The sequence below is a fragment of the Rhinolophus sinicus genome, chromosome 18 (assembly GCF_057876585.1).
Source record: "Rhinolophus sinicus isolate RSI-liver-muscle chromosome 18, RSI-T2T, whole genome shotgun sequence".
Classification (NCBI taxonomy): Eukaryota; Metazoa; Chordata; class Mammalia; order Chiroptera; family Rhinolophidae; genus Rhinolophus; species Rhinolophus sinicus.
This window is the reverse complement of record NC_142518.1, coordinates 19,291,032-19,363,120: the sequence shown is the minus strand read 5'-3', so window position 1 is coordinate 19,363,120 and position 72,089 is coordinate 19,291,032. Positions and strand designations below refer to the sequence as shown.

Here is a 72,089-nt window from a genome sequence, read left to right as displayed (position 1 = left end):
AATTAAAATGTGACAAGTTGCCAAATGAGTCAATGCAAAAATGATAGATTTTTTTTTCACAAATGATGTTGGAATCATGCCACATCCTCATGCTAAGGATGATTGAAGAAATTTAATTCATCCCCCCCCAATTAATGAATAATAATAGATAATAAACTTACAAGGCCAAAAGTTTAAAACCATTAGAAGAAAATGGAGTACTACATCTTTGTGCCCTAGAAATATGTAATGATTGCTTAGACTCATAAACCAAAATCACATATGCAAAAAAGAGATGAATCTGAATTTCAAAACTAAAACCTTTCGGATATTGAAATCCAATAGAAAGAGCAATAGTAAGTCACAGACCAAAAACACTCTTTGGAAATCATATATTGGGAACTGAATTGTGTCTTGGATATATAAAGAAACCTTTAAAAGCAAGAAGACATGAATAAATAAAAATTCAATGTGGGCAAAAGACTTGAATAAAAATTTCACCCAAGAAGATATACAAATTGCCATGAGACCAAGGCAAAGTTGTTCAAAGTCCTTCAAAGAAATACAATGTCAAAGCCATTTTATACCCACAGGGAGGGGAAGATTAAAAAACGGAGGAGGAGGAGGAGGAGGAGGAGGAGGAGGAGGAGGAGGAGGAGGAGGAGGAGGAGGAGGAGGAGAAAAGAAGAAGAAGAAGAGGAAGAAGAAAAAGAAAACAGGAAATAAGTGTTTTTGAGGATATGGAGAAACTAGAATTCTCATACCTTGCTGGTGAGAATGAAAACATTTGCAGCCACCTTGGTAAGCAAACTGTCAGTTTCTAAGATGTTAAAAATTAGAGATCCAAGATGGTGGAGTAGATAAACACTGTGTCTGCTTCCTTCCATAAACAAATTAAAATTACAACTAAATTATAGAATAATCAACCTGGAGAGCCATCTGAAGTCTGGCTAAACAGAAGTTTTATAACTAAGGATATACACAAGCTACATTGAGACCGGTAGGAGGGGTGGAGATACGGAACTAGCTAATCCCAAACTTCCATATGACAGTTGAAAACCAGGAAGGATATCTTGGCTGTGGAGTTTCCCCCCAGAGGAGTGAGAAACCCCAGCCCCATACCAGCCTCCCTAGCCCAGAGTACTGGTGCAGGGAAGAGGAGCCCCCACAACAAATGGTTGTGAAAAACTCGGATTCCGACCATCTAGGTGGGACGGAAGGCTGCCAGCAGGTGGCAGCAGGCCTTGGGATAGCCTGGGATTTGGGGGAGCTACCCTAGTCCTAATACTGGTGGCAGATGTTCCCAGTTCACAGTGTGGCCTCTTTCACACGCCTCCAGGATTAGCACAGGCAGCGAACAACCATGGATCTCTTTGTAGCTCTTAACAAGTAGTCCCTGGCTAGTTACAGGCAGTGGGTGACCTGGGCCTGCACCCCTCCCAAGAGGCTCCAGAATTAACATACTTGGTCGTTGGCTTCAGACCACAGCAGAGCACCACCCAATTAGCCCCACAAGCAGTATACCCAAAGGGCAGTCTCAACAGGCACCAGAGCCTGCTGGGGCGAATCCCACTCAGTGGGATAAGCCCCCCACACAGCAGCCTGTAAGCTGTCGACATAGCCAAATCCCACAGCCAATCAGCCTGAGAATCAATCCCACCCATTGACATGCCAATAGCAACCATAGGTCAACTATAACAGGAGGGCACACACAACCCACACAAGGGACATTCTTGGAACACTCCTGGTAACAAAGAAATATGCCCCAAAAGGAAAGAACAGGAGAAAACTCCAGAAAAAGACCTAAACAAAATGGAAGAGGCAAGCAACCCACCAGAAACAGAGTCCAAAACAATGGTTATAAGGATGTTCAAGGAACTTAATGAGAACTTAAACAAAGAGATAGCAAGCATAGAAAAGGACATGGAAACCATAAAAAAGAACCAGTCAGAAATGAAGAATACAACTGAACTGAAGAATGCACTCGAAAGAATCACCAGCAGACCAGATGAAGCAGAAGACCAAATCAGCGATTTGGAAGACAAGGTAGTAGAAAACACCCAATAAGAACAGCAAAAAGAACAAAGAATCCAAAAAAAAAATGAGAGTGGTTTAAACAAGAGACCTCTGGGACAATGTGAAGCGTAACAACATTCACATCATAGGAGTACAAGAAGGAGAATAGAGAAAGCAAGGGACTGAGAACCTAATTGAAGAAATAATGACTGAAAACTTTCCTAACCTAGCAAAGGAAATAAACATACAAGTCCAGGAAGTGTGGAGAGTCCCAAAGAAGATGAACCCTAACAGGCCCACAGCAAGACACATTATAATTAGAATGGTAATGGTTAAAGACAAAGAGAGAATCCTAAAAGAAGCAAGAGAAAGGCAACTAGTGACTTAGGAGGGAGCTCCCAGAAGATTCTCAGCTGATTTCTCAACAGAAACTTTGCAGGCCTTAAAGGACTGTCACAACATATTCAATGAGATGAAAAGTGGGGACCTACAACCAAGATTACTCTGCTCAGCAAACCTATCATTCAGAATCGAAGGACAGATAAAGAGCTTCCCAGACAAGAAAAAGCTAAAGGAATTCATCACCATCAAACCAGTATTACAAGGAATGTTAGAGGGACTTCTTTAAGACAGCGGGGGGGGGGGGGGGAACGGGGGGGGGCGGAAATGCTCCAATCAAAAGACATGGGAGGGCTGAATGGATAAGAAAACAAGACCCTTACATATGCTGCCAGAAAGACTCACTTCAGATTGAAAGACACACACAGATGGAAAGTAAAGGGATGGAAAAGCATATTTCATGAAAATGGGAATGAAAAAAACAAAAGCTGGAATGCCAATACTAATACCAGACAAAACAGACATTAAAAAAAAGGCTATAACAAGCAACAGAGAAGTACCCAGTAATCCCACTTCAGGGTTTACCTGAAGCAACCCAAATGCTACTTCGAGGGAATATGTGCATCCATATGTTCACTGCAGCATTGTTTACAATGGCCAAGATGTGGAGGCAGCCTGGGTGTCCATCAGTGGGTGAATGGATAAAGAGGAGGTGGTACATATATACAATGGAATATTGCTTGACCAGGGAAAGGAAGGGGTTCTTGCCATCTGCAGGAGCAATAATCAACCTGGAGGGAATTGTGCTGAGTGGAGAAATGTCAGACAGAGAAAGACAGATGCAATGTGATTTCATTTATATGTAGAATCTAAAAAACAAAATAAATAAAACAGAAACAAACTCATAGATACAGAGAACATATTGATAGTTGCCAGATGGAAAGGGGGTTTGCGGGTGAGTGAAAAAAGGGAAGGGATTAAGAAGTACAAATTGGTTGTTACCCAGTAATCATGGCGATGTAGGGTATACCGTGTTTCCCCGAAATTAAGACCTAGCTGGACAATCAGCTCTAATGCGTCTTTTGGAGCAAAAGTTAATATAAGACCCAGTCTTATTTTACTATAATATAAGACTGGGTCATATAATGTAATGTAATGTAATGTAATGTAATGTAATATAACGTAATATAATATAAGACCAGATCTTATATTATTTTTTGCTCCAAAAGACACATTAGAGCTGATTGTCCGGCTAGTTCTTATTTTCAGGGAAACAGGGTAGCATAAGTAATATAGTCAATAAAATTGTAATAACTACATATGGTGCAGATGGGTACTAGATTTGTTGGGGTGATAGGTGGGAAGGGGTTGAAGGCAGGGTGAAAAAAGTGACGAGATTAAGAAGTACAAACCAATAGTTACAAAATAGTCATGGGAATGTAAAGTAAAGCATAGGTAATATAGTCAACGATATGGTAATAATTATGTATAGTGCCAGGTAAGTACTAGACTAGTCAGGAGGATCATTTCTTAAATTATACAAATGTCTGACCACTATGCTGTACTCCTGAAATTAACATAAAATAATATTGAATGTCAACTATATTTGAAAAATTAAAAAGGAGGGGAGAAGGTGAAGAGGAACAAGAGGTCCAAATTTCCAGGTATAAAACAAATAAGTCATGGGGATGTCATGTACAGCATAGGGAATATAGTCAATAATATTATGATAGTGTGGTGCAGTGTCAGACGGTTGCTGGACTTATCATGGTGATCACTTCTTTAGGTATATAAATGTTGAGTAACTATGGTGTACACCTGAAACTAATATAATATTGTATGTTAGCTATATTTTAATAAAAATCTTAAATAAAATAAATTGAAAGAAAAGATGTTAAAAATTAAGTAGGACTGAACAATATTCAAAATAGATTTCTACAAAAGAGAAGTAAAACATAGGGCCACACAAAAACTTGTAAATGACAGTAAAGCAACATTACACGTAATAAGCAAAAAGTGGAAATAATTCAAACTTGGTGAATGGGTAAAGAAAAATTGGTGCACTCATACAATTGATTTTGATTCCACATTATGAAAAATATATATATATATATATATATATATGATACATACTATAGGGATATGATACTCACAACCGTTATGCTAAGTGTAAAAAGAAACAAGACCAAACACATTGTATGATCCCCTTTATAAAAATTGTCAAAAAAGGCAAGAAATAGAGAGAGCAAGTAGATTTGTAGTTAGCTGGGATTGTGGATGGGAACAAGGATAGCTGGAAACAGGCACAAGGATTCTATTTGCTGTGTAATTATCGTTAAAAATTGAATTTTGGCAATGGCTACCAAATTTTGTTTCCTTACTAAAATTCACTGGATTGTTACATGTGTGAACTTATGCTATGTAAATTGTATCTCAATAACATTGTTAAAACAATCAATTCCATTTCTCTATGCCAGAAATGTAAAGTCAGAAATCAAAATTTAGAAAACATTATCATTGTCAATAGTGTGAAAAAGAGGAGGAATTTGGTGCAAATTAATAGCAAATAAGCAAGATTTGTACAGTGAAAAGTTGAAGAAAATCACTGAAAGGTACTAGAGATAATCTAAGTACATGGATCAATATTCCGTGATCATGGATTTGAAGAGATAGTATTGTTAGATATCAATATTCCTCAAATAGATCTACAGTTTCAACATCATCATTCTCAAAATGCCTGCCAGAGGTTTTGCAGAAGTGGATAAGCTAAACATCAAATGGAAATGTAGAGGAGGCAAAATGGCTAAAACAATTTGAAAAAGAAAAAAAATTTTGGAGGAATAACACTTCCAGATTTTAAAATATACTATAAAACTACACGCACTTACAGAGTGTGGTACTGACATTAGTTTACACATACAGATAAAGAGAACAGCATTGAGACTCCAGAAATAAAACCATACATATTGGAATCCTTTGTGTTTGGAAAAGTTGCCAAAGTAGTTCAATGAGGACACTATGCTTGTTAAATAGGCCAGTCACAGAAGGACAAATGCCACATGATTCCACTTATAAAAGGTGTTTAAAATAGTCAAACTCATAGAAGCAGAGAGTAGAATGGTGGTAGCCAGGGACTGCGGGGAGGGGGAGATAGGGAGTGGCCATTCAGTGGTACAAAGTGTCACTTATGCAAGATGAATAGTTCTAGAGATCTGCTGTACAACACAGTAACTATAGGTAAGGACACATATTGTGCACTTAAATATTTGTTAAGAGAGTACATCTCATGTTAAGTGTTCTTGCCACAATAAAAAAAAATGAAAAGACAAAATTATAGAGGCAATAAAAAGATTAGTAGTTACCAGGGGTTTCAGAGGCGAGAGAAGGGATGATTAGGTAGAGCACAGGGAATTTTTAGGGTTGTGAAACTATTTTGTATGATACTGTGATGGTGGGTAAATACATTATGCATTGGTTTATCAAAATCTATGGACTCATACAACACAAAGAATGAACCCTAATGTAAACTATGGACTTCAATTAGCAATAATTTTTAAATATTGTATCATCAAGTGTAGCAAATGTACCACACCAATGCCAGATGTTAATAACAGGGAAAATTGTGGGTGAGGGAAACTGCGAGAGGGGAATATATGGAAACTCTGTACTTTCTGATTAATTTTTGTGTAAACCTAAAACTGATCTAAAATGTAAATTCTATTTAAAAAATTGAGTGAGGAATATGGTCATCTTTTCTGCAAAAGGTGCTCCATTTGAATATACATGCTCAGAAAGATGGTTATAGACAGCTCACGCTGACAAAAAAAATAACTTCAAAATATATTATGGACATGACTAGAAGGAAAACAATCTCCAAAATCTTAAACGAAATCATTGAGTAAATACCTGTGAGCAGGGGATATGCAAAAAATTTTTGACAACAACCAAAAGTACAAATAAAAACTAAATGGCATCAGCAATATTAAAAACGTTTGTGCTACAGAAGTCTCTATTAATGAAGGACAAAGAGAAGAAACACACTGAAAAAAATATTTGCAAATAACGTAAGAGGTAATGAAAGTGAGTCCAGAATATATAAAAATTATTTTCAATTGAAGAAGTGCAACACAAATAGCCAAATTTTTAAAAAATTGGCTGAAATTTGAAGCAATATTTCACAAAGGTAAAACTATGAATGACCAAGAAGCACATGAAATAACGCTTAAACCATTAACAGGAAATTAAATGAGTGTAACACTTTTGTCCTGAAGAGTTGCTGTAATTAAAAAAAAAAAAAAAAAGAATACAGTAAATAACCAACATGGTCAAAATGTGAAGTCACAGGGAACCTTATACATTGGTAGTAGGAATGTAAAAATTTGCAGCTACTTTGGAAAACAGTATGACAATTTCTAATAATTATTTCCAACAGGATACAGCTATAGCAGGATTAGTAAACCACACAAAAGAAATGAAAACTTATATTCACCAAAAAACATGGGCACAACGGTCATGGCACCATCATTCATAGCATCAAATAAATGGAAAGGAACATGTGTCATTCAACCAGACAGTATACATAAAAAAGTTGTTCCATCCATATGTGGAATACAATTCCATGGAATACAAATCCATGTTCATGGATTAGAACAGTCAATATTGTTAAAACGCCAATAGAATTAGGCAGATCTACAGATTCAAAACTGTCACTATTAAAATACCATATGAATTTTTGCATAATTTGACAAGTTGATGTTAAAATTAGTATGGCAATGCAAAGGTCCAAGAAGAGTCTAAATAATCTTCAAAGTGGGAGAACAAACACTTTCCAATTTCAAAATGTACTACAAGCCTATAGTTATCTAGAGAGCATGATACTGGCACTACGATCGAAATATAGGCCAATGGGACAGAATTCAGATCTATAAATAAACCCATATATGTTGGTTCAATTGAATTTTGACAACACTGTCAAACCAATTTGTTGCTGAATGGTAGTCTTTTCTAAATGTGATGCTAGGGAAATTGGATGTCCATATGCATAATATAAAGGCAGACTCTAAATTCACAGCAAATAAAACTATTAACTCAAAATGGATCATAGACTTAAGTGTAACTGCCAAAATTTTAGAAGAAAATATACATGCACATCTTTGTTCCTCTAACATTTGCAATGATTGTTAGATACAATACTGAAACATACTAAAAAAAAAAAAAAAAAGAAAGAATTTTAACTTCATCAAAATAAAAACCTTTGAGCTTCAAAAGTGAGTATCAAGAAAGTATTCAGGAAGAGCCCAGATAACTCAACTGAATGTGGGCATTCATAGATATTACCCTCAAGGAGATCTATAAATGAGAAGAAAGAACATGGTAAGGTGCTCAACACCAACAGTTTTTTGAAAAATGCAAGTTAAAATGACACTTCATGGACAGTGTAAGTGCCTGACCACTGCAGTGTACACCTGAAGCTGAAGCTGAATAATAATCAATGTCAATTATAATTTATATATATATATATATATATATATATATATATATATATATATATATATATTCACAGGATGTGGAGTACAGCATAGGGAATAGAGAGAGTGGAACTGTAACAGCTATATACGATGTCAAAGGGGTAGTATATTGGGGGAGGGGGGTAATCATTTTGTGAGGGGTGTAAATGACTATTACATTGTTTTGTACACCTGAAACTAATTTTTAAAAATTTAATTGTTAAAAGAAATTGACAAGGAGATACGAATTCACACCTACTCGAATGGTAGTAATAAAACAGAAAATAACAAGTATTATGGAGGATGGTAGAGAAACTGAAACCCTCACAAGTTGCTAGTGGAAATATAAAATATTACAATCACTTTGGAAAAGTTTGGCTGGTTGACAAAATGCTAAACAAACATTTAGTACAAGATTCCATATTTGAAAAATTAATTTATATCCAAGATAAAGATTTTCACCTGAAGTTTTATAGCATCTTTATTCATAATGGCCAAATATCCAGAAAAGATAAATCAGTAGAGACAGAATGTAGTATGAAACCTGAAAAACATTAAAGTAAGTTAAAGAAGATACTCAAAAATAACAAGTATATAGAATGTCTAGAGAAGGAAACTATATAGTGGATTAGTGAGTGCCTGAGGTTATCAATGGGAAAAAGAAGTGACTGGAAACAGGTCCAAGGTTTCTTTGCTATGGTAGTATTGTTAAAAATTAGATTTTGCTGGTGGCATACAACTTGCATATTTATTAAAATTCATTTAATTTTACACTTAACAACAGTGAATCTTATGCTATGTAAATTATATCTCAATAAAATCGCTAAAAAATCTATTTCATTTCTACCAGCAATGTCAAATGAGAAATAAAAAATTGAGATGATATTATCATGTCAATAGCATGGATCAGAAGAGAATACTTGATACAAAATAAATATAAGTATAGCAAAACTTGTACACTGAAAACTACAAAACATTGCTGAAAGGAACTGAAGACATATAAATAATTCAAGAAACATTCCATGTTAATGGATTCAAAGAGTCGCTGTTTGGATGTCAATAATCCTAGCAGATCAAAAAATTCAACCACAATGTTACCAAAATACCACTTGCTTTTTTTGCAGAACTTGAGAAGCTGAGGATAAATTTCATATGGCAATCCAAAGGATCCAGCACAGCCAAAATAATCTTGAAAATTAAAAGGAATTTAGAGAATTTTCTCCAACTATAAAACTAACTACAAATCTACAGTTATCTGGATAGTGTAGTACTGACCATAGGATAGACATATAGATTAATGGGACATAATTGAGAGTCACAGATAAGTCAGCCTGGGGCAAATACTTGCTAATCTTGTATCAGATAAGGCAATTGTATCCAGAATACGTAAATTATTCTTTCAACTCCAGAAGAAAACACATAACTCGATTAAATGTGGGCAAAAGATTTGAATAGAAATTTCATTCAAGAAGATATATAAATGTACAAGAAGCACAGAAAAACAGGAATGACGGCTATCTTAAAAGTTAGGTTTAAGTGAATGTTTCACAACTTAGTATATTTATGAGAAGTCATTGAACCGTACACTTAAAACTGGAGAATTTATGGTATATAAATTATGCCTCAATAAAATTGTAAAATAATTGCATTTCTGTACACAAGCAATGATGAACCTGAAAATGAACACTGAAATTTAAAGGTAGAAATTTATTTGTTATGAAACTCATTCATATCTGCTACTTTTGTTTCCAATATTGGAATCATATTTTTCACTGTGTCTCCTTCATTCATTTATTGCTAAGAAGAAAACTAGAAACACAATACAATATTATGATAATAGCCTAGATTGTTATTAAAGAAGAATTTCTACTACCTTGAATGAAGATAATGGAGGCTGTATATCCGTGTCAACACATGTATTTTAATAGAATATATTATTTTTCAAAAACTTGTACAGATTTTGTAATCGGGCACATATCCAATAGGGACCTCAAATATTAGGATGTGAGATAATGCCTAATACATGTATACCTGATTAACATTAACATTTGATTCAGGATTTTTTGGTGTCACATAATTATTATTTAACAATGCCTAGAATTATACATGTTGAGAGATTAAGCTAAATTTAGGATAACTTAAAGATTAATGTGTAAAATGCTTTACTGATTCAAACTGTTTTATCAACTTGTTCATTTGTATCCTTAATCATACTCAGAATAATGAATATTTTTGTTTATTTTTACTTTATTCTTCAGATCCCAGATGATGACAAAACTACAACAGGTGTCTCTAATCAACTTTTATATCACCTACCCAACAATGAAAGAGCTTAGAAATCTGGCCCATAGCATGCCCTTTCTGTGGCTGTGTTTTCTACACCAGCCTTCCTTCAACTGTAGTTCACCAATGCCCAAAAGCCATGGAATCAATTTTGTTAGAATATGTGGAACTTTTGATTATAACAGTATGCATGCAAACAATTTAATACATTCACATATTAACTCAAGACATTTATTTAGTAAAGCTCTTGCTATAACTTTTCTTTCCAGTTCTAACCCCAAGATTGAGACTAGTTATGTCTATGTAATCTCAGGAACACACACACACACACACACACACACACACACACACACTCTACTATACTATACCATACCACCAACAGAATTGGTTCTTATGGAAATCGTAAACTGTCTGATCATTTCCATTGCAAGTTCTGTATAATTGTGGGGACAGACAGAAGAGCAGTTTCCAGGCTCTCGGCCTCACGTGGAAAGGTGCTGGCTCAGGTAGTAGATGGCCATCAGCTGTGACTAGTTGGCCATCAGCTGTTACCGGTTAGCCATTAGCCACTGATATAACTGCCGTGGCTAAGCTAGCAAGTGCGGGCTGCAGTTAGCAAGTGAGGTTGGTTGGCAGAGAAGCAGACAGCAGGTTGCAGATCGTGTGGCTCCTGCTTCTTGTGTCTCCAACCCAGCTGCCAGCAAGAATATACTGGTATGACTCCCCTATCTATGGCTCCATTGGTGTTCCTGTTTGGCCTCACCATATCCTGCATTCTTATGTGGGGAGTGGGACCAGAGACCCTGCATGACAAATGGCGCAGCGAGCAGGGTATGGTGCCGGCCAGAATTTTCAAAGGGGTAATGGAGCAGTTTATATATATATGAAAGCTCAGTTTTGTGAGCAGGGCATGGTGCTGGCCAGAACTTTCCAAAGGATGATGGAGCAGTTTGTGCGTATGAATGCTCAGTCTCGGGAAGCCCGTGAGGAGCGGCGCCGGGAGCAGGAAACGTGACTCCTCTGTGAATTGGTGGTCCTCTGAAGCCTCCAGATGGCACGCTACCCTGCTGGCCAAATCAAGTGTCATCTTCCTTTTGGTAGTCTGCTGCTGCCATGGGCTCCTAGAGTTGTGGACATCTGATGCCGAGCCCTCCACCCAATCGGACACCTGGCATGATGAGCAGGATTCCGGCCAGGTAGGAACGGTGTCTGACTCTGGGCAGGAGGACAGGTGGCCCCCACACAGTGTGTGGAGCCCGGTAGCCACTGTTCTCAGGAGTTGGACCCCCGAGGAGGGGTGGGAGGGCGTGGATGGCTCTCCAGCCAGCGTGGAGAGGGCCCTGCCGGTTCTGGCTGAGTGACTGCTGGAGGAGGTGAAGTGTACAGCCGGCCGTGTGGGTTGGATGTTCCTCACGGCCTTGCGTTGTAACGTGGAGGACGTGCTTAATGAAATAGCTCAGGTGCTGGATCAGCAGCCCCAGGGGAAGGCGCTGGAGGCTCGGACCCCCTGTGGAGGAGGTTCTCACAATAGTGCATCATAACTTGGAGGAAGCGCTTGCTGGAATAGCCCAGGTGCGGGACCAGGTGTCCTGGTGGGAGGCATTGGAAGCTTGTGCCCATCTGTTAGAGGATGAGTGTGGGGACAGAGTCCCAGAGAGCAATTTCCAGGCTCTCGGCCTCACGTGGAAAGGTGCTGGCTCGGGTAGTAGATGGTCATCAGCTGTGACTGGTTGGTTGGCCATCAGCTGTAACCGGTTAGCCATTAGCCACTGATATAACTGCCATGGCTAAGCTAGCAAGCGTGGAGTGCAGTTAGCAAGTGGGGTTGATTGGCAGAGAAGCGGAAGGCAGGTTGCAGATCGTGTGGCTCCTGCTCCCTGTGTCTCCAACCCAGCCGCCAGCGAGAGTATAGTGGTATGACTCCCCTATCTATGGCTCCGTGGGTGTTCCTTTTTGGCCTCATCATATCCTTCATTCTTGTGCAGGGAGCAGGAGCTGAGACCTGGCATGACAATAATCATTTAAATTCTTTTCTCAAATTATGAAAATCCTTAGTGTTCATAACTTAAAACCCTTGAGATAAACTCCCTCTACTCAAAATCATGTTATATCTTCATTTCAGTTCTCTTTATAAAGAGATGACTCAAACTCCTTCTGATTTCCTTTTTACACTGAATTTACTTATTTTTTTCACTGTTTCTGCATTCATCCCTTTCTGATCATTTTACCTTTGTTCATACTTTCTGCCTTGGTTCCTTGTTTGAGTCTGCGGTTCTTTTTCTCCTTTCAATACATAGTTGTTTTGGAACTGCTTTTATATAGAATACACATTTAGTAGTCTGTATGTCTAATATAACAATCTCTTTTGCACAAAAGAGACTTATTTAAAACATACAAATAATTAGAAACATTTTATACAAATGAAGTCTAACTTATTTACACAGTATTTTCATTCAATTAGGTACTCATTGTTTCCAAATAAGACTGAACTGATTCTAACTCATTATTAAAATCTATAAAGCACCCAGGGGATACTTTATGTAGCTTAAGCATAAAAATTTTTGCTTTTCTTTTTATAGTTATCATTATTGTAATTTGGATATATTCATTTGCTATCAACTTGGGGATGGGGAATTCCTACGCTTCAGGGGTCACATTTTTTTATCTTTTCAAGTTAGTATAACAAAATTTTACAAGTTTTAAATAGAAGAGAATTGTTGAAGCTCTGGAGGATTTGAATTTAATCTGAAAATCACTATGAGGAGGAAAATAATTTTGAAAGGTTTGAATTTTCACTGATTACTACTTAAGACATTGTCAAGAGATCTGCAAACACTATATAAATACTTTCTTATATCCATCAGCATTTTTTTGTTTTGCTGTTCCTGAGCAGACAAATAATGTTTAATAATCCTCCAACTCTATCTGAAATTGTTAATACTTGTTAATCAGCAATGCTAAAATACTCTAGTTGTTTGATACCGTTATAAAAAGACAATACCTAAAAGAATTTACTTGTGTTGAGAAGAGGGAGGCTGAGAGGAGGATGAGCAGGATAAAGGGGGTCAAATTTATGGCGATGAAGGGAGATTAGACTTTGGGTGGTGAGCACACAATGCAATATACAGATGATGTATTATAGAATTGTACACTTGAAACTTATTAACCAATGTCATCTCAAAAGCTTAATTAAAAAAAGAATTTACCTAAATGCCAACAATATGTCTTTATCCTTGAAATGACATCAATTAAAAATGCCAAACCCCAGAAATAGCTCCTTGAATTTCTTACATATTGATTTACTTGCTAATTCATTCACGTTAATTTTCCTCATTCTAGTGTATTCAACAACAGAGCATCTAAACCATGGAGGCCACAGATCCTTTCCTCCACTACCCCTATGCATTTTCCTGCTTGACTTAGATCAATTCATTGGAAGCAGAGAATGGCTTTTGGGTGAAGGTTGTCTGAGGAGATGGCATCTTATAACCTTGAAAAATGGTGTACAAATAGAAGTGTGGAACCAAGAGGGAAGGAAGAGACTATGATTGTTTGCAGCTAGCCATACCTTCCACTTCAACACCCAAACCATGACTGCGCACAATAACATTCTCTCTCATGCTTTACACCTAAGTAAGAAAGTAAAGTGGAATACAACTATTCAAATCTAGAAAAAAGACTTTAATTGTTCATTAAATGATATAATTGTATGTACTATAATTTAATACCAAAGTCTTTCTTAACTGGTTTTATTTTAACCTTATGCAAATTAAGCCATTCAATTAATCTGGTTTTCTTCTCCATCACCAATTACACAGTATTTTACAAAAAGTTAAGTGACCTTTATGCGTTTAGTACTTGAAAAAATCACCTTTTCATCATGTCTTATATTAATAATGGTTAACATTTCAGAAAGAATTTAAAACAACATTGCATTGACCCAAGCTTGTCAGATTACAAATGCTAGCCACTTGGAGTTTTACGTTATTACTGAATTAATAAAACCACACATAGAATGAAGACACCAACACACACACACACATACACATACAAATTAAAAACAAGACAATTTGGAATTACTCTTTCAGGTACAGGGGGGCTTGCCTGAAACATAAATGAGATGCTATTGTAAGGTAGAATGGTAATCTCAACATACCAGTTTATGTGATTTTGACAGATGTCTTTCTTGGTGTAAAGAAAAGAGTTTAGAATGTTAATGAAGAGAAACTGACATGTGAATTAATCCTATAACTTGGAGTCAAGGGAAGCTGTCCTCCACATTCTCTTCTCAGGTTCTTTCCACTAACATTCTACAAAATCTTAAAATAAGATAGTTCATTAAAAATATTTTCAGATTTTTTTCCCAAGGAGCATTCTCAAAGTACCAAGTATAACCACATTCAAAAACCAGATTTTTCCTCCTGGTATTGCTGAAGTTGTTGAATGTCTCTAGGGACTTGACTCAAATAGATGTACACATTTTCATTCCATACATTTTGAAAATATTACAATATCATATCTGAAGGTGAGTTATGAAGAAAGAATAAAGATAAGAGGGAACTATGCCAAGAACTTTAAATGGAAAGGTAATTAGCTCTTTTTCATGAAACTTAAGGGCATTCTTATTTTCTATGCACTCAAGTTAGGAATTAGCATTATTTCCATTGACTTATCTCTAAAAGTAGAAAATATTTGGCATATTATTTTTCTCTCATACCCAAATTTTCAGATAGGTCCACATTGATCACCACAATCTCAAAGGGTTGTTGCATTTCTCAAGTTCATTCAATTTGCCATACGATTAACAATGATAGTCTGAGAGAGAAAAAAAGTAGGTGTCACTGAGAAAAACATAATTCAATTCAAATTTCTAAAACTTTATTATGCATCTAGTATATGTCAAGGGATGTGGGAAATAGAAATACTAAAATGAACAACATATGCTTATAGAAAAATCAGCTTTCCAAGGTAAGTTATTTAAAACATTTTAGAATAGAAATGCTTATCTTACCAAGATCACAGTTAACGAAGTCATCTAATTCAGATCACAGATGACACATCTATAATATGGCCAGATCAACTCTTTGCTAGTTTACTACCCAATGAGAAAAAGTAAATAAACCCAGTTAAAGGGATTATTAATGATAAATCCAATACTTCCATTCTAACAAAATAAACTTTTCTACTATTTTTTCCCAAAACATTCAAACTCATCAGATCCAAAATATACTTATTATCTTCTTTCCCAAATCCATACTTACTCTAGTTTGTCTAACCCAGTAAATGGCATCATCATTCACTTTTTTGCGAAGGGGAATCAATTATGCCACCTCCTTTATCTCATTTGATTTACCCCCTTATTGAAAGCATCTCTAAATACTTTGAATAACTTTGGGATTTTATGCAATATTGCCCAAACTAGCATCAGTTTTTTTCTTACTATAATAACTTTTTATCTGTTTCTCCAGTATCTGCTTATACTCCTTCCTAATTTATTCTCCACATATTAAAACTTTAAGTTCACACTTTAAAAACACACATATTTAAAAATGCACACATTTGAACATGTCACCCCATTGCTCAAAACCACTTGTTCAAAAATCCATAAAAAGGCTTCTTATTGCTCTTATGATAAAGACCAAAATTCTTAGCATTGACTAAAGCCCAGCAAAATTTAGTATTTTATGTACTTCATCTCATGCCATGCTCCACATTATTCTCCAAACCTGAACAACACTGACCTTCAAGTTCTGGAAAGTTATAAGCACATACTGTTCCTGGAATGTTCTTCTGTCTGTCTTACCCCATTTTGACTTAGTTAATACATATTCATATTTTGTACTTTAGCTTAAATCTAATATCTTCGAGGAAAGCCTCCCTGACACATCTCTTCCCTAACCAGGCTGAGTGCCCTAACGTAGCAGTCAGGGACCAGTTAGAAAACAGAACCCACTCCAGGTAGGCCAACAGATGAAATTTAATGTAGGAGACACGTTATAATGGTGTTATTTATATGAGCTGAAAGAACAAACAGAAAATGAGGCACCCATGAATTCACAACTACAGGAAACTGTCGCCATGACCAGAACTGAACTAAAGTCTAAGGAAGAAGTGGTGTTGCCAGATGTCAGGAGTTAGAGCCACCAAATAGGTGCTTGAAGCTCAGAGGTAGAAGCTGGCAAGTTGGAGCTACAGCCAAGAAAGAAACAGCCACTGCCGAGTGGCCCTCCTAAAGCAAAGAGAGTGAGGAGAAGTATCCTGGCCTCTCTCTGCTTAGGACCCTCCAATCTTCTCCCCACGCCCACCATTGGTCAAACCCATAAAGATGCTAGATGGCAGTGGAGCCTGCACCGTGCTGTTTGCAGGATTAGTCCTTGTAATATAAAACAGAACAAGGAAGGAAAGAGAATGGATTTGAGAGCAAACAGGCAAATAACTGGCACACCCTGTTTCATGCTGCCAAACATCTTCTAATTTGTCTTTCAGAACTCTTCATGATTAATATCTGCTTTTCCACTGACGTGTAAGCTCTTTAGGAGAGGAATCACATATGACAAGTTCATGAACTCATCCTTGAAAAAGTGCTACATACCTCATTGCTGAATATCACTATGGTCACCTTCAAAGTACTCCCCTTAGGAAGCTATGCACCGATGCCAGCGCCTAGTTCACCCTTCAAAGCAATTTTGGAATTCTTTCTGGAATGGCCATCAGAGCTGTCGTCATATTATACTTGATGCCCTGAATGTCATCAAAATGTCTTCCTTTCAATATTTCCTTTACCTTTGGGTAAAGAAGTCATTGGGGGCCAGATCAGGTGAGTGGGAAGGGTGTTCTAATACAGTTATTTGTTGACTGGCTAAAAACTCCCTCATAGACAATGCCGTGTGAGCTGGTGCATTGTTGTGATGCAAGAGCCATGAATTGTTGGCAAAAAGTTCAGGTCATCTGACTTTTTCACATAGCCTTTTCAGCATTTCAAATAGTAAACTTGGTTAACTGTTTGCTCAGTTGGTACAAATTCATAATGAACAGTCCCTCTGATATCAAAAATGGTTAGCAACATCACTGCAACAAGTTTGCTAACTTAATTGTCCAACCTGGTATGTCTTTTTAGTGTTGTAATTCCAATGCCTACAGTGTTTCCCCCAAAATAAGACCTAACTGGAAAATAAGCCCTAGCATGATTTTTCAGGATGACATCCCCTGAATATAAGCCCTAATGCCTCTTTTGGAGCAAAAAATAATATTAGACCAGGTCTTATTTTCGGGGAAACATGGCAGCATGGTCCTCGATAAATGTATTGAATAAGTATAAAAATCATTTAATCAATCAACTAACGCTTGTGACATTTAAAACAATCTTTTAACCACTATAATAAAATTAATCTATCTGGTGGGCTTTTCCAAGTATTCTAAACATATTTGGGGACCATGAGCCTGTTTTAGTATCTTATGAAAGCCATGAACCCTTTCACCAGAAAAATGCATACAAGCGCACAGTATTTTACATTGTTTTTTTGGGGGTGAGGGGACTCATAGATAGACTGAAGCCCATCCAGGATTTTCTTGTACTTCTAGTCTAGAAACAATATGATCCTCTCCGGGTGGGTGTAGAATTATTAGGGTGTATTTGTTTTCACAATATCTGGGACCCACTACTGTCATTTAGTGAGAGGGGACCAGGTAATGTCAACTTCTTGCAGAGAAAAATTTTCCCACCCAAAATGCCTGTACTGACACGTCATAAACCTCAGGGCCTCGGATTAAAATTATACTGGAGAGGAAAATTACTTGCCCATAAAATTTAAAATAGTGGTTCCCTCTTTCTTTGGTGACAAAGACATTTACTGTGAAAGCAGCCTAATTTTAAAATGGCTTCTGGGACTATATACATGTTCCATATTTATAAATGTTTAATTTACATAACAGATGTCACTGAGCTTTGATAAATTTACACGCAAGAGAAATATAAATTCATCAAATGCAGTATAGTAGTGAATATTTATTTGGGATTTTATTAGTTACCTATTTCTCCTTAGCAAATTATCCCAAAACTTGGTGACTTAAAACAGCACACATTTATTAGCTCACCAGAAATGCAGGTCAGGAATCCAGGTGTAGTTTACATTTGTCCTTTGGCTCAGGGACCACCAGATTGCAATCAAGGTGTTGGATAGGGCTGTGATCTCATGTGTAAGCTCTACTGGGGAAGGGCCTACTTTCAAGCTTACTTACATGGTTGTAATCAGGGTGCAGTTCCTGGAGGGCTCTTGGCCAAAGGGCTTCAGTTTCTTCCTGGCTATTGGTCAGAGATTACCCTCAGTTCCTTGCCACGTAATCCTCTCCAGATGGCATCTTATTTCATCAGATCTTGCAAGAGAGAGTGCCAGAATGAGAGAGAGAGAGTAACCAAGACAGAAGTCACAGTCCTTTATAGCATATCTAGGAAGTGATGTCCCCTCACTTCTGCCATATTCTGTTCATTAGAAGCAAGTAACTAGGTTGAGTCTGTACGCATATAAAGGGGGGTTACACAAAGGCATAAATAACAGTAGGCAGGATCATTGGGAGTCAGTATAGAAGGTTCTGTACCATAAGGATAAAGCCATAAAGGCAAAAGGAAATAAGCTTCTTGAAAAAAAAAATTAAGTTGTCTAATGGTAGTTATATTTTTGCTGCTAAACAGTCAGTGTTTTCATTCATAATTTATTTAACAATTAAACTTTCTCTTCATCAAAAGACAAATATATAAATACTATGAAAAATTTCTCTCCATTTTCATTCTAGTAACTCCCACCTTCTCTGTATCTGGGCATTCTTTTAAAGGCACATTTAAAAAGAAGGGAGGGATTATGTTTCATAAGTTAAGATAAAATAAACTTGAATGAGTTACTACAGAATAGTTTGACTATCTTACTCCTGGGAGTGATAATATAATTTTACTTGTGAGAAGACCTTTACAATTCATTAGCGTATAACTTATGTGTCTTTCACACAAAGAAAGCAAGTGTAATCCAACTCTTTATGAGTGAGACACCCTATATTTATTTCTCATAAAACTAAGTAGAGATGCCTTCAGATACTTCATTACTCTTAAAGAATTAAATGGCTCTAGCAAAAGTCAACTTTCTCAGGCAAACCAGCTTGTATATATTTTAATAACAAGAAGAAGAAATTTACATTTTCAAAATGACCTTAAATTTTGTACCTCCCCCATAATTACATATTGCTATTGTTCAAAGAAAGGATGGGTGCTAATACTTAATTTTAGTTCAAAAATGTTATCTTACTTGGAGAGATAGTGTTAACAATAGTTAAAGCTCTGTAGGTAACTGAGAAAGAAACTGCCTTCCTGGATGTCAAGTCTAAAAATATCCATCCCCGAAATAACAGAATGACAAGACAATTGGACACATGAGACTAAAGATTCGTTGAAAATCATAGTTGAGAGTGAACTCCGATCAATGGGGCCATTGCAACGAGGCCATATATGTGGTGAGCTAACCATCCACATTTTAGGCATAATCATTCTAAAAATAACAGAAAGATTTATTGTAGAAAGCTTACTAAGTTTAAATGTGGAGCATTCTTTTTAGGCATGTTAGTTGTCTTTGAATAACTGTACATAGGCTCATTTAACACTGCTGATTACTAAAAGCCCATTGAAAGCCCCCCACCCACCCGCCCCATGCACTGTATATCTTAAAATACAGTGTCTGTAGGTTTTGATGGCAAAATGGTTTCGGAGAACTTCTCAAATAAGGGTTTAAAGAGAACATTGGGTCAGCAGTAGAGGACTGGGCAAATGCCTACACAGAAAAATGTCAAAATAAAGTCCAGCAGGGCAGCTAAAACACACATACAGAAGCACTGAAAATAAGCTTATTTTCCCCCTATTTATCCTGGAATCATTTCTGTTCATGTCTTGTCAGAACAAAGAAGTCCAAATTCCAGACTTCTCCAGACCAATTACCATTCTATTTCAAATCTACTCAAAGAAAGCAGGTTATGTCCTATACATTGCTCTTACAATTTTTCAGGAAAGAACAGGTATAAGAACTAGGAAAACAATTCCTGCTCTTGTTTGCCATTACTTCCAGGAATTTAAGGGTGAGGAAAGAACACAGAAGAATGTATCATCTATCTTTCAAGAAGTTGCCTACTTTCAACTTGTCCTGGGGAGTAACGGAGGAAGAAAAGGAGAGTAGCAATATTCAATTTGGCCATTCACAACTTATGAAACAGTTTTATCTGTTGATATATTGATAGAGTTTGGCCGGAATTAAACAGAAGCAAACCTGAAAAAGAAAGAAGAGCAATGTTGTGATAAGAAAAGAGAGGCACAAGAGGTAAAATTAATCTCACTTGACAATTTTGTTGTGGTTCTTTATGACTATACATTGACACCTCTCTCTTTAGCCTTGAGAGTGAACCTGAGCCTTTTTGATGAAATAGTTCTATGGCATGAAAATATTCAGTTCATCATTTCTGAAGTCCCTCCAAAGGCTCTCTACAGAACCTTTAGGTGTCACATCCACCTAAATAGAATGAAAAGATGAAATAATCATTGTATCACACCACAGCCCCATTATTGTGATATTCTAAATGTCATATAAGTACCTCAACCTCAATTTGTCCAAACTAATCTGTCCTAAATCTGCCCATCTTTCTAACTGAAAGACATCACCATCTATCAAGTTGGTAATTATTTTTTATTATGTCTCTACTTGCCCTGATATCCTCATTCCAATCAATCAGGAAGTTCTGTTAAATAAAACCTTTAAGTGTCTCTTGAATTTATCAACTCCTTTCCCTCTGCTAAAATTGTAGTTCCTATCACAACATTTCTGCAACATTATGAATGCCCCTGTCTTGCTTTCCTTCTCCATCCCCACACAGTTGTAATAAAGATAGGATACTGCTATCCTCATCCTTTCAAGTTGATTTAGTTTACATGATTTTCATGACCTATACCTGCTTTTCTTTTTATCTGTGGTCCTTTCTCTTGCCCCCCTCCCACACACACATCTATAATCCCAATTGTACTTCAAGATCCAACTTAATCATTATTTCCTCTTGGATGACTTCCCTGATATGACTAGGTTGTCTTGTGTGCTTCTATAATGTGCTTACATTACACGTGTTTAATTGTCTTCCTTTCAGGACTGAAAATGAGAGAGGGACTAAGGGTGAGCATTCATCTTAGCACTCACCTTTGAGTCACCAGCAAACTTCCTGGCTCATAGGAGGCATTCCATAAATACTCACTGGATACTTGAAATAACTTCATATATCTTCCATAAATATCAGTTCCCGTTTTAAATGTCTAATCATTGATAGTGTGCTGGTTTGCATTGAAACATTACCACAATTCATTTTGTTAGTTGAGCACGAACTGCATTCTCTGATATTTTCAGCACTTGTATGGCAAAACTTTGGTGCAAAAATATTTTAAATCTTATTTCCCACGTTCCGTCTCAGGAAAGAAGTCTTATTCTAATCATATCACAAAGGAAACTGAGACAAAAAGAGGAGTTAGGTGATTTGCCCAAGTGCCGCAATGATAATCCAAAATAAATCCAAGATGAATCCTCTGAAGATTCTGAGTCTAATATGACTGCCTAACTCCTGAGCTGTGTTCTTTAACATTCATGGGGGTAAAATGTATTTTTCAAAAGTGTTAGGCCCTTGAAAATGAATGTTATTTTGGTTTATAACAGATGTGTAAATATCTTCAATATAAATTGGCTCTGGGCTGGAAAATGCTAGCAAAATTTAGACATTTTGAGAAGTGAATTGATAACTAAGGAAGGCATCTATGATTTGGAAAACTTGACTTTGGTGATCAAAATGTCCCAAGAGGAAATTTCATACCTCAGAGTAATGGGTGTCATAATCCTAGTGTTCTCAGTAATTTAATATCCTTTTGTGTAAGTAGTAACCCATGCCAAGGTTAAGACAGCACAGATTTGCTGTGCTCTGGACTCCAGCTCTAAGTGAAACTGGGAGACCTGACCGATTTTCACAAGAAAACCAATTAACAGCAAAAGTATTGAGAAAGGGCAAGAGTACCTGGAGATGGAGGGCTCCTGTGGAGGATTCCTATTACACAGCATTCACCATCTCACTCCAAAATGCTCCTTATACCAACCCCTCCTCCAAAACCTCCCAGGAAGGAAACCAGTCCTGGGGTTCCTTGCTTTGAGGAGGTTCTCCGTTGCAGTCTTCACCTCAGACAGTGCAAGAGCCAGGGAGGTGGGAGAGGGTCTTCATGTCTCTTATGCAACTTCCTCAGGTCCTAAACACTCACTCTTTTCGGACTTAAGGCAGGCACATCCAAGGCTTGATAAATTAGCATTTAACACCTAGCCCTCAGCCAACAACAAAAAGCCTTCAATGCCTTAGACCCATTCCCCTTAAAAGGGAATGCAGTATGTTAAAGAACACTTTTTTGTTGTTCGGTATAAGATATTTAAATGCACCCATATGTTTGAATAATAACTTCACAGGCACAGTCTAAGTGTTTTATGCCTGTTACCTCTTTTAATCCCATAACAACCAGATGAGGTAGGTAATGCTTCCACTTTAGAGATGCATAAATTGAGGCCCTGACATAGTAGGTGGCTTGTCCATGTAATATGACCTGTCATATAACTAATGCCTGGCAGAGCCTCCATTGCAATTTTGTGTTTGAGCTCTTAACCACCAGGTCTGTCTCCTCTCACAGGCTGGATATGTGTGCATATGTGGGTGGGATACAAATATGGATGCAAATGTCGATATAGATGAAGATAGATGTACGCCACTATATCTACAGTTATCTTTTGAATATAAAATAAGTAGTAAATACATATCATTGTACCTGTTTCAATGTGCTTCTTTATTTTCTTTGTAAGTTTTCTTCTTTCAGTACCTTGTTTCACTAACTAGGTTTCTTGAAACCTTTCTTTCCTTGAACTATTTTCTGCGTTGGATAATTGCTTCTTGTACCATGAGCTACTGACACTTCCCTGAAATAACTGAAAAGACCTAAGGGACAGATTTATCGTCAGAGGCCTTAGGTGTTAATACCCTGGGGATGCCAGTTGAGCCTGAACATTAGAGCCCTAGGGAATGGATATGCCTTATCACTTTTCTTTTCTTTGCTGATTATTCTTAATAAATGGCAAAGACTCCTGTAAGTATGTGCCCAGAGCAACTTCAAGAATACTGCAAAAAAGGCATATTCTTCCTCTCATTCTTCCATTGTTGAATTAAAGTGAAACAGAGACTTATATTGCCGCAGGCAATGTAAGTACACAGACATGGGGATTAGATAATTAGGAATGTATCATTTTAGAATAATGAAGGATTTCTTTAAAAATATTTAGAATTGCTAAATATTAGAATATTTCTCTTTGACGTATTCAACAAGAGAGGAAATGCAACAAAAAGAAGTCAGATTAACAATCGGTTTCAAAAGAAATTATAAAGGCACTGATAAAGTTAAGTGTGTTTAGAAAAGACTGGCACTTGCCTTCAGATGAAAGAAAACAATTCAGCTGATGTGAGCCCTCATTCTCTGCTTCTGTCATTGAACAGAAAATAGCAAGAAATTAAAACTGGAAGGTTTATTTGAGAGAAAAGTCAAAAAAGTGTCCCACTGGTGCAAATTGAATGATATTAGAAAATATTATCCATGAAAATTGTTACATCTTCTTACCTAGAGGTTTTTAAAACTAAAGCAAAAAGAATAGCTGCTCAGGATAATAAAGCCAGTTTAAATAATCCCATTCTGGCTGTGGATGCCATGTGCTTATATGTGTGGGGGGAGAGAGGAGAAAGGTATCAATCAGATAGTCTCGAATGGAAAATTTTAAAAGGGGCTTTTCCTATATAATTGCATTAAAACAGATAACTTGAGAAATTAATGACAGGTTCCATTATGTAATCATTACAAAAACGATCCTATTGAACAATGAAAAAGACAAATGGCTCTAAAACCTATGTTTACAAAGACCTTTTATGAAGCCAGAGTGGGGGAAAATACAGAAAGAAAAAAAGACTTTTGGAAAGGAAAAGGAAAAGGTACAAAAAGTGAAAGGGGCAAAAATTCATGTAGCATATGCCTGTTGAAAGTAGTGTTTCAGTTAAAGCTTAATACAATCAGAAGCATGAGCAAAAAGGAGAATTAAATTCAAGGTTAGTTTATCTCAATTTAGAGGAAAAAATAATAAATAGGATAAGAATGTTTCTATTTGGGGGGTAAATACTTTAAAGGAGCGAGATGACCAATTAGAAGCATTTGCTATCTAATCCTCTATGCTTTCCATTAAGGAGAAAAAGAGGGGGGTGAGAGATAGAAAGGGGGATATAGAGATATGTATTTGCTGGTCCCAAAACGCTTAAGCATCTAACTTGATCATGTTATAAAGTAGATATACAACGTAGCTTCAGTACCTATTTAAAAAAAAAAAAAAGAAATAAAAAGGAAAAGAGAATGGTGATGTGTTGTGTAGCAGAGCTTAAGTGCAGATTCTTAAGTCTGATACCGGGTTTCAAATCTGAACTCAGAATGTTTACTTACTGTGGAAACTTGGGCAAGTTTGTTAACCCCATTATCCTCATGCAGAAATATTTAGGAAAGAACTCAAAAAGATCTGGCTAGTGAAACCAGATATTAAATAACAAATTTTAATAAAATCAGGAGAGATGTAATTTTTTTATAATTAAGTATTTCCACTCTAGAATTGAATATCATTCAATAGTGATAGATGCATCGAAAGAGAGAGAGAAAGAGAGAAAGGAAGGAAGAAGGAAGGGAGGAAGAGAAGAAGGGAGGGAGGGAGGGAGGGAAGAGAAAAGAAAGAAAAGAAAAGAAAAGAAAAGAAAAGAAAAGAAAAGACAAGACAAGACAAGACAAGAAAAAAGAAAAGAAAGAGAAAGGAATTATATCTATCATCTATCTATCCATCTCTGGCTACAGGTATTACTATTTATAATTGAGAGATAGCATGTCTAGAAATTAAGAAAGCAAGGCATCCGTGACCTTGAAGAAGTTACTTATTCTTTCTATACCCCAGGTTCTGTACCACTAAAGTGCAATAAATAAAGATATCTGCCTTACAAAGATTCAGTGAGAACACCCATGGAGTACTTTGAATGGTGTCCACCACACAGCAAACACTGGCAACTGTTAAGAGCTGGTTAATGAATGAATCTTCATATTGTGTGTCAGCAGTGTACCAGGCTCTTTTCTAGACCCTGGAAATACAGCAGTGAATGTAACAAACATTCTTGCCCCTGTTTTAGGGCAACATAATGTTATTGTTAAAGTTAGGAATGTGATACTTGTTTTGAGAGTCTGTTTGACTGTTTTAAGATGGAAAAAAGGTTGAGCACATTTAAGAGATAAAAGAAATTATTCCTAGGCAAAATTTAAAGATGGAAGTCACAGAAGGAATAATTTGCGGCATAAGAGGTTTCAGGAGGTCAGAAATAGTGTGATATGCAGAGTACAGGTTAAAAGGTTATTCTTGAAGAAAAGAAGGCTCACTCCTTTTTCTGAGAAGAAAAAGAGAGAGGTAGAAATTGCTAAACATATTGATAAGGTTGTTTGAAAATGGAAGGTGAGCCTTGAGTCGGTGTCTATTCTTTTGGTGAAGTATTAGGTGAAGTCTTTTGCTGAAAGATAATTGGGGTGGAATGGAAGAGTTGAGGAGAAATGTTAATAACTATCAAATGTAGATAAGAGGGAGAGTTGACCATGAACTTCTAGGAGGGTTAAAACACAAACTTGCTGACAGGCAATGACATCTCAGCGAAGATCCATTCGATGAGATGTTTTCTTACACATGTTATCCACGTCTCTTTGGCACGTAGAAAGAGTGATTTTTATACATTGTTTTATGTGCTCATTCATCAAACATTCACTGAACGCCAATTGTCTTCTAGGTAATGCAATACAGGGGAGAATAAGACTGGCCAGGACCCATCTTTGCCTTTGGTGGGGTGGAGGGGGGAATAGAGTAGAAGTATCATAAGACAAGAAGTGAGGCATTATAGGATGCTAAAGAGCCTGGACTTATAGAGAGGAGTGTGAGAACACTGGGTGCTGTAAGAAAAAAACAGCAGAAAACGAAAGGGGGTTGCTAAAACAACACATTTACTTTTTAGTTATTTTCCTGGAGAAAAGTCTGACAATAAACATCACGTATTGCTTTACTATAAATGTGCAGAAATCCTGGTTTAAAAAATCTTGGATGACCAGAAGTTCAAATAAGCTGGTTTTACTATATCAGACGTGAAAAGAGGCCTACAAACTGTGTCTTTTTAAAACTACTTTGTGCATTTTAAACATTTAGTAGATTATGAAAACTAAAAATGATTCCTAGTAGTCATTCTCAGCTGGGGATGATTTGGCCCACCAGGGGGACATCTGGCACTGTTTGGACATATTTTCAGTTATCACAACTGGGAGACAGGGTGCTAATGGCACTTAGTGGGTAGATAATAGCTACCCTACTCTACCTAATCAACCAACCAAACAACAACAAAAATGAAAAATAGGAATTTTTAAGGCATGGGAGCTTTATCAAAATTTATTTTATAGGGTCACATTTCATGGGAAATATAATACTTAACAGCCATCTGAGACATAAAGGAACAATACAGTTATTGTATTTAAGAAGCTATGAAATACACATTGATTACAAAGATCTTTGTCTTTGTTTTACATGATATTGTATATGTCACCTATAAATCTGATAAAGAAATTTGCTAATTTAAGGTTTTAAAAATTCTTCTTTTAAGTAACTGTAAACACACACTTGATATTTCTCTGAATGATATTAACATACAATTCAAAAATATATTCCTACACCACGGTGCCAGCTCTCCTGCCCAAAAAAGTGAGAGCAGATCATGAAGTAGTAACAAAACCCAAAAGGTTATTTTTCAGAAGAAATGAACTAGATCTTCAAACTTCAAGTAGTAATATATCCAAAACCAATACTAGCCATGGTGTTTAAGATTTTTCCCTCACTTATCATGAAAACACTTTGTTTCTATTTCTGACTTAATCCAATTATCTCACCAAAAATCAAAATAGGGCATTACTTTAAATGTTAATGGAATTAAGGCAAAAATGTTAAGTTGAAATCAATTGTTGCCTAAAAAAAGAAAATTTATATTTTATGATATAAATATATCTAGTGCTGTATTGAAGAAATGAAGATGATTACTATCTCTAAGTGAAAATTGAGTGGTTTTTCACTCCAAATTATACTCATTGCTATTACTTATATAACGAGGTTGGTTGTAGGGTAATTAGTAAGTAGTCAGCTAATGGTATTCCTGGAGATCAGGATAGAGAAAAAGAGGAAATCCATGTATTATGAAATTTAAAACAAAACTCCAAAAGTCTAGAAGTAACGATTTGAGCAGTCGAAAAAAAGGAGAGTATGGCACTGAAAGTCAAAGTCAAATATTTACATGAGGTCAAAAGAACATTTACCCCTTTTTTTTCCTCCTTTAAATCCATGCAGAATAAGCCAAAGATTCAGGAGCTTCCAAGGAAACCAAGCACTCAATGGAGAATGTGCTAGTGCTAGTAGAAACTGCCTAAGGATCCAAGAAAATACTTAAAGTGGTTCTTACCACTGAACAATAGGAAGATAATATAAGAGATGGTACTGCTGCAATGCACACAGAACAGAATGATATTTTCAACTGAGAATAAAAGGTTTTAGATATCCACACATTTTACATTTTAACATTCTGTATTTAGGGTAACCGTGTGTGTGTGTGTGTGTGTGTGTGTGTGTGTGTGTGTGTGTGTGTGTGTATCCCTCTTTGCCCATCAAAGTTCTGGGTTGTACCTGTTTTATCCAAGCTTGTGGAAGATTGTATTAAGATCCCCAATTCTTCATCCTTCCTTCTATCCCTACGCTTGGCTATATAATTTTGCTATGATCCTCTACTCTAAGTGGGATATACTTTCCCATCCCTTGACTCTAGGTTTGGCCATGGACTTGCTTTGGACAAGACATGACCCACACAGATGCTTGAAATAGACTGGATATTTTAACATTAGAAAATTAGGGCTCTTTCAGTAACTGAGAGTCAATGAAAAAGCTGTCGCTTCTACCTGAGATTTAACCCAGGGTTGGGGAAGGAATATTTGACAGAACATGGAGGAAAACATCCAACTTATTCAATGGTTTTTCATGCAATTAAAAGACTGAAACAGGAAAATATTGCTTCTTTTGTCACCATCAATAAGAAGAAAACTATCCAAAAGAGTGGGATTAGAGCAGGGGAAATGCCACACGTATCTTACAAATTAGAAATATGTCCTGTTAAAACTATCTATCTATTCTGTAAGACAACTGGGAATAAATTTCAAATTCACTGTTTTATCCTCAGTGCTTGGTATAGGGCCTGTATATAGGGGTTGCTCAATAACTATATGTGAGGATTGAATACATTGATTGTTGGAAATCATGCTAGAAAGAATGTGTATTCATTATGTATTTATTTTATAAATAATTGTTGAGAAATTACTGTGTATCATGTCTTATGGCAAGTGCTAGGCACATAATGGTGAGAAAAACGAATAGGTAAGTCACAGGCCTGGTTGCAAAAAACAGAATAAGTGAAGCACAAAATAGGCAGATGATGCTAAGTGCTATGGAGAAAAGATACATCATAGAAAACAGATGGGTTGGGATGAAAGGTCTGAAATTTTAAAAAGGTCGTTAGGGGAAGGTCTCACTGGAGGAAAAGAGGGGGCATTTGAATAAATTTTTTAATGAGGTGAGAGTATATATAATGTTCCAGGTACAAGAAAGGGCAGATACAAAGGTCCTGAGGCAGGACTGTGCCTGATGTGCTTCAGACCTAGCAAGGTGACTAGTGTAGCTGGAGCAGAATTAGGGAGAAAGAAGACTATTAAGTGAAGTGTTCAGATAGATCAAGAGGGCTAGGTCTTGTTGGACTTTCTAAACCGTAGTTAGAATTTTGGCTTTAATTTTAAGTAAGATGGAAACACAATGATTTTGAGCAGAAAAGTGGGAGAATATAACATGTTTTCAGTGAATCCTCTCCAGCAATTGTGTTGAGAATATACTAGTGGGTGGAAAAGGCAGAAGTCAGGAGAGGGGACTTACAGATTTCCAAATAAGAGATGATGGTGATCCAAAAAAGCAACATTCCGTGAAATAAGTTACCTGGAGAACTTTTAGAGAACATGCATGTGTGTTTTTCACTAATGATTTTGAAGCTGAAAATTTGAGAGGAGATACATTTGAATAATTCTATTTTTAATGGTACTTCATAAAATTAAAAATTGCCTTGTTCTTCCCACTCTGTAATGTTCTCTCTTCTTACAGACAGAATATTTAGATAGCTAAATATTCTATATGCATACATGTGGTTTGAGTTGTCTATACCTAAAATTCAGCGATGTATGACTCATTCCTTTATTGTCTTCTAAAATAACTCTGAAAAATATAAAATTTAGGCCCCAAGTAGTCATAAAATATCAATGAGTTACAAGAGCCTTACCTAAAACTATTTATTTGCAGGGCCAAGTCGTCAAGAATTACTTCTGACTCCCCTAAGGTCATGAGGGGGCAAGTGTGAAAAAGGTATCCAAAACAGATGAGGGATCCAGTCTTAAGATTAAATCTACCCATTTTGATTTTGAACTAGTCTCAAAGATTTTCCTTTAGAAAATAAAATGGAGAAACATCAAATAGCAATGATAATTGGGGTGAAAATCACATTGTTTTAAAGATCTGCTATTACAATGTATGCATATTCTAAGAGAAAACATTGCATCCTGGGAAAAGCAAAGTGGAGAGTTGGAACTCCAAAGGCCTATTTTCAAATTGTAGCATCATCACTTTCTGCAGAGGTTTGAACCAAACGTTTGATTCAGTTTTAGAATTTCGTTTTTCCTCTCTAATATGGTAGTAATAATATCTTCCTCAAGCCATTACTGTATGAGGATTAAATAAAAAATAAATAATGCCTATAGAAGGGACTTACATGGTTCCTGGAATATGGCTTTTTTATTCAATTACCTTGCTTTCTGTAAAACAACAAAAAATTAATAATCTTAGGAATGGAGAAGTACTGAAGCCAAAAAGGGCATTGTTCTTCCCAAACCAAGTAAGACAGGAACTGAAGGAGTCTGCTGCAGAAATAGCAATGAGAAATGTGGACTTGAGGCTCCTTTAGACTATAAAGAGATTCTAGTTAACCTAATTAAGATAACTGGACCTTAATTGACCTAAGGGAAACTCCCTGTGATAAAATTGTGAGAACACATAGATTTGTGCTGACTGCTTCTTAGAGAATGAAACCTGAGGGCATATTCAGACTTACAGGGTTATAATTGATTCTGATAGAAACTTTAATATAGAAACTTTAATATAACCACAGCAGAGAAAAAAATTGGACATTAGCATACATGCCATTATTATTGTTATCTGCATATTCTCTCTTATTGAAATAAGACAGGAGTTTTAAACCAGTACATGTATCAATTTTTGTATTAGTCATTTATTAATCCTTATCTCTAAGTATTATTTATAATTTGTAAATGTTTCTAAGCCAGCAGATCCTAGCATTGATTTGAATTTTCTCTTGAAATGATTGTCATTTGCATTTAATTCCCCAAGTGCCCCTGCTGTCCTGTCCTGGGAATGTCCCTGTCGTATAATGTCCTAGAGGCGACATTGCAAGAGAGGTGTGTAAAAGTTTTTCTGTGCTCTAGTTGAAAATTGTCAACACCTCCAATGCTATGGAAAATGAAGTGATTGTTACAAATAGGACTCTTCAAGTCCAAATTTGCTTGATGTGGCCCAATTCTCAGTTTTCCCCTTTCAATCACAGAGTTAATGTTTCTTTGGGGGGGAAATGTCTTAAGAAAACTGCAGAATTTGCTGCTACATCAAAAATCAACTTGGTTACTATTAAAATTATATTTAACAGAGTTGCCATATACAAGCTTCTATTTTTCGGTTGGCTATACACAGATGTGGATCTAAAGGAGGAAGTGTGTGACTTTCATCTTCTCTTGATAATTTTACGTTGATTACAAATTATATAGATGGAAGGAATGTGAAATAAAGTATAATGAAGGCCAAGAAAAGAGGGGGATAGCATAGTTCAGTGGCTGAGAAAACCAATTTTGGAATCAGAAGGATGTGTTCAAATCAGAGTTTTTCAACATATTAGCGGTGTGACCTTTGGTGATTTAACTTCTCTAGATTCATTTCCTGATCTTAAAAGGATGCTTAATACTCATATATCACTAGGTTATTATAAAAATTAAGAAAATATATAAATTTCTTGTCACAATGTCTTGAACATGTAAGCACTCAAGCATTATATTTGCTCAATTATGTTATTACCTTTCTTTATAATAATGAGAAGCCCTCAAGTATTGTTATTATTACTTAGTTGTTGTGGTGGTGATTATTACCGTAATTATTAAGAAAAGAAATAAAACAATTGACCCGTGATGTTCAATATTCACTCTTTGCTAGTTTGAGCTCAGTTTCCCTCTGGCCCACTCCTTTCCTAAGAATGAGGAGTGTGGTTATAGATTACAAAAAGTTTAGGAAAAAGTTTCCCCATTGTGCTAAAAAATAGAGCTTCAGGCTGATCTGAACAAAGGAGTTGGAACAATATTCTCTTGGAACAATATCCTCCCCCGAGGATGGGTAAGTGACACAGACATAAGCCAAGTGCCTTATGGAGAAGACCCAACTACAGATCTCTGATTATTTGTACGATCCACAGCTCACTTGCTCCTGCTTCTTTCAGGGAGATGGGGGAGCACTTTCCTTGTCATATTATGGCAGGTATGGACTTGGTAATGACATAAGTGATTAAGCTTTCTTTTGTCTAAGATTCTGAGTTTCCACCCCCAGACACTTGATGAGTGAAAAATGTTTCTGGGGGACAAAACCTTTTATGGAAAAAATAGTGCTCTTTGCTCTAATTCCTAAGCCTCCATTTGTAAACTGGGCGGCAGTTTGCCTTAACGGTTATAGAATGTTGCTTTGCGATCGATCGAATCCTGGGAGATTCTTAAGAATCCTGCTGTTATCGCGGCTACCCTAGGCAACTGTGAGCCGGCTGAGAGGCTCACTTTGGAAGCCCACATTAAGAGAGTATGAGAGAGCAAAATGGAGGGTGGAGAGAATGAGATGGAAGTAAAGCACAGCGGGACTCCAGGGAACCCTACTGACCTCAAGAGCCACCAGGGTCCCAGTAGCGACGACTGCAACATCTGTGATTTTCCGAACCTGTCTTCTCCGCCACCGTCGCAGCCACAGCAACTTCAGTTGCCATTGACTCGTGAGGCGGGGCCCCACGCCAAGAGCAGGGCTGGGGTGAAGACGCCAGAGATCCCTGTGGTGAACAAGTGTCGTCGCCGTGTAAAACTTTATGCCCTGAATGAAGACCAGCTATGGTCCTATCTTGACACTGGATATGTCTACTCCGCTTACGTGGAACGTCTCCAGGGACTGTCACTACTAGTACGGTCAGACTTCGACGGCTCACTGATCTTGGAGTCAAAGATACATCCAAACACACCGTATAAGAAAAAAAGGGAGCTATTAATTGTTTGGTCTGAGGCTGAGAACCACGGAATGGCATTGAGTTTCAAGGACAAAGTAGGTTGTCATGAGATCTGGGAAGACATTTGCCGGGTTCAAGGTATAGAACCAACTGTCGACATCACACAAGACCTGTTGGATATTTCAGAAGAAGAATGTGATGAAATGTCAGAAACGGGTCGTCTGGTTGAGCTTCCTAACTGTGAACTCAATAACCTGGAAGAGATTGCTAACTTAGTTTCCATGGCTTTCGTTTCACCTACCGGTAAGGAAAGGCTCGCCTTGATCTTGGAAAATGAGGACTATATTCAAAAACTACTGCAACTGTTACACACTTGTGAGACCCTAGGAGACATTGAAGGCTTACATCAATTGCATGAAATTATTATAAGAATCTTATTCCTCAACAAGACATTTCTGTTTGAGATCATGTTCTCTGATGAGTGTATCATGAATGTAATGGGATGCCTTGAATATGATCCTGCTTTGACTCAACCAAAAAGGCACAGGGAATTCTTGACCCAACATGCAAAGTTCAAGGAAGTGGTGCCAATAACAAACTGTGAACTTAGGCAAAAAATACATCAGACGTACAGGGTACAATACATTCTCAACATCATTTTGCCTGTACCATCTGTATTTGAAGACAATTGTCTTTCTAATCTTAAAACTTTTATTTTCTTTAACAAGGTTGAGATAGCCCACATGCTGCAGAAAGATAGCAAGTTTTTGCCTCAAGTTCTTGCACAGTTAAAAGATAAGACTACAGATGATGATAAGCGGCGTGAATTTATATTTTTTTTCAAGGAATTCTGTTCATTTTCTCAAACATTACAGCCTCAAAGCAAGGATGCACTACTCAAAACATTGACACAATTGGGAATTCTTCCTGCTCTTAAAATTGCAATCAGCCTGGATGATGTGCAAATAAGGTCAGCTGCTACTGACATATTTGCTTGTCTAGTGGAATATAATCCATCGGTGATTCGAGAATTCATAATAAAAGAATCCTTGTGGAATGAAGATTGTAACCTTTTCATTAATTTAGTAATTAAACAAATGATCTGTGATACTGATCAAGAGCTAGGAAATGCTCTTCATTTAATGGGACTTCTTCGTTCTCTACTTGATGCAGACAATGTGCTGGTGACACGTAATAAATGTGAAAGAAGTGAGTTTCTACATTTCTTCTATAAACATTGTATGCATAACCTCATAGCGCCACTTTTGGCCACCACTTCAGAAGATACATGTGAAGAGGATGATATACTTGGAACTGACAAAAACAGCAAAAATTGCCTCAATAATTATCAAACAGCACAGCTGCTTAGCTTAATTTTAGAGCTGCTCACATTTTGTGTGCAACATCACACATATTACATAAAAAACTATATTTTGAACAAAGACTTGCTAAGAAGAGTCTTGATCTTGATGAATTCGAAGCAGACTTTCCTGATCTTGTGTGCTCTTCGCTTTATGAGAAGTATCATTGGCATTAAAGATGAATTTTATAATCGTTACATCATCAAGGGAAATCTTTTAGAGCCGGTTGTAAATGCTCTTTTGGAAAATGGAACTCGGTACAATATGTTGAATTCAGCTATTCTTGAACTATTTGAATACATAAGAGTGGAAAATATCAAGTCTCTTGTTACACATATAGTTGAAAAGTTTTATAAAACACTTGAATGGATTGAATATGTTCAGACATTCAAAGGTTTGAAGATGAAATATGAACAAGAGAAAGATCGACAGAGTCAAATACAGAAGAATTTGAATCTTGTACTGTATAAGAAAATATTTCACAGACGTGACAAAGTCTGTGAAAAGGACGAAACTTATTATAAAGAAAATATAGGGAAAGGAGAAGCAGTCATGCAACCACTGGAAAATGATTTTCAAGTTCATTGTATGGAGACTAAAATAACAAAAGAAAATAAAAACAAGGTAGATATTCCTAAAAGAACAACTTCTGGTGACTACAAATTTACTTTTCCCCATTCTGTTGGTGCTACTAATGGAACAGGTAGCTCAACTGGTAGTAAGATAGTTGGCTTAGTGGATTATCCGGATGATGATGAAGAAGAAACGGAAGATGAAACACCCCCCAGGAAAAGACCACATCTAAGCCCATAACATCTTAATGGAGACTCACAACATCACTAAAGTCTACATTACTAATATTCTATAAACATCGATTAGCTGAAAAGTCTGAATCCAAAAGCTTTCTCATGTGAAATCACTAGTGTGCAATAAGTAACAAATATGTTCAGTGTTATCATCTAAAAGAGTTTAGTTCTATAAAATCCAAACTTCCTAAATCTTAAAAAAAAACAAAAAAAAAAACAAACAAAAAAAACCTAACCAGAACTGACTGATAACATCTTAGCAAGAAAAGTCTTAGTTTTGGGGGAAGGAAACAGGTTGATAACATAGCATCAATGTAGTTTTATATGGAAAACAAAGCCAATTAGAAGCTGTTTACATTTCTATGAAGATTTAGCAAAAATTCAGCCTTTTGGGTAATTGGAGGGAAGTAACTTTCAGTGTGTATTTTCATAAATAAAAAAGCTGGATTCAAAATGTGCAGTTGTTAATGTAGTTTTTCTTAGATAAGAGATGCCAAGAATCAGTCCAGTGGTATTCTAAAAGGGTGTCCTCTAGGGCCTTGGGAGTGGGTAGAAGAGCATGCTTTCAACTGTCTAGATTGTGGAAGATACTCGGAAGTCATTTTCTGTTCATTATTAAAGGTGTGTCTGACTCCAGAGCAGCAGGTAAGTTTTAAAGTGTAATTCACAAAGACTAACATACAAAAAATAGTGCTGATTGACATGGCACTTAATATCTAAAAACCGTTTTGGACCAAGAAAGTTTCTTAGGAGTCAAATTCCATATACAGTACATGAAGTCTTTTTCTATAAACAAACAAGGGTGTAATATGAAAGGTGCTTTGTTAAAGAGTGAATGCAAATAAATTTCTAAAAATAAATTGCAGCAAATAGTTAACAGGTTTTATTTTTAGAGGAACAAGTTAACTGGGTCCATTTATCCTGAATTAACTTAAATTGAAGCAGTTTCTCTTATTTTGAAGATGTTAAGATTAATTTTAATTTTGACCAACACGGGCTGTCTGTGTAGATGTGAAGTAGAGTTTTCCAGAAGACAGATATTTATTTTGTATTAAAAATACCACTGTACTTCTTTTGTACCACTTAGTAATGATATTCATACTGAACTATACAATTTAGGAATTAAAAAGTGACCCTGTAATTCCAAAAATAAAAGAGACCATTTTACTTTATTTATTTATTTATTTGTTTGTTTGTTTGTTTGTTTGTTTATTGCCAGATGGCAGAATTTTATGGTTTTATTAAAACACAGTTTGCGCACAAGCTGTTTATTCATTTTCTTCACTGGGCAGCCTGGCATTTGGAGGGATTGGTGACTATGATGGGCTGCTGGGCTGCTCTTTCCACCATGGCTTTGTGGTTCTCTGAGGGCACGTTCTGAGCAATCTCAGCACAGTAAGATGTGTTGCACATCTGCAGCACTTCAAGCTCTTGACGTTGTGGACCAGGAATACCCGAAAGCCACTGGGCAGCATGTGCTTTGTTTTCTTGTTATTCCCATAACCAGTGATGGGCATCAAGATCTGGTCCTTGAATCTCTTTTTTCTTTTTTGGCCCTTGAATCTTCTGCGCACCCCCACCCCACCCCCCGCCCCCGTCAATGCCTCTTGGTCTCCGCCAGCTACACTTAATTTTGACATAACGGTCAGACTGGTGCCGGATGAACTTCTTGGTCCTCTTTGTGGTGACCTTGGACTTCATGAGTAGTCTGAGACAGCAGTCATAATACCAAGTAGGAGATGGGTGCCACCTCCGTAGGCAGCGTTGAGGAAGAGCAAAAAAGAGACCATTTTAAATGTACTATTGTGCCAATAGGAGACACAACTTATGGAAAACTAAGAGACTATTGTGTAAGAGCTACAAAAAGTGTGTATTCCTAAAATGACAAGTAATCATTTTACCAGATATAGTCTGGTAAAGTGTGGACATGACCTCAGGAGATGTCATCAGACATTACTGAGGACATGGCACACCAGGGGAACTGCATTTTCATATCTCTCAAACCACGCTAGTTATGTATTGTAATGGGATTATTCAAAGTCAAGTGACTTTGTGAGTGTCCACATTATGTCAAAAAAGGCAGTTTGTTGGGGCAGCCAGATGGCTCAGTTGGTTAGAGCACGAGATCTGACCAACAGGGTTGCCGGTTCGATTCCCACATGGGCCAGTGAGCTGCGCCCTCCACAACTAGATTGAAGACAACGAGCTGCTGCTGAGCTGCATGGGATGGTGGGCTGTGCCCCCTGCAACTAAAGATCAAAAAACAGCGACAGGACTTGGAGCTGAGCTGCGCCCTCCATAGCTAGATTGAAGGACAACGATTTGACTTGGAGCTGATGGGCCCTGGAAAACCACAATGTCCCCCAATATTCCCCAATAAAGAAAAAAAAAAAGGCAGTTTGTTTAAAAAGCATTTCAAGTTTTCGTTCTGGCTGGACTGTCATGGGGAATGTTATCCATAGTACACACGTTTACATGCATACACAGAATGTTGCTTTAAGAAAAATATACTTCACTCTTTGTTTTGGTGGGAGTAGGCCCAGTTCCTTAACAGAGCAGCTATTTACATCTAGACAGAGAAGAACAATTTTTTGATGCTCTTTCTTCTTCTGTTCCCTTCAGCTAGTTTTAATCAACCATAAAAAAAAATGGACACTGTAGGAGAAAAAAGTGAATATTTGCATTTGTTGTTGTATTGTCCTCAGTGAGTTTGTAAGGCAAGACAAGGGAGGGCAGAAGGGTAATGGGAAGTTAGGGGGAAAAAGGGGAAAAAAAAAAAAAGACAGGCATCCTGTTGAGCTGTGTAACCTCCATAAGCCCTTCTCTAGTCTCAGCTACTTAATGTTAGAGAAACAACATGACAAGCAAAATGGTACAAAGCCAAATTGCCCATCAGATGGCATAACCTACCATTAAGGGAACATTTAAGAGGGCAACAAAACACAGAAGAGCAATCTTTACTGTCTACACACTGAGTGAAAAATTGACCAAAATGTTCAGTCTCTCTAGATATTTTGTTTGAGAAGATACCATGTCAAAAGTGTTTAATTTCCTCTTTAAGTTTTTTAGAAGTAATTTAAAAATGCCCCTCAAGTGGGTTATTTATGAAATGAAGAAACAATTTGGATGGCTCTGTATTTACAGTAACATTCAGGTGATCATTTTTGGAGAGGTGCCCTGGGTTTGTCAAGGTTTTGGCTTTTAATACATGATTTCCGGTAATTTTTATGGCTTTGTGATTTTCTAAAAACACCAACAAGGGGAGTATGACATAACAAATAAAAGCTTCATATTCCGACAGCCCTTGATAACAATGCAAGCTCTGACTTTTACCAAATCCATGACCTTAGACAACTTACTTATTTTTTCCTCTGGCCACAATTTGTCCATCTTGTCTTAAAAATTAGAAACTACATGTAAATTACCAAGAATATAGTTAGTACTCGTAACAACCTTTTACTGTGTTTCACCGAAAATAAGACCTAGCCGGACAATCAGCTCTAATACGTCTTTTGGAGCAAAAATTGATATAAGACCCAGTATTATATTACATTATATTATGTTATACCCGGTATTATATTATTATGTTATATTGTATTATATTATATTATATTATATTATATTATATTATATTATATTATATTATATTATGTTATATTGGACCCGGTCTTATATTATAGTAAAATAAGACCGGGTCTTATATTAATTTTTGCTCCAAAAGGCGCATTAGAACTGATTGTCCAGCTAGGTCTTATTTTCGGGGAAACACAGTAAAACTGATTATCATCAGCACCAGCGGTATAATAATTTCCAAGAAATGGGGGGGGGGGCTAAAGCCAGGTATAAGCACTTATATCACAAGTTATGCTCATAAATCAATCCTATATTCTGGATTAAATTGATAGCAACATGAGAAATTAGAAATAAATTAGTTCAATTCTGGTTGGCAAACAAGTCTACATGTATGCATCGTGCCCTGCTGAGACACAACTAAAAGAAACAGCATAAAAGTGTTAAAAGAAACCTTCATAGCAATGAAGACAGTCGGGGGGAGTGGTGTCTGGGTATTAACCAAGGAATGAGAGATGTCAGGAGTGAAGAGTGAAATTGAAATTAGAAGAGACAGAGTCAAGGGGGGGGGGTGTATCGAAGATTTATAAAAGTGACAAGAGCCCATAAGATCTATTGAAATATTAGGTTGGTGCAAAAGTAATTGCAGTTTGAAAGGTTAAAAATAATTGCAAAAACCACAATTACTTTTGCATCAACCTAGTAACAGGCAAAGCTGAGGGCCCTGGCATGGATGTTGTTGCCTCAGAGTTAAGCCCTTCTCTTTAGGGTATTGAAAGATCCAAGATGCTGAAAGTTTAACAACCTAAGGTGCAGTCACTGTGTTTTCAAGAGAGTCTTGTTAATGCCTGTCTCCCACCCAAGAAGTACAAATCTCAAGAACACAAATGGTGCCCCTGGAAAGAAAGTCTTTACAATTAATTGGCAGGCCCATGAGGTAGTACCTACATCAGGCAGGGAACACAGGTTGAAAATGCTAGCAGGTAAATATTAATGTTGTCAGTTCAGTTAAAATAATGGCCTAGATCTTGTTTTGGAGGGTCTGCTAAATGCAGTCAATCCAATCTTCTTGTTTGTCCATGCCACCAGCATGGTGGTGTGACCTTAGTCTACCCCAATGGAATGTCTGAGATTGGGGTGATGATGACATCCAGAGGGTGTGTGTGTGTTGTAGGAGCTGGGACCATCCCCTGCTTTTCCTGATTGACCTCTTGATCTCTAAGATTAAGGGGAAAGGTTTTTAGAGCTACCTGGCTGGGGATGGCAGATGCAGCAGTCAATTAAGGTGATTGCAGCAGTTTGAGAGAAACACACCAGAATGTTTTCCTTGGGGAGAAAGGCTACAGAGGTAGATCTGAAATACAAGTGTCACTGATGTCCCTTCTTCCCCTGTACAGCCCTAGGTCCTAGATTGTTGCTCTCCCTCCACCTCCACAATACCTGAGAGTCCCTTGCCAGTAATTATAACTTTGTCCTTTTTTTCAATCATTCTCTACCCTCAACCAAACTTTTCATCTAGGCAGATCAGGTGTGAGAGGGACAAGGACATTTTTATAAAACCAGAATTAAGTTTGAATCATATAGGTCCCATTTGTTCCAGGCTTCCACCAGACAGAAAGCAACCAGGCTGGTATGGGGACAAAAATATGTCCAGGAACGATCAGGATAGAATCCTAAATTTTCAAAAGCGGTCTATACAATTTCCCATCCCTTTAGTCCTGATTCAATGACCAAATTGCCTTACTCTGATGTAGGGCTTCTCAACCACACCACTGTTGACATTTTGAGCCAGGTAATTTATTGTTTCAGGAGGCTGTCCTGTGCACTGTAGGATATGTAACAGCGTTCCTAACATCTACCCACTATATGCCAGCAGCACACCCCCAACTGTGACAACCAAAAATGTGTCCAGAAGAAGCTAAATATCCATCAAGGGGGCAAAATCAGCCTCAACTGTGAACCACTAGTCTCTGGAGTTTAATTCAAAGGCATCTTTTACTTTGTGGATATTGGGTCCACATCTACTAGATTGAGTCACCTTTCCCTTTTACCCTTAACCTAAAAGGGCCAAGTTCGTACAAGGGTCAGGTGCATAGCATACTTTCATAAAAAGAGAATGGACTTTGCTTGGAATTACAGAGATCCCAGTTCTGCTTTTCAATACCAGGGTAACTCTGGCATTATATTTGACACCTCTAATTCTCAGTTTTCTTATCTGTAATATATGGCTAACAACACTGTTAGAGCTGAAGTGTGTCCCCCAAAATTCATAAGTTGAAGTCCCAACTCCCAGTACTTCAAATGGGACTATATTTGGAGACAGGGTCTTAAAAGAGATAATTAAGTGAAAATGAGGTCATCAGGGTGGAACCAACTCCAACATGACTAGTGTCTTTAGAAGAAGAAATTTGAATACAGACGTACACACAGAGGAGAGACCATGTGAAGACACAGAGAGAATATGGCCATCTACAAACCAAGGGGAGAGGCCTCCGAAGAAACCAACTTTGCTGACACCTTGATCTTGGACTTCTAGCCTCCAGAACTGTTCAGAAAACAAATTTCTGTTGTTTAAGCTGCCTGGACAAGGGTACTTTGTAATGGCAGCCTTCGCAAACTAACATAAACACCTAATAGCAAGAAGTTTTGTGAGGATTAAAGAAATGTATCTTATAAATATCATAGAATTATTATGATAAAGAGTTCACAATTGAGATATGACAATAGCTTTCCTTTATTGAGCATGTACTATATGTCAAGTGCACGTTCCTAGGCAAATTACCTACATTATTTCTAATTTCACAATAAACCTGCAAGGTAGATGTAGTGGCCATGAGAATGCCCCTTGTAGAAAGGGGGTATAATTGATCAAAATGTAGAACCCCAGCCACTACGCTCTTTGCCTCACTCTCCCAGGCCATGCTTCCTAGGAGCTGCTCCCAGCCAGTGCTTTGCATGACTGAGGGACTGGGAGATTGGAGACTCCTCTGACTGGAAACTGATTTGAGGACTTTCAGGTCTTCCTGAACATTCTTTAGACTGCATGGTGATCTAGGGGCCTTCTATCATTCCCTTTCTTCTCCACTTCAGGTCAAAACGTGTCACGATCTGATGTCTCTTCCAACCTCCTCTAGTTTGCTCTCCATTTCCTCTCACTGGCATTTTCCGTAATAAAATCCTTGCATGCGAAATCCTCTCCACAGGTCTGCTTTTTGGAGAACAGTATGTATTTTGACTCTATTTTACAGAGAAAAAAAGAGAGGCACACAGAAGTGTGTGCTCAGAATTGCATGACTTGTACTAGTGAGACTGTATTCAAGTATGTCTATCTGATTCCATAGACTGAGTTCTTTCTCCTACGTATAATGTGTCTTGAAATGTACGGTGAAAGTGCTTTTAACATTAAAACCGTTAGATGCTCCCACCATATGTCTATTACCAATAATGTGGAAATCTGAAATCAACATACCAGGTCTATGAACAACCTGTGCACACAAATAGTAACAGTGTCCCTCCTTCTTCTGCTTTACCCATGCTTCCAAAGGTCGTGTTAGGCTAGCACTATTTGAATTCTCCTCCAGGAAAACACAGCATGGTACTCTGCAAACCACTGTTATCACACTTACCACAGGAGTTGCTAAAGGGATAGCTAGTGAAAATTTCCCTCTTGCCTCAGAGATAAAAGAGAGATAAAACAGCTAACTTTCGCTTGGTGCCAAACACCGTCATAAGTACTTTATATGTGTGGTGGGATACTTTGACATTAAGAGTGGAGGTCCACATCACCTCTTCTCCTCATGCATTCCCCCATGCTAGTATTTTGTTGCTGGTCTGAGAAAAATGTTAGGAATAGAGGCCTACTTAATTTACTGAGATTAAGTTTCAGTCCCATTACACAATGGGGGCTTGAAATAGAAATGATGTTGAATTACATACAACTTGAAATTAAATATCTTGCACTTCTGAGTGTCTAGACTGAGTTTCCTAGCCACTAGCCTTGCGTCAACTCGTGTTTCTTTCTACCTTTCTATTGGATTGTTTGAATGTTCGTTTCCCTTTTCCCGTTTATTGCTTTGGAAGGTATTCTTTCGATTCTAATCTGATAGCTAGTTACCTTTAAATTGTAGCATGTACACTTCATTTTACAAAGATTAAATTTCATCAGTCTACCCTTCCCTGGAATCATAAAGGAAATCGTTTTCTATCCATCCCCCTATAGTATTTCATGTGATTGCTGTTTTCTTATATTTGACACTTTTTAGCTGTTCTTACTAGAAGGTTTTTGGTCTCCAAACTGTTGGAATAAGAAGCAAACCAAATTTGAAACACATTATTTGCTGGCCCTACCACAATGACTAAATTGAGCAATTATGTAGGCAGTATTTGGAGAAAACTGTGGAAAATTACTTTTGCTGGAGAGTTACTAAAGCAACCTTTTAGAAAAGAAGGACATATGAAAATGGGCTGAGGAACCTGATAAACAATAATATTTGTTTCTGCTGTACATGTTTTCAAAGATACCCTACAAAATCTGAAGAGTGCTTTAGTCTACCATATTTGGCAATGAAAAGCATACAGTATTTTTAGTGTATTTCCAAAGATTATGAAATATCAAAGTACTGTAGATATGCTTCATTCCAAAAATAAGATATTCTGTGGAAAACTATTCATATTTTTCTCAGATTTGAGTTATTATTCTTTAAATATAATTAAATTTTGTATGATTTCTACTGATCCTAAATATGAAGGTCCTTTTCAGTATGTAATAGATTACATATTATGGGTTAAAATCACACTACGTTAGAGTATAGAAAATATGCCAGTTTCCTTTAAATAAATACTTTTTTTAAAAAAAAGATTTTATTGGGGAAGGGGAACAGGACTTTATTGGGGAACAGTGTGTACTTCCCGGACTTTTTTTCCAAGTCAAGTTGTTGTCCTTTCAATCTTAGTTGTGGAGGGTGCTGTTCAGCTTCAAGTTGTTGTCCTTTCAGTCTTAGTTGTGGAGGGTGCAGCTCAGCTCCAGGTCCAGTTGCTGGTGCTAGTTGCAGGGGGCGCAGCCCACCATCCCTTGCGGGAGTCAAACTGGCAACCTTTGGTTGAGAGGACTCGTTCCAACCAACTGAGCCATCCTGGAGCTCAGCGGCAGCTCAGCTCAAGGTGCCGTGTTCAATCTTAGTTGCAGGGGCAAAGCCCACCATCCCTTGCGGGACTCGAGGAGTTGAACCGGCTACCTTGTGGTTGAGAGCCCACTGGCCCATGTGGGAATCAAACCAGCAGCCTTTGGAGTTAGGAACATGGAGGTCTAACCACCTGAGCCACCGGGCTGGCCCTAAATAAATACATTTTTGTTAGTTTTTCCAGTTTGATTGAGATATAATTGACATATAACATGGAATTAGTCCAAGGTGTGCAGCAGAATGATTTGATATATGTATATATTAAGAATTGATCACCACAATAAGTTTAGGTAACATCAATCACCTCACAAAGTTACAAATTCTTTTAGATAAATACATTTTTAATGATAGTATTATACATCATAGTTTTGCTTATATTCACTAATATTATAGACATAGGCGAAAAGTGTATTGCATGGAATACAGTTTAGAATGGCTGGATTTGTGTCATTATTGAAGTACTGTCCACCTATCAGGCTTTTCAGATCATTCATATAACCTCTCTAAGTTTCAGGGTATTTATCTATAAAATGATGCTTATACTATAAATAACAATGTAGGCAAAATTATAAAATTTTAAAACACCGTGGGGATGTTCATGAGTATTTTCCCCTTAGTTAATCTGACATTGTAAACATTGTTCTTTTATATCAAAAAGCTACTGTGGTTTCATTATTATTTCTCAAGTAAAGTATTATATAAGGGTATACAGATGTGTAACCCCATATTGATACCCTGAAATTGGACTCTAAGCAATGATTTACAGGAACTTCTTTATGTTTTTCTTTTTAAGGTATTCAACTTACATGTAAGACAATTGGCACATTTTCTTTTTTTCTATCTATATTCTGAAATTTATAAAATAATATTTAATACGTGAATATAGGATTCCTATAAAAATACCAACTAACAAGATTAAAATCTCTTTTTGCCATTACCTGAAATCTTAGATTTATCATTCCTACACTGTGCTCAGGAACTCATCCTTATCATTTTTTATGTACATGAATTTGGTGTTCCATGAATTTTATATAAATATACTCATAACAAATTCATATTATAGCTATACATATATGTATGTAAAAAACATATTTTATTATGTAACATAAAGAGATATTTTGTCTTTTCCATTCTCTTTCCCGTTCCTTGAGAAGTATCCTAAATTTCTAAGAGGAAATTTAGCCAAGTAGTTTGGGTGAGATTGACACTACCCCATCATCAGCCCTGAGGATGTATTAGTGTATTCCTTGACATTTGCCATTGATACATGGATAAATACACAACAAAAACAAAGCAAATGAAATGCATATGTTTCTAGGAATTATACTCTCTTCTTTCATGAGAACTACTTGAAAAGATTCTCTTTGCTATTGGATGCAAATGAGAAATGTGTTGCTTTTGGAGCTGATGGCAGCCATACTTTGAGAACAAGGTTAGAAACTTCCTGCAGAAGGAACCACTATCGAAGAAGCAAGGCAGATAATTGTATAGAGAGAAATTCATCTGCAACGTTTAATCCCTAGATCAAGCTGCTTCTGAAGCTTTACTTTTGGATAACTGAATAACCAGAGAAAATGTTTCCTTTGCAATTGAAGCTGACTTGGGTTGGGGTTTCTGTTATTTGAAATATTACAAGAATATTACAGATGAATTCTGTTAATCTTCAAAGAAATAAATTAACTCCAATGCTATTTTAACTGTCCCAAGGCACAGACAGAGAAAAGAAACCTCCGAACACTTCAAAAATTGGATTGAAATTTTACTAGGAAAAAAAAACAAACAGAAAAGGAGAGGCCCCAAAGAAAGATTTAATTCATATTGAAGCAAATTCCTAAATAGAATATCACCAATTGTAGCTTATCGGTGCATCACGAGCATTTTTCTAGAGAGTAAAAACATATTTTCATATTAATATTACAAATAAGAAAAAATATTAATTACACAGAAGGCTAAAAAATTATAAAATTTAATACCCATGTCTGGTAAAAAGTTAATATCTTGTTACATGTGTATAACATGTATGCATTTACTGATATATAGCCAATACTGATATATAGCCAATACATACTGGTATAGCATACAAGGTGGTGTGCAATTTGACTGGTTGTTCAATATTCATTGATAGAGGTCTGAGTCTGTTGGGTAGATGCTGTAGTATGTTTTGAATATCATTCCATTGTATGTACTAGTGTGTGTGTGTGTTAAAATAAAATGTGTTCTATATGTACATATGAAAATCAGCATTATATTTAATGGTACATCTCTAAAGGAATATCTATTATAGTCAAGAACAAGATAAAAGTGCTAATTACCAGCCATTATTTTCCACTGAACTGTGGTTCCTAGCCTATGCAACCAGATAAGAAAAAGTAATGAGAGCTAGCTATAAATATTGGGAACAAGAAAGACATGTTATCTTTTTCAGATCTTACTACTGTATACTGTGAAGATCCAAAGAATTTGAAAAACAAAAAGAGAATTCAGTGAGGGTGTTGACTACACAATTAGTAAATGATAACCAACAACTTTCCTTTATCCAATAATAAGCACAGTAGCTACTTAAAATTAAATGCCTAGTAATAAATATGATAAGAAATGTATAAAACCTATATGAAGAAAGCATTAAATTTCTTAAGATGTAAAATCCTTTAATAAGATTTTAAATAAAAATTCTTTAATAATGATATGCCCTGATTTGAGACAGGAAATTAGCATTGTAAGGAATTCCATTTTCCAAAAATAAAATCGTTAATAGAATGCAATTCGAGGATAAGTACTATGAGGATTTTTTTTTAAAAATAACAAAATGATTCTGAAATTCGTCTAGAAATATTACTAGTCAAGAGACTTTTATGAAAAGAATAATGTTAGAGGATGAGTTCTAGCAGATTTCAAACTATGTAAGTCCAGTTTATTGGAAACATTACTGTATTGGCACAGCAAGAAAGAAACATTTCAGTGGAAAAAATAAGATTTAAAGATTTATGTATGAGGTTTCTAATATGCTAAATATGGGGTAAGCTATGTTATGCAAAAATGGTGTTGGTTTAGCTGTCTAGAAGCTAGGAGAAAAATGCAGCTTCATTTCACATTACCTGGCTTCTTAAAATAAATTTTGCAGAAATCAAATATTTCAATAAAATAAATCATAAACCTACTAGAAGTTTATTTTGAAAGATTTTACTATTTGTAGATGGTAGAGGCCTTTTCTCACAAAATAATGACAGGAAATCCAAGTAGTGACAAAGGGAAAGACTGATACAATTGATGACACAAAAATGTTCTGTATTGGTGGGAAAAAGCCAGATATATATCCCTTTTTCTCTGGGTTATACTTTCTTTTTTACAATGAAAGTAGAAAAACACAAACGACTAAATTTAATGGTAGGTGAAAACATAAATTAACAGTTCACAGAAAATGCAATACCAAAAGCCAGTAAACATAATCACATACTCTGTGGCAAGCTGAAAAAGATATCCTCCCCAAAAGACATTCACATCCTAATCCCTGGAAAACTGTGCATGTTACTTTATATGGCAAAGTCTTTGCAGATATGATTAATTAAGGATCTTGGGATAGGAAGTTTATTCTGGATTCTACAGGTTGACTCTAAGTGCAATCACATGTGTCCTTATAAGAAGAAGGCAGAGGAAGATCTAACAGACACAAACAGAGAAGACAATGTGAAGACTGAGCAGAGAGAGATTAGAAATCTTTGCCTCCAAGATTGGAACGTTGTGGCCAAAATCCACGGAATGCTAAGCAGTCACCAGAAACATTCTCCCCTAGAGCCTCTGGAGGGAATTTAGCCCTGCTGATACATTGATTTGCACCCAATGAGATGAATTTTTGAAATTTTGGCTTCTAGAACTGAGAGAACTTTTTTTGTTGTTGTTGTTTTAAGCTACCCAGTTGGTGGTAATTTGTTACAGCAGCCGTGGTAAACTAATTCATGCTCTACTAATTAAAAATATAAATTAAAATAATAATGGGATGTTATTCTGTGCTTATCTCATGGGCAAAGATTTAAAACCTTGATGAAATATGGTGATAGAAGAAAAGTGGGGTACTTATATTCTATTGCACTACAGTTTCAACATATGCATAGAAATAAACACAACCCTTGATTCATACATTAACTTCTTGGAATTTTTTCTGCTAATGTATTCAAAAATCATGAAGAAACAAATGTACCTTGATATTTATTGCAGCATTGTTTAGAGTAGCAAATTCTGTAAGCTTACGTGTCCATCATTGGGTGAGTAGAATTACACTATAGCTATAATGATAATATTTATAACATAGTACGCACATATGTAAGATTACTTTAAATGAAGCATGAGTCCATTTATGCAGTTCATAGAAGGAATCTATATGAAAAAAAGCTTTTGTGACCTAGAGCCCACGCTTGAGACTATAAAGGAGTTTAAAGAGAATTTCTTTTGAGATATTTGCAGTAAGACTGATTCTTCCTCTCATTTTACCATTACACTTATCTCTTTGGAAGCAAAGGACGAAGGTATTTTTCATTGCTGGTTTAGTGAGCGAGGCTTTGAGGAAACTAGCTGAAGATTTTGAAAAGTGTCCACTGAAGTTTGGGGAACACAGTGGCCTGGTGTTTGACTCCTACCTGAGAATTCTAAAGAGGCTGTGGAATTATCCAGAGAGAAAAAGGGTCATCTTAAGAACAAACTGCACTTCCACCTACAGAATGAGCAAGGCTGTGAGCGTGTTTTCCACAAACTGGTATGTTGATATGCAGAGAAGTAGAGAGAAACGAGCTTGAAGACATCTAAGCAGCAACTTGGCCCAAAAAAAGATACCTGAAAGAGAGCTGAGGCTCCAGTCTGGAAAGTCTACAGGGTAGGCTATGAGACACCAAGAAATTTAAGAGCCATCACATACATCATGTGGATGAACTCTTTTCAGTGGTTCTTTGCCCAGCCTTAGGTAGTGTGTTCTCATGCAAATCTGCTGATCAGTAATCAGCTGAACACTTGAGAGGGACCTTTTGTAGATATCTGGAGTTCTCTCTCGGTACAATTCTCTGCAGTACTCTTCGCTGAGAATAATGGCCACCATGGTCTCCCTGAACTGTCACTTCCATCCCAGGGACCCTCCGGCGCAGTGCCCAGAAACTCTCTGGCCAGGAAACTCTCTCTAAGGAGTAAGCTTGGGTAATTCTAGGCCTCACCTTGTTTATGTCGCATATCTCCAGAATCTCTGTTCTTTGTTGACTGAAGAGCAGCAGTGTATTGCAACTGTTGTCTGTTTGGGGTGTTCCAGGCGAGAGGCTGAATCCAGTCCCTATTATTTCACCTTGGTCGGAAGTGCTACTCTAAAGTTTATAAAGTAGAAAATATACAATAAAATTCTAAACAAATGGGCGTCTTCTCCGTTTTACACATATGCCTATCTTCCCTCTGCTCCAAGAGACTTTTGAAATAAATTTCTAAAAGAATGAATCTTTTGTCCTCACCTAGTTCACTCCCTTCAGATCTCAGTTCACTCTTTCAAGATTCATTTTCTTCATCTCTCACTTCAAGGCTGTTTACTCACAATTCGTAGCATATGCCTCAATTACAATTTTCTTTTTATGTAAGCAGTCGTTTGGTTAAGCTCAATTTTCCTTCCTAGAATGTAAGCACTATGAGGGTGGGTGCCTAGGGTTTTTTGTTTTCCTCACTAATCTCTCCCCAGTGGCTATTTGTTGTACTGCTAGAGAACAGGGAACTGTCTCTCTTAATATGAGATATTGTAGAAAGGTCAAATGTAGATAGATATGTTCCATAGGCAGAAAGAACAGAGCTAAGGGGAGAGAGGAGGGAGGAAGGGAAGGAGGAAGAGAGGGAAACAAAGGAAGGAGAAGATAAGATCATTCTTAAGAGAAGGTGCCACTACAGCTCATTGTAATAGATTATAATGCTATTAGCATTGCTGGCAGGAAATAATCTTCACCCTGTGTTGCCATGACAGTTGTGACAAGGACCAAATATGGACAAAAATCCCATCTCCCAACGGGAAGGAGTAGTCAACAAAGGCCCACCCTGGAAAGACCAGTAACGCTACCCCTGAATAATCATATTTCATGCCCTCATTCGAATATAACCCTAAATTTCCTTTTTCTTCGGTGCAGTTGCTCTCTTTCTGGGCCTGCCCACTCCTGCATTTTGGGAGTGTATTCTCTTTCTTTCTTTTAATAAATCCACTGCTTGTTTGGCTTTGTTTGCGTGTCTTTTCATACGTCCTGGAATTCCTTCCTGCAATGATATGTTCTCCAGTAACAAATAGAGTCACACTGATGGAGAAATTTGAACAAAGGGAAATATTTCTTAAGGATAGGCCATCAAATGTATTTGTTAACATCTTCCCTATAAGAATTTTGAAAAACTATGTACCTCCCACATCTTTTAAGTAATTTCTGATATACTGTAAAAATCGTACTTTAAAATAAAACCATGACATTTTTTGAATTGCAACTGATGGAACTTAAATATCACTATGAGTTTTTACTCATCAACATCCATTGGAAAAAATGCATGAACAAGATCTTTACATTTAGAGATTTTATACTTTCCTTTTACCTCCTGAAAATTGTCTAATCAATTTTATGTTCGAACATGTTTTGTTGATCACTGTTAATGAAAAATGTACAAAAACTTAGAAATAAGACATTTAAGACTACACAGGACTTCAAATTGAAGTTCGATAAAGAGCATGTTTTTCTTTTTCATACTAAAGCATTGTCTAAATGTTCAGTTCAGATTATTGGATTCTTTAAAAAATTTTACCTTTGTTTAGATTACAATTTATTACTTATTAGGGTCTAGACTTTGTGAAGTTACATGTTAACTTATACAGGTGGTATTCAGTAGAGATGCATTATTTCTCAGATAGGATTTAGGGAAAATAATTCTAATAATTTATTTTTCCAGTAAGATATTGATGTAGGTGATGTTGGATCTGTCAGCAGTTTCTGAGTGCGGGCCAGGATCGTGTCTCGTGAAGCCAAAGAATGGAAACATGGACCAGGGAGAGGCAAAAAGTTTTAAAAAGAAGATAGTTTATTAGAAGCAGGAGAAGAGGTTGCAGCTCTCAAGCAGGAGGGGGTCCCGAATGGGGGGTGCCCCCTGACTGAGGCAAAAGCTCTTACTTTTATACCTTCCCTTGCCTGCTTGGGGAAGGGGAGCTGTTTGAAGAAGGGAACTTGTTTGAAGAAGGGAACTGGCGCCTTCTAATGAAATTCATCTACTGGGTTTGTTCTGCTTGCCCATCCTAAAGGAATGAGCAAAGTAACCCACTCTTATGTATCGGATCTGCTCCATTTGTCAGGCCAAAAGGAATTTTATGATTAACCTCAAGGCCTTGTTACATTATGTCCTGGAGTGATGGAGTGATTTCAAAACCTGAAGTTTTAGGATATGACTGTCTTTGTTTATTCCACCAGGGACCTCCCTGTCTATCTAGGGACATGCTAACTCTCCTGTATCAATATTAAAGAACTTGTCTCCAATTTAGCAACCATATTTCAGAATGCCTTTCTTAAACTGACAACATAACTGCTGTTTGAATTCTCCTTTGAATCAGCTTTCCCACATGCTGTTTCATTATTGAGTTAAATAAATATTTCACATGTGTTCATTTTATAACTTTAACTTTTGAAAGTTATTCTTGTAAAATCTCCAGCCCTAAGAAAACAAAAATATAGTATATATGCGGATTGAAATTATAATGTATTTTATGCCTGTGGAAATAATGATTGAAGGGTTATTTAAAAATAAAATTCAGTTTGAAGATACTGGCTTTATTAAGTGATTCATGAATCAGGCAGCATCCCGTTTAACAGTTAGAAGGGCACTCCAGTGAGATGTGCAAAATGGAAGGTTTTTATAGGCTGAATGAGGGTGGGATTAAGGTTTAAAAAGTCCTGCAAGGACACCTTCCCTTAGGGGAAGGCGAGGGTCTTATCAGGCAGATTGTCTCACTAGTGTTAATCAGGAAATTCCAGACTGATTGTTTTAAAATTCCACTGCTAGGAGAGGCTAAAGCTGCAATTAGGTTAGTTATTAAGTTTTAGTTTGCTGACTTGGCTTAGTAAAAGGGACTCAATTTTGTCCCATTGTTGTTTTTAACAAAGTTAAAATATACCTTGTGGATTTAGTTGTGTTACTGTAGTGGAGCAGAGTTTGCCTCCCCAAATGTGCCTCTTTGGGGATATTGACTATTTTAGGCTGGTTATTTTAAGAACCACCAGATAGGAGAGAAGTTCTGAAAACCAAGTAGAAGTTACCCTTTGTGAAGGACATTTACATTTGTCAGGGAAATCTTCTTCTGTAAGGGTGTCTCCCTCCCTGTACCAGGCCTCCCTTCACTATCAACAAAGAAGGCTAGGACTTAAATCTACATAACAACCTGCCTCTTGTCTACTGTGTGCTTTGCCTGGTCACCTCCCATAATTGACATCCCCACCCATAACATCTTCTTTTGTCTTTAGCTGAAGGTGTTATTTAAGGTGAAGCTTCTGCCATTTTGGTGAGTCACACAATTTTCCTTGGTCTCTCCTATGTATACAGGACATATACCTGTTATTGAACTTTAATTTGTTTTTCTCCTGCTAATTTGTCTCATTGAAACAAGGGTCCTCACGATTTTGATTTGATTTGTGACTATAGCTTTAGAAATCATTCCCCCCCACCCTCTAAAACTCTCATAGACCTAGCCTTTTCCCGATAATCGTTAACCCCTGAGGCTGCAGAAAACAATAGCCAGGACCTGACCTCTGTCGGGCCAAAGATAACATGTGGACCTAAGTTATGTTTCAGCACTTGAGCGCTAAGGTGGACCCACCCCTTGGCTACTTTTCCGTGAAACCAGACAGGGACACCAGAGCAAACCTCAGAGCTGTCCTCAAAACCTGAAGAAATGATTTGTTCCCCTTACCTCACCTCCAACCAATTAGCTCTCTACAGGACTCCCCTAGCCCACGGTGTCTTGTGATTTTGTCCTCTGTAATCTGGAATCTATATGCCATCAGGGAGACATGTCTGTCAAAGCACTAGTTTACCTGTTGTCTGGATTGGCACTGATCCTGTAATAAATTACTTCTTCCTCCACTGCAAACGCCTGTTCCTGCATTTATTTGGGCCAGTGCACAAAGGTAAAATAGACTCAAATATTGGGGTTTGATAACATCATGTCAATTTGATTATTAGACCAGCCAGGAAAACCTTGATGGGTAAAGGAAAAGTTTCACTCCCTGACATTACAATGATGGTTAGTATAAAATTGGTTAAAATAATAAGTATATTTTATATATTTATAATTATTACAAAGTAAAGTTTTGTGAAATCTGTACTTCCTCTTAAAATGATAGGAATTCTCCTCATTATTTAATATCTGTCAGCTAACATTTTATTTTTTATTAATGGATGGAAGAAAATATTACATATTTTACAAGATGAAATGATAATTGAATTTATAAAGGAGATGAATATTTCAGAATATGATTTGATAAAATAGGTTTTACCTTCATTATCAAAAGCCTATACTAAATTTGAATGAAATCAGATAATTCTATTATTTTTGAGTTTTATCCAGTGTATCTGGAAAATGTTCCATATGAACCTTTCAGTTCCATATAACAGTATTAAGAGCATTACCTAGTACTACTTTGGCTATTGGAGGTAATTTTCTTTCTGGCTAATGACTCACCCTTAGGGATGAACATTGAAAAAAGCTGAAAAGAGTTGCCTGTATTTCTATATATGTGGAGAACATCATTTCAAGCATTCAGTATATCTTACAGAAACAGGAGGACAACTGAGTCCAGGGCTTGTGCACCACTCAACTAATACACCGACATATGAGTTGAGCCATAGGACAAGCGTTAATTATCAGAGCACCGGTGGTCTGAGAAGGCAGCGTGTTCACACCTCCAAAATCTGCGTTAACAGTCTCAGACTGGCTGGGGGTATTTAAGGGAAAATCTGGGTGTTCCTCTAAAAGCTATGTAATGGTTCTCAGGGGTCTGCTTGGAGCCTTCCTTTTGGCAACATGATTCTCTGGTGGCATCAGCAACCCAGGAGCAATGATGGGAATAGCCTGGAAAGTAATGCTAGACCATTGAGATTGTGATCAATAAGCCTCAGGGTATTAATCATAAGTTTCAGGGTAATTTTCTAAAACAGGGAACTGGGTGGGACAGGTGACATTCTGAGCTCAAGCCACAAGGAGGTGATCCTTAAACTATAGGTCAAGGAAAGCTGAGGCCTGGACTTTGCAAGGTCTCTATTACTGGGGATCCCAACTGGGCCCTGTTTCAATATACCGTGTTTCCCCAAAAGTAAGACCTACCTGGAAAATAAGCCCTAGCATGATTTTTCAGGATGACATCTCCTGAACATAAGCCCTAATGCGTCTTTTGGAGCAAAAATTAATATAAGACCCGGTCTTATTTTCGGGGAAACATGGTAGCTGTCTTATACTATAAGTGTACATGGCAGAAGGGACAAGGGAGTTCTCTGGGAACTTTTATGAGGTCACTAATCCCATTCGTGAAGGCTCTGCTCTTATGACCTAATTACCTCCCAAAGGCCCCACCTCCAAACACCATCACACTGGGGATTAGGTTTCCACATTTGAATTTTGGGGGATACATTCAGTCTGTAGCTGCTTCATTACTAAAACTTTCTTTACTTTTCTCTCATGAGACTCCCCTTCAAAGGAGATGTGTTCCTTAATGATAGTCTGACGGAGGAGAGAAAGGCATTAAATAAATATCGTCATTACTCCTACCATCACACTGTACCACATAACTGAATTCAGAACATTTCATTACAGGGCAAAATACCAAATTTCTAACAGATGGCTCATAACTGAAATATGTTGAAAACAGGAAAATACAGGGAACTTAATCGGTTTATACTTCCTTGATTCAAGTTTAAAGTAGGCTTTCCCTTTGTTGGGGCCCTGGAGATTTTCACACCCTGAGGTAATGCTCCATTGTAGGACTAGGATGCATGAGAATTGCAAAGAAGACTCAATATGTAATTCTTATGTAAAGAGAGAGGAATTCTGTGAAGTCATACCTTTCACAGTCAAATCAATTTCAGAGAAGTGTATATATGGAAGGGTATTATTAGGGAATTTATGCCTTTAAAATGATCTATTCATAATTCTCTACCTCCAGAAAAGTTTTGGCTAACCTCCACGAATGAATGATCTCCAGATAGAAGGCTATTTGTCCAAGGCATTCAGTGTGAGCTTCAGAGCAGAGAAATACAGAAAGCAGAAATTTGCCTGTTGGCAGTGTTTTCTCATTTTTTTCTTATGGTAAGCATCACCTGGGGTTCCCGCTAGACTTTGCAAATCTGCACTTCTCTGGAGATTTTGATTCAATAGGTCTGTAGTGGGACCCTGCATCTGTAGTTTTAACAAGTGCTCAGGTGACATTTGCAGCATCTAAAAGTAGATACACTTTGAGAAAATGCCTCAAGGACACGGGTTTCAAATCTGGCTTCTTGGTTATTGATTTAGGGGAGCTAAAAAACTAAAACAACAGCAAAACAGGTTCCAGGCTTATTTCAAGTATATCTGAATTTCTAGGGGGTAGAGCATAGACATAATTTTTTATTAATTAAGACTTTACTTTTTGGAGCAGTTTTAGATTCACAGAAAAATGGAGGGGAACAGACAGATTTTCCATATACTCCCTTCCCCCACACATACATAAGCTCCTCCATTATCAACATCCCTCATGAGAGTGGTCCGTTTTTCACAATTGATGAACCTACATTAACACATCATAATCATCCAGAGTCCATCGTTTACTTTAGGGCTCACTCTTGGTCTTGTACATCCTATGGGTTTGGAGAAATATATAATGACAAGTATCTGTCATTATTGTATTGTTAACCTAAAAAGAAAAAGCCAAAGTGAGAGGCAACAAGCGGTTATTTGAGATCAAAAGAAAACGAAACAAAACAAAAGCTATTCTGGAAACACTGTCTCAGGCAGAAAACATAAGTGTTCCAATTAGGAGGTAAAGTCAAGGGGTATTTATGAGAAAGGGAAAGGAAATAATTGAATTGAAAATGAATTGAAGGAACAAATTTCTGTGGGTGCAGATAAGCTAAGGAAGGAATTTCTATAGATGCAGATAAGCTAATATTGTGACGCTAATTATAAAGAATGTCTTTAATTTTCAGTCTTGATAGTCATAAATACCTGCTTCCCTGTTAGTTTTGCAAAATTGCAAAATAGTTTTGCAAAATTGGCTTACAATTTTGCTTTAGGTCTAGTCCAAAGGTTATTTTGCCCTAACGTTTTTACATTCCAATGGTTTGAGGAGTAAGGCCTGCAAGGCAGTTCCTCTGGGATGGCAGCTCCAACTCCATTTTGAAGTTGCTGCATTTATATGTTTTTTATATCATCATACAGAGGGTTTTCACTGCCCTAAAAGTCCTCTGTACTCTACCTATTCATTCCTCCACCCCTCCTCAACCCCTGGCTCATCTTTTTACTGTCTCCATAGTTTTGTGTTTTTTCCAGAATGCCATATAATTTGAATCATATAGTACTTAGCCTTTTCAAATTGACTTATTTCATTTAGTAATGTGCATTTAAGTTTCCTCTATGTCTTTTTATAGCTTGACAGCTCATTTCTTTTTCAAGCTGAATAACATTCCATTGTCTCAATATACCACAGTTTATTATTCATTTACCTGCTGAAGGACATCTTAGTTGCTTTCAAGTTTTGGCATTTATGAATCAAGTTGCTATAAACCTCAGTGTGCAAGTTTTGTGTGTGGACCTAAGTTTTCAGATCCTTTGGGTAAATACCAAGTAGTGTGATTGCTGGATCATATGGTAAGAGTATGTTTAGTTTTGTAAGGAAGTGCCAAACTGTCTCCCAAAGTGGCTGAACCATTTTGCATTCCCACCAGCAATTAGTGAGAGTTCCTGGTGTCCCCCATTTGGTGTTGTCAGTGTTCAGATTTTGGCCATTCTAATAGCTGTGTAGTGGTATCTCACTGTTATTTTAATTTGCATTTTCCTGATGACATATCATGTGGTGCACCTTTTCATATGCTAGTTTGCCATCTGTAGAGATATCACTGTTTAAAGTTCCTCAGATGTTTCAGTGCAAAATTTGGAATGCAGGAGGGTAGCAAAGGACTTCATAATGGCCAAATCTGGCCCACTGCCTGGTTTTATAAATGTAGTTTTATTGGAACATAGCCACACCAATTTGTTTATGTATTGTCTATGGCTGTTTTTATGCTGCAATGGCGTGGTTGAGTAGTTGTGACAGAGACCATATGGCATGTGAGGGAAAGCAGAATTTGCTACCCTAAAATATGCTTTTTGGGATATTGATTATTTTAAACTGGTTATTTTTCAGACACAAGACTCAGGAAGAACCATTGACCTCCCCCTTAACTGCCTAAAAAATACCTAGATAGCAGATCTGCTACAAGAAGGAAGATACTATTATAGATAACTATAGTTTAATATGGACTAGTGTGTGATACACAAGGAGGAACCTAGGGATGCCCTAGGTTCAAAATCCTCTCTGTGCTCCATTGTTAAAGATAGCCCAGCAAACATCTATTTACCAAACATTTGTTTTTCCATCTCCCTGTGAATTGCCTTCCTGCCCTTTGAAGTCCCAAACCACAACCCCCACCCTCACCCCCTTCAGCTCAAGATGGCCTATAAGCCTTAACTGCCTGATCTGTACAGGAGTCTTATAGTATTATGGAACCACCCTATGTACATACGTATGTAATAAAATTTGGTCCCTTTTCTCCTGTTACTCTGTCTCATGTTAATTTGATTATTAGTCCAGCCAGAAGAACTAAGAAATGTAGAAGAAAAATTAATTCCCCCCCACCATGCATGCAAAGCCTGAAATATTTACTTACTATCTGACCCTTTATAGAAAATGTTTGCTTACCACTGCCTCAGATTTAGAGCAAGCATCATGGCCTTTTAAGGTGACTTTAGAAAGACCTGGGATAATTGAGAACTTGTACCTCAACTCTGAGAAACATGACTTATAGCATCAGGTTCTCCCTCAATATTGTACTTCTTTAACAAGTGGATCATTTTGCAGGAAAGGGGTCCTAGTGGGGTCTGAGGGAAACAAACAGAACAAGGTCTGAGGTAACTCCAGACTTCTACAGCACAGACAAATAATTATTTATGAAATGTGTGTTTGGAATTGCAATTTATTTATGGCAAACAAGTATATAAAAAGAATTCCTGTCCAGAGGAGAGGAAGTTGGTTAACCACTAATATTTGGAATTAATCCATAGTCAAGTTTCCAATAGTAGTGTAAATTTTACAGAGACTGTGCAGAGTCTAGATGAATAAACTCTAACCTCTGCTGAAGCATACAATAGAGCTCTTGTATACATGAAAACTGTTTTCTTATATGGGAAGACTCAGTATTGGTTATCAATTTTTCCTATACTAATCTATAATTTCAACACAATTCAAAATAAGTTTACCTTTATCAATGAAAAATAATCGAAAAAAGTTATAGAAAAATAAAGACAGAAAAATTTCTAGGGGAAAATTACAAAGCTGGAAATCAAGGGGAATTCCTCTCCAGATATTGTTATTTATAATGTATAAAATGAAATGTGTTATTGGCTCAGGAATAGACAAATCATTGGAATATACTAATATGTGAAGAATTAGCTTTTTTTTTTTAATTTGCCATTTTAACTTTTTTTTTTTTTTTTTTTTTTTTTAAAGATTTTATTGAGGAAGGAGAACAGGACTTTATTGGGGAACAGTGTGTACTTCCAGGACTTTTTTCCAAGTCAGGTTGTTGTCCTTTCAGTCTTAGTTGTGGAGTGTGCAGCTCAGCTCCAGGTCCAGTTGTCGTTGCTAGTTTCAGGGGGCACAGCCCACCATCCCTTGCGGGACTCGAGGAACTGAACTGGCAACCTTGTGGTTGAGAGCCCGCTGGCCCATGTGGGAATCGAACTGGCAGCCTTTGGCGTTAGGAGCACGGAGCTCTAACTGCCTGAGCCACCGGGCCGGCCCCAAGAATTAGCTTTTTATATCAATTGGGGAAAACAATAGATTTCTTTCATTGTCTCTCAAATATGATGAAAAGTGTTCACTAATCATGAGTTAGAAAAACTATTTTAAAAGCTAAATGTTATAATGTTACATTTTCTGGATGATGTGTGACCACATTAGGGAAGATAAACAAGGGCCTGGAAATCAATAGGTAGCACTTGTCTGTGACATGATCAGTCTCAGACTGTCTAATAAATGATGTTAGGAAAATCTGTTTGGTATTTGGTATATATAGAAAAATAACACCTGATCCCTGCTTTATCGAATGCAAAAAGATGAATTCCAGATGGTTTAGAAAGCTACATATGAAAGATAATATTATAAAGTTAATATGGAACAATTTAGAAAAATATATTTGTCAACTGAGTTTGAGAAAGAACTTCTCATCACTTCTCGGCCTTTTGGCTAAGATCAAGTGGAGAAAGAACTTCTTAAATAAGGCTCAAAAAGCATCAGTCATGAGGCCCAGAAAAGGATTGATTTGATTATGTCAAAAAACAGTAGTCCCTCCCTTATTTACAGTTTCACTTTCTATGGTTTCAGTTACATGTGGTCAACAGGAGTCTGAGAATATGAAATGGAAAATTCCAGAGATACAGAATTCACAAGTTTTAAATCACACACTGTCTGAGTAGTGTGATGAAATCACCTGCTGTCCAGTTCCACCCCGCCTGGGATGTGAATCATCCCTTTGCCCAGCGTGTTCACACTGTAGACAATCCCTGCCCATCAGTTATTTTGTAGCCATCTCAGTTATGAGATCAACTGTCATGGTATCACAGTGCTTGTGTTCAAGTCGCCCTTATTTTACTTATTAATGCCACACTCACATAACTTTTATTACAGTATATTGTTATGATTGTTCTGTTTTATTATTATTGTTGTTGCTCTCTTACTGTACCTAATTTATAAGTTAAACTTTATCATAGGTAGATATGTATAGGAAAAACCGTAGTATAATAGGGCTCGGTACTATTCACAATTTCAGGCATCCATTGGGCGGTCTTGGAATATATCCCCCACAAATTAGGAGGGGCTTCTGTAAAGCTTTCTGAGTTTTTTCATCAATGAGGGATACCCAGAATAAATCTAACCAATGGACCAAAGATGAGAAAAAGATATTTGTAACATCTGAAATGAATAAAAACATAAGCAGAGGCTATAAATAGACAATTCAGCAAGGAGGATACCCAACAGGTGAATGAATATATAAAAATTTAATCAAACTCATTTGTAATAAAAAAATGAAATTACAATAGCAAGAAGATACCACTTTACATTTACAAATAAAAAATTGCGCATTGCAAGTATTGGTGCAGATGTGGGAAATAGAAACCCTGGGTCCTGCTGTTGGGTACGTTAACTATTGCAAATCTGTTTATAGACTTGTCAGCACTTAGTCAAATTAAAGTTGAATGTACTCTAGACTGTCGTGATACCACTGAGCATATACCTGAAAACCATTCAAGGGTTCTGAAAATTTTAATGGATAAACAAATTGTGCTATATTCATAAAATGGAACGATGTTCTGATACATGTTGTCTCAGTTTCTTGGGGTTTCTGTAACAATGTACCACAACCTGTGTGGCTTTAGAAAGCAGAAATTTATTGTCTCATAGTTCTGGAGGCTAGAAGTCTGAAATCAAGGTGTCAGCAGGGCCAAGCACCCTCTGAAACCTGTAGGGGAGAATCCTTCCTTGCCTCTTCCCAGCTTCTGGTGGTTTCCAGGCAATCTTTGGTGTTCCTTGGCTTGGAGATGCATCACTCTAACCATCCATCATCACTTGGCATTCTTCCTGTGTGTATCTTCACATAGTCTTCTCTCTATGAATGTCTGTATCTGTGTCCAAGTTCTCCCTTTTTATAAGGGCACCAGTCATAGTGGATTAGGCCCCACCTTGCAGCTGCAACACTTCAGTCCCTGCTTCTATCATCACATGACATAATTCTTCTTGCATGTCGGTATCTCTGTGCCTCTTCTTATAAGGACACTAGTCATAGTGGAATAAGGGTCCACCTTACTCCAGTAAGACCTCATCTTAACTTAAATAATTATATCTGCACTGACCCCATTTCCAAATAAAGTCACATTCTGAGACATTGGATGTTAGGACAGCAACATATCTTCATGGTGGACAAAATTTCACCCATAATAGTGAATCTTAAAACAATTACGAAGATAATACAGGTTCAGTTCCAGACTACTGCAATAAAGAGAATATCACAATAAAGCAAGTCACCCACATTTTTTGGTTTCCCAGTGAATATAAACATTATGTTTACACTACAATGTAGTCTATTCAGTGTGCAATAACATTATGTCCAGGACACAATGTATATACCTGAATTAAAAAATACTTGATTGGTAAAATAGTATTAGCAATCTGAGCGTTTAGGGAGTTGTAATCTTCTTGCTGATGGAAGGTCTTGCCGTAGTAACATCAAAGATCACTGATCACAGATCACCACAACAAATGTAATAATAATGAAAAAGTTTGAAATATCACAAGAATTACCAAAATGTGACACAGAGACACAAAGTGAGCAAATGCTGCTAGAAAAATGGTGCCAATAGACTTGCTCAATGCAGGGCTGCCTCAAACCTTTAATTTGTAAAAAAACCGGCAATATCTGTGAAGCACAAGAAAGCAAAATGCGATAAAATGAGGTATGTCTGTATTCTGAGTGAAAGAAGGCTGACAAGAAAAAGTTTGTACTGCATGATCCTATTTAAATAAGACTTCAAGAAATTCAAACGAATGTATAATAGCATAAAAGGGTTGCCTACAGGTGAAATAGGGGACAGTGTTGCAGTTTAAAAGGAGAGATTATAAAGGGCTGTGAGGAAATTTGGGGGGACAATGCATATGTTTATTATCTTGATGGTTGCATGGATATATATATATATATGTGAAAATTTATGAAACTATGCACATTGAATATGTGCAGTTTATTCAATGACAATTATGTCTTAATATTTATGTTAAAAATAGGTGTAAGTTTTCATATTCCTAAAAAAGTATTAAGTATTATGCATTTCAGGATTCTATATTTTATGTAGGCTTTGACACTGATATACAGAAAAAAAGGCATAATGATGTCTTAACTCACAATTTATCTTTACTTTTTGACCCATGTAGACACACTTGCTATTGGAAGGAAGCATATGTATTATTTTATCAAGAACTCTAAGTAGCATGCCATGCTTTTTTCCAGTCGTGTGATGATCTAAATATATATGCCTGCACCTCAGTCACTCCTAACCTATGTCCCCAGAAAAGGTTTAAACCAATTCTGCTCTCATTAAATTTAAATGAAATCCAAGCATTTTAATTGTTTTTGCCTCTCAGAGAATGGAACAGATATTATTGTGTGAATATTAATGGTGGTCCTGGTCTAGAAATTAATTCTTTTTGCACACTTCATTGCACAAATGCATATTCCATCACAGCATTAATGCAACAGTGAGGTAACAGGATATCTATCATGCAAACTGTTTAACCATGGTGGCAGAAAAGGGATCCATTTATATCACAAATCCAGAGAACATTAAATCCTATTGTTTTAAAATGGTGTGTTATTTGGCAATAAGTTTGTCCTTCATACCTGCCTTTAAATACCCTTAATTACTCTGGAGAAAAGGGGAAAAGGGAATTTCTCCAAACCTCTCCCCATGCTCTTTCTATCCTCTCTCTTTCCCTATTCTCCTCTGATTATTATTTTGCCCCACCTCGTACTATTTTCTCTCCTATTCTATTGAAACTGCTTCCTCATTAAAAAAAAACTTATTTATTATTTCCCTAGATCTGGTAAAACAATAAGAAAATGAAGTATCAAGAAAATGTTGGGGTTTTGCATTCTTTTTTAAAAAATTATATAGCAATGTGGTCTAAAATGGTTAAACTGCCATCTTTTAAAAATGCCTATCGTTATTCCCCTTTCCACCATCCAGATACAATTGTTTATTCTTATTTCAGCTTTGAGAGTTTATGGTTACCCAGGTATTTGTTACAGATGAACTTTGTAAATGGTACGTTTAAAGAAAGGAATTGACAATAAAAATTTTAGATTTCATCTAATGAATGCCATTTATTTAATAACCTGTTTTGCAAATAAAAAGACCTTAATGATAGGTTAGGGCTTAATAATTTATATGAAAAAATGATCATTTTCGGATGTCTAAAATATCTAGCAATTTATAAAATATTCTAAATATGCAGAAGAATTGGAAAAACTATTAATTCAGCCGTATGCTTTTTTAACTTTTTATTTGGTAAGACAGTTTAACCTTTTATTTCTCTTGTACCAAAACTAAAATAAAATACTAACAAATTTCAACAATTCAAAAATATAATTTCTACTGGGTTTATAGTTATCTTTGCACAGTATAGTAAATCTTGTAATATCTCTCATATTTAAAATATCTTACAGGGAATGACCGGATGGCTCAGTTGGTTAGAGCGTGAGCTCTCGACAACAAGGTTGCCGGTTCAATTCCCACATGGGATGGTGGGCTGCGCCCCCTGCAACTAAAGATTGAAAATGGTGACTGGACTTGGAGCTGAGCTGTGCCCTCCACAATTAGACTGAAATACAACAACTTGACTTGGAGCTGATGGGCCCTGGAAAAACACACTGTTCCTCAACATTCCCCAATTAAAAAAAAATTTTAAATACCTTACAGAAATAATCCAATTTTCACTTTTTAGAATTCCTTGAATAGGTATTAGAATTTTAAATTCAGCATTAAGTAGTGGCTGATTCAACTTTGTATGTGGCATGTTATATTTTACTTCAGGTGTCTCCCAGCATTCTTTTCTTTTCCTGGGACATTGAAGAGCAGTTATTGATCTAACTATTTTCCCCATTTCTTCCTACGTAGTTATATTTCATGCATGATGATTCCTTCTTTACTAATCTTGCCTCCCTCTGCCGTTTATTATTTGCTGCCAATTTATTTGGTGGGCATTTTACCCTCATAAAAACATTTTTAGTATACATCTACTATAGAGACATATTGTGGTTAAAAGGGTGAAAGATCAAAGTATAAATGAGTAAATGTTATTTTGTCTGAGAATACTTGTTCTAGCGTCCTGCTTCATATGCCAGGCAGATTTATTCACGTCCTCCACTGAACTCTGTTCCTATTATGGGTATGTCTTTCATTTTTAAATTTAGTTTTATATGTATATCTCTCATATAGATAACAAGCTTCTGATGGACTAGCTCTGGATTTTACCAATATTTATATGCCTGGCATGTAGGCGAGCTTTAATAAATGTGTACTGAATTAATGTAAAATACCCCATGGTCTCCCTTTGTAAATATCCATTAAATGACACATTTTTATTTTTTATGGGGTGTTATCAATAGATTATTTTAAAATGCATATATTTCTTCTCTTTTCATGGAATTTTAGTCGGGAGTTGGAAGATGCATGTGCTCTGCCAGTGGACATACTTTTACAAAATATATTAACAAAATGAGAATCTTGAAAATAAGATGGTTTTCTTCTTGATTTTTATTTAAAATGTTTGGAAAGGGAACAGGAATATGTTTATAGGGAAAATATAAGGAAATATGACAAATCTTTTCTTAGTCTACTTTTAATTGTTACTAATTTGGATATGTCATCTCAGAGAAGGAAATATGTTGTATATATGTTTGCAGATGCAGAATTCATTTATAATACAAGTAATGTAATGAAAGTAATATATGTTTGTGTATATACATATATATGTGTGTATATATATACTTGCGCTATATATATATATACATTTACATATATATATATTTGTACCTATGCATGTAAATCTTGCAATTTATAATTTTCCAGTGACTCAATGAATTACAGAAGCTGATTATACAGTGTTGACAAGTATAGTGTAATTTTGAATTGCACACTCCCTGTTTTCTTGCCATGTGCTTGAATACAGAATATGAATATAACCATATAGACATACATTATTTTTATCTACCCGGAGACAAAAAGTATGATGTTATCATTTTACATGAACACATATCATATATTTTTCCATAATCTCTTTTTCCATACTAACTTCCTTCTCACCCCTTGCAGTTTAAATGGAGGAAAGAGTTGCATTTGACCTTTAGATTTTTTTGGGAAGACTTATGTTCATTCTTTTATTTTTTCTTTCTTTTTAATACTTATGATTTTTAAGTCTTAGAAACCAGATCATGCTTGTATTTGGGAAATTGATTTGAAATGCCTGTAGTGGTTGGATGCAAAACACTTCAGTTTGGTAGCAAATGGAGGAAAAAACTGAATGATTTCCAAGTCAGCCTGGAGCACACTGCCACCTAACAGCTGCGCCAAAAGAATCATCGATATTGCAATCAATTATTCTGTTGTTAAGTGATTAAATTGTCATATTAATTCAGGGCAACCTCTAATGTCACCTTTTGTTTGCTGTTTATACGAAGAAAGGGAATTGACATTTAATGGTCATCTAATATGAAACATCTGTGCATTAGAAACGTTGCGTGGAAAGATCTGTAAACTAGTTGATGAAACATCACCATGGAAATAAATAGTTCTGCTACATGGAAGGCCTTTGACCATTTGTGACGCTCCCGTCTTCACTTTACCGCTGGCCGGCCCCTCCTACTGGGAGCTTGGTGGGGATCCAGTGACCGTGATTGGTGGCCCTTCTCCTTTTGTCCTTGGCACAGAGAACCAAAGGAAGACAGGTAGTAGGACTTACGATCTGAACCACTTAAGGTGCACTTTGGACTCAGGTAACAGTAGATCTGTTCAATGACGTGCTTTCCCCAGAGCTGTGCACTGGGCAGCGTCACTTGCACCTCAGGACCAGCTGTCTGGTTAGGCCACATTTGTCAGTGAGTTAATACATCCCTCAGTAACCCGGCGATCATGGTCTCACATTTGTGGACTTTCGAAGGGGCATAGGGATTGCTGGCACGCCCCGTCAACCTCTACGCAGACTAGTGAATTCTAGAAAGTCGTTACTATTGGAGAAGAGACTATAAAAATTAATAACCTGGGCATTGGAGGGCTGAACTGAATATCAGGACATTACAAGAGTTCTGATGGGAATGGAGTAAATTTGAGTGCACGGATTTTCTATTGACTCATTACTACTGTATTAAAACATTGATTGTGTTTGTTTGTTTGTTTGTTTGAAGGTTGATTTTATTTTCAATTACTCCTAACTTGCATATTCAACTCACTGAAAAATTCAACTGCAGTAGTTTGAAGTAGACCTCAGTTCCTTTGCATCCTTTCTGTACCTTTGAAAATGTAATCACATCAATACTGAGATGAACTACTTTGCTCCTGCAGAGATTACATGAGATTTTCTTTGTTTCTTTTTTTTTTTTTTTAAGATTTTATTGGGGAAGGGGACAGGACTTTATTGGGGAACAGTGTGTACTTCCAGGACTTCTTTCCAAGTCAAGTTGTTGTCCTTTCAATCTTAGTTGTGGAGGGCGCAGCTCAGTTCCAAGTCCAATTGCTGTTGTTAGTTGCAGGGGCGCAGCCCACCATCCTTTGGGGTACTCGAGGAATCGAACTGGCAACCTTGTGGTTGAGAGCCCATTGACCCATGTGGGAATTGAACCGGCAGCCTTCGGAGTTAGGAGCACGGAGCTCCAACTGCCTGAGCCACCGGCCGGCCCAGAGATTTCTTATTGTGCACAGTCTAACCAAAACCTCCTTAGACAAATTCTTACAGGAACTTAAGAAGAACGAAGTTACCACCATAGTAGGAGTGTGTGAAGCAACTTACAACACTACCATTTTGGAGAAAGAAGGTATCCAGATTCTGGACTGGCTTTTTGTTGATGGTGGATCACCAACCAGCCAGATTGTTGATAAGTGGCTAAAATTTGTACAACAGAAATTCCGCGAATTTCTGTATTCTGCACAGTATTGCAGTTCACTGTGCCACAGGTCTTGGGAGAGCTCCAGTGCTGGTTGCTCTAGCATTAATTAAAGGTGGAATGAAACATTAAAATGCAATACTATTCATAAGACAAAAGTGTCGTGGGGCTTTTAACAGCAAGCAACTTTCGTATTTGAAGAAGTATAGTCCTACAACGTGTTTATGCTTCAGAAACACTAGATACAACTATTTAATTCAGTAGAAGTCCTGATGCTATGCCTTTGGAAGTGAAAACTGAAACAGAACCTTGTTTATGTTTTATATTAGTCATTTGCAGAGATGTGACAAATACTAAATTGACTGAAGCTTGCACAAGAACACTGAAAAGCAGGAGGCCACAGACTTGCCAGAATTTGCTTTATGTTTGATGTTATTGTTGACACTTAATAAAAGAGCTTCAATATTTAAAACATGTTTTTCATTTACAGCAACTGTATCTTATCAATGTATAATAAATTTAGACTAACGAAGTGCCAAAATACCCAGCACAAAACTTGTACACTTTTGGTCTCATATAGTCCCTTAGGTGGTTTATTCCTTCAGTTATTTCAAACATTGAAGGTAGAGCCATTATGATTACTCACTCACTTTATGTTTATATCTTCTACATTCAAACTGATACTAAGTAGGGTTTGTACAACCATTAATGTTGTTGGATTTGTACAAAGTCTTAGGTGATTTTTAACTTCTTTTTATACATTTAATTTTTGTGCTGTTACAAAAACTTCCATTTTGAAAACTCACCCACGCACATACAAAAGTCTGCTTGATAGTTCAATCTACTTGCACAGAAGCACGGATTTTTGAAGTTTTCAGACAAAAAAGAGTTACAGTTAATTTGAAGTTTGCATTTCGAGGTGCATCTTGACAGAGAGAGCCTGAGGGGGGAAAATGGGGGAAGGCTATTAATATTTCCTGTAAAATATTTCCAAGTTTCTTTTTTAATTTAGTAAGTATTTTTAAAAGGTTAAAATACTATCTTTTGTAGCTGCAAGTCATAATAAATATTCTGGAAATTCTGTTTTTGGATATTCTGGAAAAATGTTTCGTTCCATACATTTTAGAAATTATTTACCAACTATTAGTCATATAGGAAGTTAGTTAACATTTCTTGATTTTTTTTTTTTTTTAGTTTAAGGTATATAATATATTGACATTTATATATTTGCCAAATGGTTACACTATAGTATTAGCTAATATGGGCATCCCGTCACATAATTGCCATTTCTTTTTCGTGGTGAGAACATGAAAGACTTTCTTAGCAACGTGAAAGTATATGCTACAGCATTATTAGGTGTACTGTCCATTAGATCCTCAGAACTCATTAATCTTGTAGCTGGAAGCTTATCTACATATACGGTATTTTTAATGTTTATTTAAAATCCAGCTAAGACCATGTTATTAAGGATAGAGCTTTTATACCTTAAGAACTGTAGGTTTTGATAGATAATGTATCAAATATAAATGAAATACCCTTGCTTTTGAACTGGCCTGCACAATTCTCTAAGGATGGTTGTGATTGAACTAGGTACTAGTTGGTATCTGCGGGCTTCTAAATCCACAAGGACTTCTCTGGTGGGCAATTGTCATATTTGCTTCCTCAGTGAGAAATATAAGATGATTCACAATCCCCTTTGGCCTTAGAGGGAGATATTGTAATGGCAGTAAAAGACCCTAGATGTTCAGGTTCGCTGTGGCCTGTCACTGGAGTCCCAGTGAAGCTCTTAGCTACTGTCCCAGTCCACATGATTTCTGTCCTCAGCTGTCCCTCCCCAGTCTCAACAGAGGCCCCATTTTGTACTGGTTAAGAGTGAAGGTTGTAAATCTTCATCACTCCATTCACCAAATCTATGAAAGGGCACAATCAGAGAAGCCACTCAGGTTAATGAGAAGATGAGTGATGGCACAAATGAATTGGTAGCTGCTTTTGTTATTGGTTTTATTTTATTATCATTGTCCTAATGCTTCTCAGTGTGTTGCACTCCTTAGGATAGGCTCTCCCAGCTCTCAGAATTCCTGATAGCTGGCTGGCCAAAGTGTATGTATATCTTGTAATAGAGAGAAGAGTCATAATTAAACTAGTGTTACACATTTCTTGTTTCAAATAAATATCAAAATTCATAATAATTTTTTGTAAAGCAGCTTCAAATGATTTGCTACCAACATTAATAGGGCAATTAATGAAATACCTTTCAATGAATAAATACATGTGTTGTTTTTTTCTCATTTTACTAGTTCAAATATTGTGTATGAATACTGTCTAAACTCCAAGCAAAGAGAAAAGCCCTGGAACTCCAAAGGGGGATAGGACACTGTGATGGCCTTCACAAGGTAACAATCTTCTAAAGCATTAGTACAGCTTCATGAAACTGCAAATGCAGCGATAGGTGGATAGCTGTAAACATCCTCAGGAGCACAAATGTGAAACTCAGCCATCACTGCTTGTGAGAGAAAGAGTGGTGAGACAACACTTACAAAAAAGAACAAAAGCAAGAAGGGATGGTGTGGTAGATTGAATTATCGGTCTCATTCTTCACTCCCTTTTAACAGAGAGATATTCTTCCACCCTATTGCCAGGGCCTAATGGTGGTTGAAGTGTATTTCCCTGCTTTTTGAATTTCTATGTGGCCATGTGTCTTACTTTGACCAATAGAATCTTAGCTAATGTGATGTAAGCAAATACTTGAAATGTTGATCACAGGTTGGCTTTGCCCTCTTGACACTTATGCTGTCTCCATGAGAAAAAAAAATGCCCAGAGAGCAGTCTCCAGACTCTCGGCCTCACATGGAAAGGGGCTGGCTCAGGTAGTAGATGGCCATCAGCTGTGACTAGTTGGCCATCAGCTGTGACTAGTTGGCCATCAGCTGTTACCGGTTAGCTATATATATAACTGCCATGGCTACACTAGGTTGGTTGGTTGGTTGGCAGTGAAGCAGACGGCAGGCTGCGGGTCGTGTGGCTCCTGCTTCCTGTGTCTCCAACCCAGCCGTAAGCGAGACTATAGTGGTATGACTCCCCTATCTATGGCTCCGTGGGTGTTCCTGTTTGGCCTCACCATGTCCTGTGTTCTTGTGTGGGGAGCGGGCAGTTATACCGCTGTCCCTTAAGCTTGGGCTGTAAGAATGACACACATGGAGTAGACTTAAACTTGGCATTACCTGTAGCCAAGTCCAGTTGAAACATTAGGTACCAGCTAAGCTAAGCCTAGATCAGCCAAACCATAAACCACTGAAAAATTGAAATGTTTTATGATGCAGCATTGTTGTGGCAATAGCTAATTAGTACAAGTTAGCCTTTCTGCAGCTGGGGAAAAAAAGTGAAATAATAATTTGTGGACAGCCTGAAACTCCAGAATATTTGATGAATTAATTGTACTTCATTGTTACTGAAATGTAATGTATACAGGACTTAATATATGCTTTAATGCAAGGTTTGAATTTATTTGAATATATTTCAAATTGTTTCCTAAAGGGTGAGGATCATGTCCCAGTTTTAATTGTCTATCAACACTTCACACAGTGCCTGATACAGAGTAACTGCTCAAGCTTCACCGAAATGAATTAATTTAGGCACTCTAAAGCAATAACCTGTAATTGTTATCAACATAATTGAACACAATGCAATATAAAATCTCTGGATTAAAGAATTTCATGTTTTGTGATCCATATTATGGTCAACGGGTTATAATTTAGTTTTATTTTAATATTAGGACCAAACCTAAAGATAAGAGCTTGGCACACTAGTGTCTAAAGACTGATTTATTACTTTTCTTACTTGAATTTAGAACCCATTGTTATATTTAATCTACTACATATAATTTAACAGAACTAAACACACTAGTTCCTGGTGAAAATTTTTGTTTTTCAATCCTTCCTTTTCCTTTCTTTAACCTGAATCAAAGGGGTACTGTTTCTAGCTAATACATTATGAGTGACAAAACTCTGAAAAATGATAATGTGTCTTTCTTTCTGAAGGCAAATAAGCAATGTAAAGCAATAATAATTTCCAATTGATTCTGATGATGGTAAACTGTAGACATTTTTATACAAGCTATTTTTTTTATCTGAGTTGACAGCAAGACTACAAAAAAGACCAGCACAATAAAAAACTGGTCCAAAAGGTGGATCAGAAGAGTTTATTGTATGTAAATTCTTGCCATGATAGACCTAACTGTCTTACTGAAAAAAAATCCATAATGTATTTTAACAACACAAGCTATGAATAATTAATTTAAAATGTATGCATAGAATTTCAAATTTAATTCTGCTTTAAACATTATCCATACATTATAATTGGACATTTTATACCGTCTAAGATTTCTTTTTTTTCTTTTAAGATTTCTTTAATTCAATTATTTTCTCTTTTCCTTAAATATCTTGGGTTTGTGTCAACACTAAAATTGTTTGGGTTTTTTTCTGATATCCTAAACTCACGTATCCTGAATTAAGTGTCAACTTGTATCACCTATGCTATCCTCCCAAAATACTTCGTTGAAAGTTATGTTGAGATCAAATTCCAGGGGTGGGTAATATCTCTTTCTGAACTATAAAAAACAACAAAAGAAGGGTATACATATAGATAAAATCATTGATTGATCACCTTGTCCAGGAATATATATATATATATATATATATATATATATATATATATATTTAAGTATTTAAGAAAAAAATATAGAGAGAGCCAAAAAAAATGTATACATATTTTAAGAAAGGAAAAAAACTATTCAAATTATAATGCTCAATATATAACGATAACAAAAGATGAATACAAGTCACGTTTGACTTCTGCAATTACAAGAGGTGCTCAGAGTGGTTACCATCGGTGTCCAGACACTTTTGATTATGGTGAACTATTGCTTGAGCAACGTTGACCAAAGTGTCCACTTATATACATTTTTTTGGCATCCCTAGTATATATGTATATATATATATATATATATTTGGCTCAGTGTTTGTGTGTATTTGTGAGTTTGAATTTGAGCTGGTGTTATGTAGGAAGTTGAAAACAAGTACTTTTTTGTAGGACACAAGATATAACAATGATTTAATTATTGGAGCTTTGATGATAAATCTGCTTTTTAAAGAATTACAAGTATGTTTTAAGTGTTGAAAAACTTTGTTTCTCCCCTTTTCTCCTTGAGATCTAACTTTCCAAATACAATCAAAGTTATAGAACATACTCTTATTTAGATTTATAACAAAAATATTCTCAAATTAAAATATTTCCTTTTTCTTCTACAATAATTGTACTCATGTAACTATAAAAGCATATCACACGGGCACTACTATTACAAATATAAAAAGAAAGATGATGGATCTTGGAGTTATACATTCTTTTTCTTATATGTTAGTATTTTAGAAAATAATTATATTGAATTAAAATGAAAATAAAATTTAATCTCTCCAATTTTATCTTCAGAAATTTGTATACTCTTCTGAT

At 36.6% G+C, this 72,089-nt stretch overlaps 1 protein-coding gene and 1 pseudogene across 1 annotated transcript; both read left to right on the top strand.

Moving 5' to 3' along the window:
* The first annotated feature begins 32,308 nt into the window (after nt 1-32,308).
* Nucleotides 32,309-34,879, top strand: LOC109457526 (serine/threonine-protein phosphatase 4 regulatory subunit 3B-like). The gene is made up of 2 exons (XM_019750492.2): nt 32,309-34,046; nt 34,206-34,879. Exons 1-2 carry the CDS (start codon nt 32,309-32,311, stop codon nt 34,877-34,879), a joined length of 2,412 nt encoding a protein of 803 aa, XP_019606051.2.
* Nucleotides 34,880-36,611: 1,732 nt separating this feature from the next.
* On the top strand, nt 36,612-67,014 carry LOC148754567 (PRL-1 phosphatase-like; annotated as a pseudogene).
* Nucleotides 67,015-72,089: the final 5,075 nt, after the last annotated feature.

Bases quoted from the DNA above. Each gene is read 5' to 3' on its own strand.
- LOC109457526 (XM_019750492.2), top strand. From the start codon at position 32,309: ATGGAGGGTGGAGAGAATGAGATGGAAGTAAAGCACAGCGGGACTCCA. The intron at 34,047-34,205 runs ATAATTATCAAA...TCCTGATCTTGT, and splicing joins AAACAGCAAAAATTGCCTCA to GTGCTCTTCGCTTTATGAGA.